This window comes from Apostichopus japonicus, chromosome 21 (assembly GCF_037975245.1).
Source record: "Apostichopus japonicus isolate 1M-3 chromosome 21, ASM3797524v1, whole genome shotgun sequence".
NCBI lineage: Eukaryota > Metazoa > Echinodermata > Holothuroidea > Aspidochirotida > Stichopodidae > Apostichopus > Apostichopus japonicus.
This window is the reverse complement of record NC_092581.1, coordinates 9551735-9614802: the sequence shown is the minus strand read 5'-3', so window position 1 is coordinate 9614802 and position 63068 is coordinate 9551735. Positions and strand designations below refer to the sequence as shown.

Here is a 63068-nt window from a genome sequence, read left to right as displayed (position 1 = left end):
GGTAGTTGATTTTACCCTAACAATCAATTATAACTGTAAGATTGATGAAAGAAGGTGATTAATCGAAACATTAAACGACGCTGTATTTCCATTTATTGATTACCTGGGTAAGTGCATTGTTTTTTATGTTTTCTTCTGTTACCATTCCGTAACAATGTGCACAAAAATAATCTAGATCATATTTGTTGAATGTTTCTTTGTTTTGTTGCTTTATGTATATATATATGTCCAGTCAAATACCACAATTAAGTTTACTTTTCTTCATCATCATTCATGTTGGGTAGTTACCTGTACCTCCTACTTTGCTTGTTAGATCAAGTTTGCGAAACGATAAAGGTACCTTATCACTAGAATATATGAAAGACAATATTTGGCTATTGCTTGCCGATAGCGATAACCGATAGCGATCGCCGATAGCGATAGCCGATAGCGTAGCTTGCCTTGGACTGGTGCATCAAGTTATGGCATTTTTTCAGTATATTCTGATCAACAAATAAGTTGTTTCGGTAGTGATCAGTTGGCGAGCAACAATATTCTACAGTTTGAGAGAGAGAAAGAAAGGGAGGAAGGGGGAGTCGGGTGTTGGAGCTGTATAAAAGTTGCATGCATTCGTATACATTGATTCTGCGCACAGATTACCTTGTCTCTAACTACGCTTGTCTTACTATCCAGTAGCAATTGGACATGCATCAACCAGTTCGCATCGCCCACAATACTTACGTTATGGGTGGCAAACTAATAAGCCTGGTCTTGCAGAAGACGCATTGCCATTTACAAAAGGGAAAATTAAATATCTGAACATGATGTAGGCTATTTAGAGGAAACAAATAAACTGACCATCTTCTGCCAGTTAAAAACAGTTCAGATTATGATATAAGACAAAACATCGACTTAGGCCACAACATAAATAGACTAATGGAGCAATGGTAAATAGTTGCTTTATGTTAATTGAATTCTAAGTCAGAAGTTATGAGGAAAAGACCCCTACATCAAGTAACTTTTTCTCCCAAGGCAATTAAGGGATGGATTTAACTGACCCTATGAATGGCTCTCCAGAACATTATTGCTATGAGATCACAATGCTGAATTGCAGGTATGAAAGTTCAAATAGATAGCTGTGATCAGGTTGAAAATTTGACAGTTAAATTCAATTCAATTCATATCCACAACAATAAATACAGGTGTCTGGTGTACAAATATTATTAGGAACATACGATGTAAATAAAGAGAAAAAAAAAAACAAACGTTGTTTATCAAGCTAGCTAGTGACGCTAACAAATTAAACAAGGGAGAGAGAGAGGTGGAGAGAGAGAGGCGGAGGTGGAAGTGGACAGAGAGGTGAAGAGGGGGGAAAGAGAGAAAGAAATACTGTCACTCCTGTACAGATTTAATTATTACTAACACGTGTGATCACATTGTCCACAACTGGAGCACATTGGAAAGTGTCTGACGTTAAGTTAACATGATTCATATTGACGTTCTGTGAAGATTGTTAAATAATTTCGTATACCGTGTCGTAGCTGTCTGGGTTATTGGGTATATCAAAATGTGCTTTCAAAGACTAAAAGAATAGATCAGACTGATTTTAAATGATTGATTCTGTTTATTGATTTGTTATGCTTAGATCTCTTACCAAAACACCAAAAGTAAGGCCCGAAAGCCCAACATCAAATCAGAATTACAAAAGATGAGTCAAAGATATACACAAGAAGCATTTGCTAACAATGATGTATCTCAAGGTCCAAGTGCCGGTTCAGGGGCTTAGCCAACGGAAGCTAAAGCGTTTTAGGTGTTTCTTGTTCTCTCTTAACGAGTTGAAAGCACAAAATGCACTAGAGCGGGAGAAAATGCAATATCTATGGGATTTATTTCAGAGCCATGGGGGAGAGGGTGGTGTTTTGGGAACTGTTACACCAAAGGTAAAAAAGAAAAGAAGCTCCAGTGCAATTAGTAAGCCTGTCAACTTCCATTCTCCTTATTTTAAAATAAAACCGTATGTGTCTAAACTGATCTTACCCTTCTAAAATAGTAAGAAGTCGTTTTATGTACTGCTGCGGCTATACTACTATTGGTCAAGTGTGATTATTTAAAGGAAAGAAAAAATACATTTATAGATTTCTTATTGCTGACATATTGTGAATTTGAATGCACGGTGGTGTTTACCTGTCAAGCTTATAAATGTTACAAAGCAGCTTTTTCACAAAGGATATCCCTGCTCTAATGAAAAAAAATATTGAAAAATAGGTATATATAACAACGTGAGATAGTCTTTTATTAAAAATAAACCAAGTCTTCAATTCTAAATCTAAGCGAAAGTACATTTGCAGAGGTAATACGTGACATTGAACAACGAAAATAATAAAGAAATCAATATGACCATCGACCATATAACCCTATTATAAGTTTATACATTAAAAATGTAAATGAGTTAGTTTCTGCGTACTATTTCACCCTACTTATAATACAATGGTTGAGCAGTTACCACAACATGTTTTGAGAAAGAATCGGGATTGACACTAAAAATTGGGATTGTATGGAGGTGGTTGATCCATATGTAGACCATATGACTGAATCGCTGGTGGTGCTACCGGGTGAGGTTGGTAGATAATCTAAATAACAAAAACAGTTTAATTAATGAAAGCAGTGTCATAGTCTTTAGAATTGGATTAAAAATGATAACATTGTTATAAGTATTATATAAAATGTACATTAATTAGATTCAGCCCATACTGTAAGATAATATGAACGCATGATGTTAATGTATACTCACGACATTATAAGATAGGTGACATATACATATATTGATATGATACTATCAAGTTGAACTCTTTAACTTCTCACTCACCACTTGCTGGGGTTGGTTATCAGTAGAAAATGCAGTGCATGTAAAAGCTGCCCCAACAATGCAAACAAAAACTTGCAGAGCATATGTTACAGATATAATAATGTACAGGACACGTTTATACTGCGAAAAAAATTGGAAAAGTGAATCATTTAAACGGAGAAAGTAATTACCCGTTTCTTCTATAAGGGGTTGTATCATGAATTGAAAAGAAAAGAAAGGTTTAAACTAAGTTTAGCAAATTTTGTTGAGAGGGGAATTCGTTTAGAGGGTGCTGTAATCAAATACGTCTTCCATCCGGTTTAAGTTTCACATGTAGCTAAGTTCGTAGAACATTGGATGGATTCACATATATATATCTTACGAAACATTCCCTTTGCTACAACGAGTATTGCAACAATCATTAGTAAATGATTTGCCCTTTCCAAAGATCTTGTGATATTTCGTTTTCATCCTCAAGGCTCGGAATTATTATGATAAACGGACACCTTACCTCGTCACTTAAGATATGTGCACACAGAGCTTGAGCCGCCTGAACAGTGCAGCAGATTACACTCATAATTGTCGCAAAAATTGCCAGAACCATGAAAGCTACGACCTGGAAGAAAATAACAGAACAATAGATTTGCACTAATATACACAAATAAAAGAGAAATTTAAGTTACACATGATATTAACAACCAACTTAGTAGGAGCGCGTTAGAAACCGTCACATGAACGGCAACCGTAGCTTCAAAATCAATCACCACATCTAATTCGTGATGAGTATCAAACCCAATAGCAGCATGAAAGATGAGCGGCTGCATCAAATCAGGGAGTTGTTATGGATCCCTGATCAAATTCAATCATGCAGCTACTTCAATGATATTCCTTTTAATCTTTAATTTTGGACCATATATAGATTCTTTACACTATTAATTAAAATGGAGGCGGGATTGAGGAGATCTCTATGTTAATTATGGAGTCGCTATTGAGACTCTAATTGAGATTCTTGTACGATCACAGCTGCCCATTTCGAGAAACGTAGATCGGTTTTTATTACGATATTCATATGGAATCCTTGGGGAACTCGGCACAAAACACACTGTTACGCATCGAATATCGCTAAAAACAACAATTCACGCTAACTCTTCTCATACTTTCTATGTATAGCACTCAGAAAACTCTTTCTTATGTCATTTTAAAGATAATTGTGTGTCTTTACAAAGATGTGTTGTTAATCATGATGCGTAAACTTAAGCCAGTATTTCTTAATCTGAAAAAGTATAAACAACTTCGAAAAGCGGCGGTGAACCTCTTCAAAATGTCCCTATCTCTCAATGCTTACATTGGGAGTGTGGTTGCGTTACCAATATCTTTCCTATGCCAAAGAAAAGTTCGTTGACACTTCTCTTTAGTAATGTAAAATTCGATTTGATTGGCCAATATTAAGTCTCGTACTTTTCACCAGCAAATCAAAAGCATGTAAGACTTTGCGATATCCTCCTTTACGCAGCTAATTTGAACAGAGCACAGTCTGCAGTGCTATCAAAGCAATTTCAGAGAGTGAAAACCGCAACTAGAATACAGAGAACAGCCCTTGGGTCAATCTGTTTACGTTTGGCGTACGTTATGTCCAAATAGGGATTCGATTAACCAAGCTCCTCAAGGGGAGTTAGTAAAGTCCACAGGCCCCTAGCTTCATGATTCTCTCTCGTAATCGTCTTACCATACACTTGCTTTTTCTGCTGAAAACGCCAAAAAATCCAGTTAAAACGGCAAACTGTTGATAAAAAAGTTGAAAGTAAAATAAATATGTTTGCTCAATTATATGTCGGTATCTTCCATATTTGAAGCAGAGTAATAATTTTGAGTTCCGTGATATGAACTGCCAATACTCAGTTGTATAAAGATGAGTTTGGCGCCAATAACAATCATTCTGGCGATATCTTTGTAGATGTACTACCTTCCATCGACATTATTAAATCTAAAGCCCACCCCACGTTTCGCAATCCCCCCGAGATGTATCAATGCCGAATGATGAATCAGATTAAAGTAATCCGACACGAGAGAGAGAGAGGTGGAGAGAGAGATATATATTATATTATAAATATATATATATATATATATATATATATATATATATATATATATATATATATATACATATATATATATATATATATATATATATATATATATATGTATATATATATATATATATTACCACACCGTTCCAGATTCCCCATCCTACAATGTCCACATATCCGCATTCGAAGTCAAATGCCATTAGTAACACGATCATCATTCCGAATTCAATAATGCCACAAAGGATGATGGCAAGTCCCATGACGAAGCGAGGTACGGATCCCTTTAGGTTTCCGCTATTCTGAATCAGCTGCGGCTGTTGTCCACCAAAGGTAGGTTGTAGATTCCCATGCTGATGACTTGCTTGTGCCATTTCTCCTTATTAATAACAACCGTTTCACCTCTCTTTAAATTAAATAAAAAACATATGATTTATCGTAACCATACATAACTTTAAGCAGGAGTATACAGGAACTGGTATAAATAGGTTTAAAAATCCTGCTCGGAGTTTTATTTGGACTGTTCGTAGAATCTCGAACGCACTGACCTTTGTGCAAACTATTTTTGAATGTTGTAATCTCTACAAGACATTTCAAAAGAAAAAACTCTTTCAGGAAACTGCTTTCCTCTCCTTCAACATGTTTTCCTTTGAATCTCTATCGTTCATATAATCTCCTAATCCCGTCTAATTAATATAAAATCCGCAGACTATAAACTCAACCTGATCTCATCTTCACGAAATGATCGAGACGTAACGTAGTCAATCAAATGTACATAACCATTAAACGGTAAGAGAACCACAGTCATTTTAACCCATCTGGTAGAATAATAGAAAAGCGATAACGCCACTCAACCGCCCACGCAAAACAAGTATACTCACCTATAGCTCTAACGATGCGACTGCACACTCAACTGTCCAACGTGATCTTGTTATGTTCGTCCTCGACCTGATATCACAAGACACCATAGACGGTATTTCACTTGACGCACATGGTACATTTTAATTTCCATGTTTCAAGGACACTACTGACAAAGTACATCATGTATACAATACACTGAAAGTCAAAGACATTTTCCAGTAACCTGCTATTGACTCATGAATATTCCCTTTTTCAACTTTTAACTTTCAACCAATTTTGGATAAAGCTGTTACAATCCCTCCCATATCCCATACTATCTTTTATTTTAATAACAAGAATACATTGACTTGTAGGTGCCGTTTATTTGTTGATCAGTCATGTCCGAGATGGTCTACGAGTCCATATCTTGAAAGTCTTACAATTGTCAGTTTTCACAAAGCAACTCATGAGAGAAGGTCTGTACAAAACTTTATTAGGCCTACTGTACTCATAGGTATGCAGACCTAAAAAATAACTTTAGTAAATCTGGTGTACTCGGACATAATGACATGCCCATATGTATATCTTCAAAAAAGCTCAGATAATCAGGGCAAGTAAGTGGGGTTGGCATATGTATCATGCTTAATTCCCGACGATGATCCTTAGCTAATTTGTTGTAGCCTAGCCTATTGGTTTTCCAGTGTTAGGCCAAACTTCTTTCATTGGTTGTACGACTGCCTGTTATTGTACTTTCTGCAAATCGTTAGTTCCACGTAAGCTTTGCAAAATTTTTTTTTTTATAAATTTCGGGTAGCAGAAAGACCCTAGATTTTAAACAATTATGGACTCGGCTGTCCCCTGACCGTTATTTCCCAAATTTAGGGTCCCGGCTGTTTATTCAACAATAAACTTCCGAAAGAAATCACGATGCATGATACTGGGAATTTCACAAAGCAACGCGCTTGATTCACCAGACAACGTGTAACGTCATGTAGCATACCTCTACACCATCCATGATCTAATACCTTTATCGTTGCTACTGAAATTTACAATAAACCATCGCACTATATCGCCTAGTAGACATCACGAGATTACACTGCCCTAACTCATATTGCCAAATTTCCTTTCTTGTGTATTGGTAATAAACAAATTACAGTTACTTACCACAACTATTCGCAGCACAGATATCATCCAATATCAGCTCTATTAAACGAGACGTATTATACGTAATCTCTGAAGCATATGTAGTATCTAAAGTGTGCTCACAATGCATAACATGACCACAAGAAAAGAACTACCGTAGCATACGAAACACAAAAGCGTTATTTACGAGTAGGAACAACAATATCGGCAATGCCAGAGACTTAACAATTAGCCAACCATTTAAGTTGAACGATATAAAACGGGTGAGTAATGATTCGGTTGGCTGCATGCTTGCAATGAAAAAAAATTAAAATAACAGAGTACCTTCAACAGCCTTTTCGGTCATATTAGTACATATTGAACCAATCTTGTCTTTATAATGGTAAGGACCCCACGCTTGAATATGATATTCAAGTCTAAACAATCTGGGAACAATTTCTTTTCCGAAGAAAATTCAAAAATTCCCCCAATCATACAAAAGAACTGTACTGTTATGCATCAGTATTACATCAACACCTAGATCCATTTTACAAAAACATCCTGAACTAATTCGGCATGGAGAATGGGATTCTTAATCATCTTAAGCATCTTAATAGGATTATACCTGCACCTACATAAAGACTACATACAACGTTAAGTAATCTTTTTTTGGTGCCTAATCTGGCGTTATTCAATATTTCTTATATATAACGTTTCCTTCCTGTTATGCAGCATTATTACATCAACATAAACACGTATATCTATTTCACAAAAAACATGCTGAACTAATTCGGCATGGAGACTTAATATGATTATACCTGCACCTCGCACTTACTACAATATTAAGAACCATTTGTCACTGCTGAGACTACTTAAAACGTTAAATAATCTCTTTGGAGGAAAGTGTATCATTACCTTTTCAATAAATGTTTTCGCATACAATGTTGGTGTCGACAGCAAGTGTTTTGATTCTACAAAGTATATTAGTATGAAGAGCATACAATTTTAAGCAATGAACAAAAGTTACTTAAGACTCAGCCTTGTGGAACACCATAACAACCCTCCTGCTAATCATTTATTGCAGACCTCTGTTTCCTACCGATAAACAAATTCAGGAGTAATTCAAGTTAACTAGCAACTACCAATACCCAGCCAGTCCTTTTAATTAATAGGCACAGTTGCTGAAGTGGTACCTAGTCAAAAAAGATTGATAAATATCGAAGAAAAATACATCTGAAGTACATGACGTTTAGTACATTCTTTTGTCTGTCGATAGAACTATTTACATATCCCATAATATTAATTAGGAGTTAATCAACGATCTAAAATCATGCACGAACTCCCAGTATTTCTGGGGTATAACAATGTAAATACGCAAATAAAAGTAACAAGAATGACGATTATTAAGTTAAACATTAAACAACACTGCATTGTTCAGCATAACGATCTGACGCAACAGCATATACTTCGCATGCGTCCAGGCATTACAACAAGAACGTGAATTGACATAACGGTCATTGTGTACAACAAAACCTATCCAACTAACTTTTATAATAAAGTATATAACTTAACCCAAAGGTATCGGGCCCGCTGCTTCACAACTTCAGGTCTTAGATGTTAACTTTATGTTAATAATCACCACCAAGTGTAGCTATATTCATCCATGTAACAATGTTGGGATGTTAAGTTCACTCTGATATTACTGTAAGCATCCAACAATAGTATTTCTTTCTTTTTTACGCGATCATATTTAGATGATATATTTTAGACGATTTATATGTACTTATTGGTACTAGTTCAAATCAATTTGTGCTTTGTTTCCAATGAAAACATAGTTGTTGCCTGATGTTCTTAATATTTGGCATTAACATGTGTATTTTCAATTATATGTATTTTTGTTTCAATTATATTTATATATTTTCAATTATATATCTCAATTACATATATATATATATATATATATATATATATATATATATGTAAATGTAACTCTAAATGATACCTTAGGTCGACATTTACATTGACTTACACACTAAATTCAATCTAACCCTAACCCTTTTTTCTAACCTTTACCCTGAACCGACCCTAACCAAAACTTGTAAATGAACGTTTTATAGGACGGAGAACATTATAAAGCTATTTCTTAAAATGGTAGTAAATACATTAGGTGGACACTGAAATGTCGACCTAAGGTACACTGTCGACCTAAGGTCGCTTTTTTACCATAAACTGTCGACCTAAGGTATGATAACCTAAGGTATGATATAGACATATATATATATATATATATATATATATCTTCATATATATATATCTTCATATATATATATATATCTATATATATATATATATATATATATATATATATATATATATATATATCTTCATATATATATATATATATATATATATATATATATATATATATATATATATATATATATATATATATATATATATATATATATATCTTCAATGACTAATTGAACACGCGTGTTTTTTTGGTTCCCTAGCATCGGTGACATTCGCGAGGATCCCCACGTCTTCGCAAGACGCTACCATAAGATCTACAGACGAAACCTTTCCCTGGTACTTAGTCAGGTACTTGTTTATTATGGTATGTATCCTGTATCTAAAGTTACGTTAACTGTCAAAGTAATTGCAGTAATTAATTTGACCCTAACAATTAGAACTGTACATATTGGTGAAAGAAGGTGATTGAACGAGAGTTACACATAAAACAAAGATATCTTTCCATTTACTCTCTACCTTGGTACGTACTAAATTTGTTGTATGCTTTTACTCAAACCATCCAGTAACAACGCGAACAAAATATATTTGTTGAAAGTTTCTTTGTTTTGTTGATATTATGTCCAGTCAAATCCTGCAATGATGTTTACTTCTCTTCATCATTCATGTTGGGTAATTACCGGTACCGCCTACTTTTCTAATTAGATAAAGTTTTCGAAAAGATATAGGCTATTACATATTGAGATATATGAAAGAAAATGTTTGCTAAGGGCCTGCCGATAGCGTTTATGCGATAGCGATTTCCGATAGTGATAGCCGATAGCGTAGGGTAGAGGGAGAATACAGCTTGCCTTGGAGCTTGACTGTGCTGTTAATGACTGGTGCATCAGGTTATGGCATTTTTCAGTAAATACTGATCAACAAATATGTTGTGTTTCGAAAATGTTCAGCTTTTCGAGCAACGATATTTTAAAATAGAGAGAGAGAGAGGGAGTGGGATGGTAGTTGGGTGTTGGATCTATATAAAAGTACATTTCTATATATTGACTCTGCGCACATATTGCCTAGTCTCTGTCTTGGTTTGCTTACTATCCAGTAGCAAATGGAGATCAACCAATTCGCAACGCTCACAAAACTTACGTTATGGGTGTCAAACTAAAAAGCCTGATCTTGCAAAAGACGCATTCTCATTTGCAAAAGCGAAAATTAATTATTTGGACATGATGCAGGCTATTTAAAGGAAACAAATAAACTGACCGTCTTCTTCCAGTTACAAACAGTTCAGATTATGATATAAAGACAAAACATCGACTGAGGCCACAACATAAATAGACTGATGGAGCAATGGTAAATGGTTGATTTATATGTTAAGTGAATTCTAAGTTCTAAGAAGTAATGTGGAAAAGACCCTTACATCAAGTAACCTTTTCTTTCAAGGCAATTAAGGGATGGATTTAACTGACCCTATGAATGGCTCTCCAGAACATTATTGCTATGAGATCACAATGCTGAATAGCAGGTATGAAAGTTCAAACAGATAGCTGTGATCAGGTTGAACATTTGACAGTTGAATTCAATTCAATCCATATCCACAACAATAAATACAAGTGTCTGGTATATAAATATTAGTAGGTAGTTACGATGTAAAATACAGAAAACAAAAACAAAAGTTGTTTATCAAGCTAGCTAGTGACTCCAACATATTAAACAAGTGAGAGAGAGAGAAAAAAATAAGAGAGAAAGAAATACTGTCACTCCTGTACAGATTTGACTATTAATAACATGTGTGATCACATTATCCACAACTTGAGTTACCATGATTCATATTGACGTTCTGAGAAGATTGTTAAATAATTTCGTATACCGTGTCGTAGCTGTCTGGGTAATTGGGTATCCAAAAATTTGCTGTCAAAGACTAAAAGAATAAATAAGACTGATTTTAAATGATTGATTCTGTTTATTGATTTGTTATGTTTAGATCTCTTACCAAAACACCAAAAGTAAAGCCCGAAGGCCCAACATCAAATCAGAATTACAATACATGAGTCAAAGATATACACAAGAACCACTTGCTAACAACTGAGATCCGTTACAAAGCGTGTATTACTAGGAAAACTAGGGGCAGCATCGCGATTGGGAGGGGGAAATGCTTCAATGCCCCCTTTTGCGCCACCACTACAGATACGCAAATAACCACAACCTAATACGTAATTACTAACGTTGTATAAAAACAAAAGAAAACAGCAAAGCGCAAATAAAACAAACGTAATCTACCCAGAGCTGTGTAAATAATATTATTTGGAGATCAAAAACTAAAACAAAACTAACCACAGCTTCTTGTGTATACTTTATATGGTCATGCATATTGTCAGGCGGATTCTACTTTCCCTTATTGTAACTAGAAGTCGTATTGATCTTTCAGAAAATGTGTTCCATTTAACATACAACCATAGTCAAAAGTTTCCACAGACATATACCTCACTTCGTGTATGAAAATTCTTTTATAAAATATCTGTGGTGTTTACGAAACTGTAACACCAAAGGTAAAACGGAGGAGAAGCTCCAATGCAATTAGTAAGCCTGTCAACTTACATTCTGATTATTTTAAAATAAAACCGTATGTGTCTAAAGTGATCTTACCCTTGTAAAATAGACTAAGAAGTCGTTTCATGTACCGCTGCGGCTATGCTACTATTGGTCAAGCGTGATAATTTAAAGGAACGAAAAAATCATTAATTGATTTCTTACTTAGCCTTGCTGACATATCGTGAATTTGAATGCACGGTGGAATGTAACTGACAAGCTTATTAATGTAACACAGCAGCTATTTCACAAAGAATATCCTTGCTGTAATGAAAGAAAATATTGAAAATAGGTATAGATAACAACGTGAGATAGTCTTTTATTAAAATTAAACCAATCAATTCTAAATTTAAGCGAAACACATCTGTAACTTTCATTTGCAGAGGTTGTTATATGACATTGAACAACGAAAACCAGTAAAGAAATCCATAGGACCATCGACCATACTACCAAAATATATTTATACTTTAAAAAAATGTAAACGAGTTAATTTCTGCGTTTTATTTTGCTCTACCCAGACTAGAATGGTTGAGCAGTTACCACAACATGGTTTGAGAAAGAAGCGGGATTGACATCGGGACTGTATGGAGGTGGTTGATTTGCCATATGTAGACCATATGACTGCATCGCTGGTTGTGTTACCGGGTGAGGTTGGTAGGTAATCTAAATAACGAAAACAGTTTAATAATGAAAGAAGTGTCATTGTCTTTAGTATTATATTAAAATGATAACAATATTATATGAGAATTGCATTAGTAATAGCATATGTGATCTCAAGTTAAATACGGAACTCATTTTATAACAATCATTGCATGTAGTGTTTAGATTGATGATAAAAGTAATGTGCTTTCACAAAGCTTATAAATCCAAGATGTTGTGAGTTTAATGGTAAAGTATTGCAATGATATCAGAATATAAGTGTTACATAAAATGTACATAAATTAGATTCAGCCCATATACTGTAAGATAATACGTACGCATGATGTTAATGTATACTCACGACATTACAATATAGGTGACATATACATATATAGATATGATACTATCGAGTTGAACTCTTAAACTTCTCACTCACCGCTTGCTGGGGTTGGTTATCAGAAGAAAGTGCAGTGCATGTAAAAGCTGCCCCAACAATGCAAAAACAAGCTTGAAGAGCATATGTTACAGATATCATAATGTACGTGACACGATTATCCTGAAAAAAAAGTTGAATAAAGTGATTCGTTTAAAACGGGGAAAAGTAACCGTTTCTTCTATTAAAGGTGGTATTATAAATTGAAAAGGAAAGAAAGGTTTATACTAAGTTTAGTAAAATTGATTGAGAGGGGATTTTCCTTTAGAGGGTGCTGTAATCAAACACGTCTTCCATCCGGTTTTAAGCTTCACATGTAGCTAAATAGGGTAAACATAGAATGGATTCATATATATAATTTACGGAACATTCCTTTTGCTACAACGAATATAGCAACAACAACTAGTAAAATTATTTGCCCTTTCCAAAGATCAATGACATTTCGTTTTCATTTTCAAGGCTCGGAATTATTATGATAATCGGACACCTTACCTGGTCATCGTGATCATAACTGTGACCATTGCCATTTTTACATGAAGCTAGAGTCGCCTGAAAACCGCCGCAAATTAAACTCATCGGTGTCGCAATGATTGCCAGGACCATGAAAGCTATGACCTGAAAGAAAATAACAGCACAAAATACTTTACATTAATAAAAGTGAAATTTAAGCCACACATGTGCGATAATCATACTTAATGATTGCTTTAGCTGGCTGTTTGTACATGTACGCAATTGCGTGATATGAAGGTTAATTGTCCAACTTCCTCTTACTAAATGAAATCGCATACTTATCAGTGTTGGATTAATCACTTCGCAATTTGTATATACCTATATACGCAATAGCTTTGAAAATTCCTCTTAAAATCCCTACGAATCAATGTCATTTAAACACAAACTTACCAAGCTAGCAAGCTAGCAAGGGTGTTCATCATGATTATGTCAATGGTAATTATGGACAGTTACTTGCAAAAAGATTTCGGTGTAATAATAAGGCTGAAAAACTGATATGTCAATGACATGCAAGTACCTCATCGCAAACTGGGCTTGTCTACTCAAACACGTGGAGCTATAGTATAGGAATACTTTTAGCCAAATACACATAAGCCTACAGTACGTATACCACTCCATTTACACCATAAACAAAGATGATATTGTTCTGCAGTGAGGCCTATTGTAAAGTTACGTTTTACTGTAGCTAAATATATACCCAGGGGGACTAATGTTATGAAATAGTGATACCATCTCTTTGATGTTCCCGAAAAACTCCATCGAGACACCTTACAGGCCCCTTATATATTTAGGTCATGGATTCAGTTTTCCCACGAGAAGTTTTAACTATCTTATTGAATCTTGTTACAGGGCCTTTTCCCAAAATAGATTCCATTGTGTCTATAGAACATTCGAGAAGGTTCTTCTCACGTGGTATGGAAGTTTCCATAGAAAGGGGTGGACTTCCAAACTCCCAACCAATCAGGGCAGATCAGTGCTTTATCGACTAATTTTTATATCGTTAGTTAATACAGGATGGTCAGGTTATTGGCTGCCTTCTGATTGTGCGCAGTGGGATTTTCGGTAGAGTAAGGTATAAAAGGCGGCATGTTCCCGCAACTTCGAGACTTCGTCACTTAATTTGAGTACGTAATCGACGGAGTCAAATCATTGTATTTTTATTTAATTAGAGAAGAGAATCGACAGAGAAGATATTATACCGAATCACTAATCAAATCCTATCGTGTCAACTTGTTTTTCTGAGAACTCATTGTTTTCCTCTATCGCCCCTTCGAGACGTCTCCTGAAGAAGCATAAAATACGGCATCAAGATAACCCCAGTACCTTTCTATCGCGAGTCCCGATATAGTATTACTATCGGAGGAGCCGGGCTCGTCACAATATTACACTAACAATTACAGTGTTCAAGCTCAAATCATGCATTCCACTGTGCTCGTGTTCATTTTCAACTAGTAGAGCGCCTTGTCAGGTGACTCATGGAGGTCTGTTTTTACCTCCATGGGTGACTGCACGCGATGTATCTTCACATGTCAATCATCAACGAAATCGGAATTTGGAATATGTTAATGAGCTAGATCAATGATATGTCGATTTAAATAGGTATATGTCAATGCGAGTTGCTAGAAACTGGTATAAGTCAAAGGATATTGACTTCTACCGATTTAATCTGGTAGATGTCGATTAAAATTGACATATAACGATTTATTTTACATATCATCGATTTAAATTGGTATATGTCGATTTAAACTGGTAAAAGTCGAATTAAATTGGTATATGTCGATGTAAAATGACATATACCGATTTAATTTGACATATCATCGACTAAAAATTGGTTTATATCGATTTAAATTGGTATGTGTCGATTTAAATTGGTATATGTCGATTTAAATCGATGATATGTCGAATTAAACTGGTATGGTCGATTTAAAGCGGTATAAGTCGATTCCCCACGATTTGAAACGGATGGCCCGCCATAAATAGCAGCACGAAAACTAAGCGACAGCATCAAATTCAATCATGCAACCGCTTCAGTGATCGTCTTGTTAACCTTTATTTTTGGATCATCTAGATTCTTTGTACTATTATGAATTGATACTATGAAGGGAAGGCGGGTTTGAAGAGATCTGTTTTGAATTATGGAGTCGCTGTTAAGATTCTTATTTTGATGCGTGTACGACCAGCTGTCCATTGCGAGAAACGTAGGTCGGTTTTATTACGATATCCCTCTCTGTGTCTGACAAGGGAGTTGTCATGGATTCCATAACAACTCCCTGGTCTGACCGGAGCACATATTTTAACCAGGGAGTTACAACCCCCTGTTTTAACGAGACTCTGCACACATTGCGTACATTACCATGCATCCTTCTGATAAGAGAATACAGAGTAAAGCCCTTGGGGCATGCTGTTTACGTTTGGCGTACATTATGTGAAAATAGAGATTGCGATCAACCAAGCTCCTCTAGGGGGAGTAGTAGAGTCCATGCTTCCTAGCCGCTGGCTCCATGATTCTCTCTCGAAATTGTCACTCTTTCAGCCCGAACCTTATCTATATACCACCTGGTTTTAACGGAACTTACCTTACACTTGCTTTTTCTGCTAAAAACCCCAAAAAATCCAGTTAAAACGGCAAACTGTTGATAAAAAAGGTTAAAGTAAAATAAATATGTTTGTTCAAATACATGTCTGTATCTGCCATACTTGAAGCAGAGTAATCATTTTGAGAGTTCCGTGATATGAACTCCCAATACTCAGTTGTAGGTGAGTTTGACGCCGATAACAATCATTCTGGCGATATCTTTGTAGATAGACTTGCAGATAAAAAATGACAGTTCATTAACAATGAAAAATGATTCCAAAACCTTGATTATGCCAATTGAACATTTCTTTGATGATATTTTGTGAATAATAACACACTTCAATATTCCCCCACTGATAACGTAATGGTTAATGGTGAGGAAACACATGCATTTTCATGGGAGGGCCAAATGTGATTGAAATATTTAATTAAGGAGGCTGCTGTAGCGGGGTTATTGACAGTAACTCATATTGATGGGGGATCTGAGGGTCCTCCCCAAGAAAGAAAACACATTAAAAGTCAAATAGTTTATTGTCAGGCAAATTTAAGTTATAACTTAGGTTTTTTATAAGTAGCTATTAACGGAAGGTTGAGCTAATCAATCAGCGTAAGTAGCTGTTTACGCAACTAATTATAACTAATCCGCTTAAACTACAAAAAAATACAGGGGCGGATCCAGATTTTTTGGCAGCAGGGGGTTTAGGGTTATTTTTGATTGCTGTCCTGGGGGAGGGATCTAAGAGTAGGGGTGTTCCCAGAACGGTCTGCATTGACTTTGTATATGTAGAACTCATCTTAAGCTAACAAATATGGTCGACCCACGCAAAAACAAAAATAGTACACAAAACGCAGAATTGAAGCTGGCAAACGGTGTAATTCTATCTTCAAAATCATACCAAGTTTTGTATGGTGGAGCATAAGAATCGCAGGATACAATTTATTAAAGTAGACAAGTGAAACGTGGTAAAAATGGACGAATTTTGGTCAAGTAACTGAAACTTGCAAACACTTAGGTTATTTACAGAAACATATGAAAAGTCCTAGTTAGAAAACTTAGAAATTCCGCACAACGATTTTTCAGTTAAAAAAACGTTGGGGACCCCTCTAAAAAATATACAAAAATGTTTTCGTGTGCTTCACCCTCTTTATAGATAGATTTCCCTACATAAAGATATATAAATATTTATATATAAACTTTTTCCCCTTTCGGGGTTCCCCTCCTCCGCCGCCTCTGTCAGATTAAGGAAATCTATTATTTTCTACATTTTTATTTGGCAAGAACATTACAAACTTATATAGGATACTGGAATAGAAATTTTAAAGTGAATTGTAAAATTTTAAAGTGAATTGTAAAATTGTTCAATAATAATGAATATGAACTGACTTTTACAATAGCATTCACTGCAAAAGATATTGAAGGGCAATTCCTCTCGTCCCATATAGGACTCAAATAAACGTAGAATGTGGCAATGTGGAATGCTTGAGTTATTACAGTTATTAAACTTCTGAAGTTACTCGTGCGGCTGAAGTACGTGCGATGAATGAGCAGGCAGGCAACATAAGATGATTCGTTTTCAGCACAGAAGTTTGAAGTCTCGAGGGTGATGTGAGAGCTATGCCCTTCAACTAGCAGGATGATAGGGAAGGTGATGTCCTCTCTCTTAACGCTCGGTCAAAACAAATTGGCGATCCATTCGTAAAAAAACTCTGTTAATCCAGCCGTCCGAGGATTGTCCTACGCACCAAGAGTAAGATAGGCTCCAAGAAACACCCTGTAGCGTTCATACAGGCCAGGACGGTGATTTGACTTTTGTCCAATTGCTCAACTGGTAGATGCTTGTCTCACTTTGAGCCAACATTTTCTCCATGCTTCCTGCCAGTGAAAACCCACTTTTGTCACAGTTGAAACTGCGACTACCATCATTAAGAATGTCCTCCCAGTTTTGCACCGCCTCGGAACTGAGATACACCTTATAGTCTTTGAACCATTTTTTCTAGTCGCTCGACTGTAAACATAGCTCTTTCTTTTCCCAGAGTCTCCCCAACTCTCTCCACTACAATCGGGTTTCTCTTCAGAAAGTCATTGTGCGCTTGAAAAAAAAGATAATAACATTCTAAGTTCCATACATTTTTGTTCCTCATATATCTATATATGATATTGATAAAACTGGGGTGGCGTCATGATTTCCCCACAATGGCTAAGGTCTCCGAAACGGGGGGCTAAGATCTCCGACAGGGGAGCTAAGATCTCCGACACAAAAAATCTGGGTGCACAAAATATCATATATATATAGAAACAGTAAAAGAATTAGCCTAGCCTAACTTACGGATGCTAACTAATAGGCCTAGTCTAGCCAAGTTGTTCAAACTTTTTTTCAAACGGTTTGCCTCAGAAAATTTTACTTGCAAGTAGTGTGAATGGGTTTAAGAATGTATTGGACAAGCACTTTAAGTATTGTAATTGGGTTTGAGTGTTTGTGTCTTCAGTTTTTTCCTCTCCTATAGGGTCTTTGATAGGGACTTGAGTGTCCATCCTGTTCCCTTTTTTTCTACTAAACTGATGGTCCAACATTGGTTATTTATATATATATATATATATATATATATATATATATATATATATATATATAAATATATATATATATATATATATATATATATATATATATATATATATATATATATATATAAATATATATATATATAATTACGATTCACACATCCTCTATTTTGTTCTCGTTGTGAAGTCGAGGTGGTTTAAACATTTCCACTTCAAGACTAATTTAGAGATCACGAGTGTCAACTGTCAAGTCGTGATTACGGTATTCATTTCGTCAGTGGTGCGCAGCATTACTTAGGCCCAAGCCTAACTAACATTAGGCCTAGCATATTTGTTACCGTAACTACAACGACCCTATGCGTAGCCTCTATTATAATTAATATGTAGCCCTTACAATACAGTAGACATAGTCTTACAGTAACTTTACAATAGTAGGCAGAGTCTACACACAGTTACCGTGTGGATGCTTCACTCGAGCAGTGTAGAAAAACACTTTTTGATGGTTTTAATAATAACAAAACTACACGTGAACAGTTTTATTGGGTATTTCATTATTTTGGATAAAAAACTGCAACGGAAAGCTTTAGTCATTTACTTACCATTTTCGTTTTTCCTTTTGTGAGCAAGAATGCGCGTTTACAAGAAAAGTTTCAGACAGAGTTGGCGCTGCAGGTCAAAGGTCACATTCAGCCTCTTTCAAAGTTATAAAAGATACGAACTTTTAATAAACTCTTAAATTATCGTTCGTAACTTAAAAAGATTAATCGTTCGTAAGATACGAACTATTTTTTGTTCAAACTTCTTAAGTGACTTACGAAGAAATATTTAAGAAGATTCGTAAGTAATGAAACAGAAAGTCTTCCTTTCTGGTCTTCTGGAATTACCCTACTGTACAGTATACTGTATTGCTGACCCAAAACATATACAGAGATAAAGGCAGTGATTGTGATTGCTTGAAATTCATCTCAATTTTTTTTCATGGTTTGTTTTTTAAAACTTCTACCCAGAAATTTGGCCTACACCAAATACATACAGTAGTGTAGCTTACATGATATTAAAAGACGAGACACAATAAAAAATGTACAATCATATTCAAGCATATTATTGCATCTTCAATCCCAGTTTATATTTCCCACAAGATTTATTTCACATAAGCCAGGATACTTGCACTATTTCATAACCTAAATGTACTGACCTCTCTCATACATAAGAAACATTTTGAGAACTATCTTATACCTCAAGTATTTATATATCTTACCAGTATAGGCTGGATCTAATACCGTTACCGATGCAAATTACCTCAATGTCATGGAGTTTCCAGTTTCCATGCTTGGAGGGACAAATTTATACACAACACCCCTGGATTGCACAATTTCAGACTTATAATTGCAAATTTTGTGGTTTTACAGTATGTTTCATTGGGCTGTGCACTAGAAGGTTTCCACGACATTGGTGCTAGTTGCATGTGCCTTTGCTGAATTCACTCCCCTCAATGTTGAGGGGAAATAACTTAATTTTGTTTAAAGAGTAAACTGGTTATTGGTGTAATAAAAGACTGCAAGCTTGCAGTAATTAAGTCAGGCCTAATATTGTAAACATTTCCCATAGCATATCCCCTGAACCCCACTTGTAGATTTGTGGAACTGCGGTTCAGAAACAATGCATAAACAATACGGTATTAGATCCCTGGAGATTTTGAGGGATACAAGTTTGAAAGATTTTGATCTGCGTAACAAATGCTCCCAGTCCTGCACAAGTATCTGTGTGGTGGTTGTTGAAAATTACTGTACTATGGCTTGCTGATCATGCTAGTAATTCAAAATTAAAACATCTTAAAACATGAGAAATGCATTTTAGAACAGTTAAAGGTAAGGCAGCAAGATATCCAGTAACCTCAACACTTCGGCCACTTTAGCATCAGGAACACTTCATTTGTATAACAAGTTCCATGTTCTTGACAAACAGCTGCACATGTTTCCTAATACTTGCAAAAACATGTGGTGCCACAATGTGACCGAACTAAAACATTTGTAAGAGTACATTTCAAAAGGATGAGTCCATTTGAACAGTTATATATGTTGGAGACTTCACATGATGACTGGTCTGCATTCTCTTGGTTCTGTCAGTTTGAAGCTTAGAGTAATTTCCTTTTTCTTTTCTATGGTGTAACAGTTTAACATACCCTAGAACTAGTTAGCTTAATGTTACTGCTCTGCATTGGGCAAATACTGTAACAATGTACCAATCCAACAACTATTCCCAGCTTCCTAACTCCATTGAAAAGATGAGGTGTGTCGCAGAGGATATACACAAGACGTGTGAATCAACTTCGCTATTTACATGCCTGGCATTTCTAATTAGAGCATATCCTTTGTTGTATCAGTTTGTAGATCTCTCCATTTGTTGGTAGAAAAAGAAATGTTTTCTCTAAAGAAAAATGTGCTGATTTGGTCCTTATTATAGCACGCTATAACTTGGAAAGTTTTGCGATTACGGAATAGACCTACCACGGCCATAACATGACCTCACACTCTACAAATGAAGAAAACAATGAACTGCTTTTCAAAAATAAATGTTCTGTAAATCAGCTTCTAAGAAACTAAAAAATATAAAAGAAGATCACACACACCCTTTTCATAGTCATATCATTTTCAACAGATCCGGAAAACGATTACAGGTGCCCAATACTAAAACGTCCAGGTTCCGTAATTCTTTCTTACCTGAGGCAATACACTTATTTAACTCGCGTGCAAAGCGATTTGGCCACAGTGTGTGATCTGTCACTTGCAGCCCTCTGTGCTGCCTCTGTTACTGTTCTGGTTCTGCTTATTTTTTTATTTAGTTTTATTCTCGTAGCTGTTCACTTATAGTTTGTTTATTGTATGATTGTGTTTGTATTCACTAATGTTTTATGTCTACTGTCGACGGGAAATAATTTCCGTTTTCTGTTTTCTGAAATGGACAATAAAAGTTTCTATCTATCTATCTATCTATCTATCTATCTATCTATCTATCTATCTATCTATCTATCTATCTATCTATCTATCTATCTATCTATCTATCTATCTATCTATCTATCTATCTATCTATCTATCTATCTATCTATCTATCTATCTATCTATCTATCTATCTATCTATCTATCTATCTATCTATCTATCTATCTATCTATCTATCTATCTATCTATCTATCTATCTATCTATCTATCTATCTATCTATCTATCTATCTATCTATCTATCTATCTATCTATCTATCTATCTATCTATCTATCTATCTATCTATCTATCTATCTATCTATCTATCTATCTATCTATCTATCTATCTATCTATCTATCTATCTATCTATCTATCTATCTATCTATCTATCTATCTATCTATCTATCTATCTATCTATCTATCTATCTATCTATCTATCTATCTATCTATCTATCTATCTATCTATCTATCTATCTATCTATCTATCTATCTATCTATCTATCTATCTATCTATCTATCTATCTATCTATCTATCTATCTATCTATCTATCTATCTATCTATCTATCTATCTATCTATCTATCTATCTATCTATCTATCTATCTATCTATCTATCTATCTATCTATCTATCTATCTATCTATCTATCTATCTATCTATCTATCTATCTATCTATCTATCTATCTATCTATCTATCTATCTATCTATCTATCTATCTATCTATCTATCTATCTATCTATCTATCTATCTATCTATCTATCTATCTATCTATCTATCTATCTATCTATCTATCTATCTATCTATCTATCTATCTATCTATCTATCTATCTATCTATCTATCTATCTATCTATCTATCTATCTATCTATCTATCTATCTATCTATCTATCTATCTATCTATCTATCTATCTATCTATCTATCTATCTATCTATCTATCTATCTATCTATCTATCTATCTATCTATCTATCTATCTATCTATCTATCTATCTATCTATCTATCTATCTATCTATCTATCTATCTATCTATCTATCTATCTATCTATCTATCTATCTATCTATCTATCTATCTATCTATCTATCTATCTATCTATCTATCTATCTATCTATCTATCTATCTATCTATCTATCTATCTATCTATCTATCTATCTATCTATCTATCTATCTATCTATCTATCTATCTATCTATCTATCTATCTATCTATCTATCTATCTATCTATCTATCTATCTATCTATCTATCTATCTATCTATCTATCTATCTATCTATCTATCTATCTATCTATCTATCTATCTATCTATCTATCTATCTATCTATCTATCTATCTATCTATCTATCTATCTATCTATCTATCTATCTATCTATCTATCTATCTATCTATCTATCTATCTATCTATCTATCTATCTATCTATCTATCTATCTATCTATCTATCTATCTCTACATCTAGCTACATCGTACGGTGTTATTCCCTTGAATAGTGGGTTGTTGTCATTCATGTCGAGAACGTTGATCGTCAAACTGGTCTGAGAAAACATTAACAGTGCCAATCAAATAAATACAAAATAGTCAGAGCGTAGATTTGCATTATTTCAATTATTAATTGATATGTACACTTCTCTCTAATATATTTGGAGCCAATACAGAGCTTTAACACTGGATATTGCAACATATGTCAACTTGGTATTACTTATTGATCTACATTGACTCAACACAATCGCTTATATGCAGGGGAGGGGTGGATGGCTTATCAAATGTTTGTGTTATGTTGATTTTTGGAGGACATTAACTTTTAATTAGGTGCACTCTGCTTTTGTAACAGTTACATTATGGAACTGTACTGACTCAATAACTCTTTTGGAAACAGGGCATTGTTACTTTGTACAAATTTTGACAAGTTATAAATAAGACACAAAAGAAACACAATGCATCACTTGAGAGACTTAGATTAAAGGTATTTTGTATTGGCCCAAATTGTATGCTAGATTTTTAAATATTATATCCTTTAACTGTTTTTATTGATACCCTCACTGGGATATTCAGACATCTTGTAAACAGTACAGTGGTGTTTAGAATGTCTGAGAACAATTTGGATTGTAAAGATTTCCAGGAACTTTTTTAAAAACTTCTAGCAATTATAGCATGTCTAATTCAATACAGGCTACTTGTAAGTTACATTTGCATGATGACTTCACAGTCTCTAATTCTAGGCATAGCTACTGTATAGAGTATCTGGCCTTGATATAGGGCAGATGTAACATTATTGTCCGGGAAAATCTAAGGCCATATATGATACATGTACAGTAGGCTAAGAAGTTAAGCTGGCCTTCTTGTGAAATTTAATTTCTTAGGCAGTTGGTATTAATTGTATTATTATTTTAGCTCTAACTACAGACCAGTTTACCCTAGAACCAATGCTAAAATAGCGTTAGGCTAGTCTATAGTATTGGAATATGTGAATGAACTAATTACTTCAAGCTGTATGCAACATCGTTGCCTGAACATGCTCAGTTATGGTTTTGACAATATCACTAATCTCATGGACCTTACCTGGAGTTGCTGGTGAGACGTTTTCGTGTTAACGGTACTTTTTAAGAAAACGTCACCAAGGAAAGAACCTGGGCACGAAAACCAAACTACCGAACGACTGATCCGCTCTCAAGCCCAGTTCCCTTGCACCGAGAAGGAACAGATACTACACAAGCTCTTAGCCGAAACTGTTAACGGTTGGGTTGAATGCACCAACGCAATGAAGCCTACGGGTACGCATTAGCAGTTTAGCCCTGGCCTATACATATATACATACATGTATAGTAGGGCTAACGTTACAACGTTCGTACTGCAGCTGTCAAAAAAGTACGGTTGCCTGTACATACACGTAAACTTATATACCATCTCGGGGATGTACACTGAGAGCAAGACTTACGTTTACCGAAAGGGTTATATCAATGGAATTATTCCTTACCAAATGGTCCAAAAACTTAGAAGCAACTTATAACGATTGATATGCAGCCTCAGTATCATAAGGTATAATGATATTTACATTTCAAGTTGAACCAATTATTTCACCCCAGGTAAACATAAACACCAACCTCGAGAAGTAAACGTATATACCTATCCAGTACTTTAATTGTGTTACATTTTGTACTTTTCATCGACTGCCAAGTATTGCTGACGAAGGTCCCAAGGGGCCGAAAATTCCAAAATATTTTCTAATACTATACTCTTTATTTGTCAATTATGAGTCATACCTCATTTATATATATATATATATATATATATATATATATATATATATATATAAATATATATATATATATATATATATATATATATATATATATATATAAATATATATATATATATATATATATATATATATGTATATATATATATATATATATATATATATATATATATATATATATATATATATATATATATGTATATATGTATATATATATATATATATATATATATGTATATATATATATATATATATATATATATATATATATATATATATATATATATATATATATATATATATATATATATATATATATATATATATATATTACTTACTGCACCGTTCCAGATTCCCCAACCTACAATGTCCAGAAGTGAGCAATATAACTCAAATGATGTTAGTAACTCGATCATCAGTACGATTTCGATAATGCCACAAATGATGATGCCATGTCCCATGACGAGGCGAGTTACGGAACCCCTTAGGTTTTTGCTATTCTGAATCAACTGCGGCTGTTGTCCACCAAAGCCAGGTTGTAGATTCCCAAGCACAATATGCTGATGACTTGCTTGTGCCATTTCTCCTTTAAATACAAAAAAAAGATGATTTATTGTAACCATACGTAACTCATAGCAATAGTATGCAAGGAACTGGTATAAATAGGTTTTAAAATACTGCTAGGAGTTTTATTTGGACAGTTCGTGGAATCTTAAACGCACTGTCCTTGTGCACTCTATTTTTGACTGTTACAATCTTTAATTTTCTTCAAAAAGATGCATTACTCTCAGGTTTAAGTGTTATATTTATAGGAGTTATGAACAAATTCAAAGTTTATTATATATTTAAAACGTTTTTTATCAAAAAGGGTCTTTCCTGGAAGTAACGAATAACCCAGCAACACATAACTGCTCTGAGGAAAGAAGAGAATTTGAGGATACATGAGAGGACCTCAAACGACATTCGATGTGACAAAAGTACAAGACATTTTCAAAAAAAAACGACTCTTTCAGGAAACTGCTATCCTCTCCTTCAACATGTTTTCCTTTGCATCTCTATCGTTCATACCATCTCCTAACCCTGTCTAATTAATATAAAATCCGCAGACTATAAACTCAACCTGATCTCATCTTCACGAAATGATCGAGACGTTACGTATTCAATCAAATGTACATAACCATTAAACGGTAAGAGAACCACAGTCATTTTAACCCATCTGATAGAATAATAGAAAAGCGATAACGCCACTCAACCGTATACTCACCAATAGCTCTAAAGATGCGACTGCACACTCAACTGTCCAACGTGATCTCTTTATATTCGTCCTCGACCTGGTATCACAAGAAACCATAGACGGTATTTGACGCACATGGTACAGTGTCATTTACCATGTTTCAAGGACACTACTGACAAAGTACATCATGTATACAATATACTGAAAGTCAATGAAATTTTCCAGTAACCTGCTATTGACTCATGAATATTCCTTTTTTTCCAACTTTTAACCTTCAACCAATTTTGGATAAAGCTGTTACAATCCCTCCCATATCCCATACTATCTTATATTTTAATAACAAGAATACCTTGACTTGTAGGTGCCGTGTATTTGTTGATCAGTCATGTCCGAGATGGTCTACGAGTCCATATCTTGAAAGTCTTACAATTGTCAGTGTTCACAAAGCAACTCATGAGAGAAGGTCTGTACAAAACTTAATTAGGCCTACTGAGTAACAGGGGCGTAGCGAAGGGGTTTTTGGAAAATTTTTAGTTTGAAACGTCCTTAGATGCAATCTGGTGTATATTTTAAGTCAAATTTGATTTGCCGACGGATCTGGAAGTGGTGACTGAAATGGGGGAGGGGTCTAAGAGGAAGGGGTGTCCCCCTCCCTTTTGGCAATTTTTTAGTTTTGAAACGTCCTTAGATGCAATCTGGTGCATATTTTAAATTAAATTTGATTTGCCGACGGATCTGGAAGTGGTGACTGAAATGGGGGAGGGGTCTAATTTTTAGTTTTGAAACGTCCTTAGATGCAATCTGATGTATATTTTAAGTCAAATTTGATTTGCCGACGGATCTGGAAGTGGTGACTGAAATGGGGGAGGGGTCTAAGGGGAGGGGGTTTCCCCCTCCCCTTTGGAAAAATTAGTTTGAACGTCCTTAGATGCAATCTGGTGCATATTTTAAGTCAAATTTGGCACGGAAGAAGCTCCCGTTCTCTTTTTTCTATTCAGCTTTCCTTCTTTCTTCCCCTTCCGCTCTCTTCACCTTTTCTCCTTTTGCCGACAGACCCAAAATTTGCCGACAGCGACCAAATTATTGGGGGGGTGTGACACCCCCCACAACCCCCCGCTCGCTACGCCCCTGTGTACTCATAGGTATGCAAACCTACAAAATAACTTTAGTAAATCTGGTGTACTCGGACATAATGAAATGCCCATATGTATATCTTCAAAAATGCTGTAAGCTCAGATAATCAGGGCAAGTAAGTGGGGTTGGCATATGTATCATGCTTAATTCCCGACGATGATTCTTTGTTGTAGCCTAGCCTATTGGTTTTCCAGTGTTAGGCCAAACTTCTTTCATTGGTTGTACGACCTGACTGTTATTGTACTTGCTGCAAATCGTTAGTTCCACGTAAGCTTTGCAAAAACTGTTTTTTAATAAATTTCGGGAGGCAAAAAGACCCTAGATTTTAAGCAATTATGGACTCGGCTGTCCCCTGACCGTTATTTCCCAAATTAAGGGTCCCGGCTGTTTATTCAACAATAATCTTTCGAAAGAAATCCGATGCATGATACTGGAACTTTCACAAAGCAACGCGCTTGATTCACCTGACAATTGTAACGTCATATAGCATACCTTCTAAACAATCATTTACCTAATACCTTTACCGTTGCTACTGAAATTTACATGATACCATCGCGCAATATCGCCTAGAAGAAATCACGACATTACACTGCCCTTTCTTATATTGCTAGATATATGCTGTGCAATATGATTTCGTCAGTACAACAAGGCCATAATGCCAATCATTTGCTTATAGTACATATCAACTATTGCCTGATTGCTGAGATTCGTAATGGACAAAGACGAAAATAAACAATATGTGTAGATTTTAAAGAAACAGTGCAGAATATATATATATATTTTGTTGACACAGGTTTAGTCCTATCACACAGTTTGTCTTTTCTAAACGTTTCTCGGTTTGGAAGTATTTCTATAAATGAACACATTTTTGAAATTTCGTTTCTTGTTTATTGGTAATAAACAAATTACAGTTACTTACCACAACTATTCACAGCACATATATCATCCAATATCAGCTCTATCAAACGAGACGTATCATACGTAATCTCTGAAGCATTCGTAAAATCTAAAGTGTGCTCACAATGCATAACATGACCACCAAAAGAGAAATACCGTAGCATATGGAAAACAAAAACGGTATATTGACAATTAGGAATATAGATAGCCTATTGAAACTGCCAACAAGAAAACAATGAGCCAACCATATAAGGTGAACAATTGATTAAGGAGACTAGTGATTCGGTTGGCTGCATGCTTGTAATGAAAAAACCCCAACAGAGTACCCTCAACAGCGTTTTTGGTCATATGAGTACATATTAAACCAATCTTGTCTTTATAATGGTAAAGACCCCAAGCTCGAATATGATATTTAAGTCTAAATAATCTGGGAACAATTTCTTTTCCGAAACATTTCAAAAATTCCCTTAATCATACAAAGAACTGTACTGTTATGCAGCATTATTACATCAATATAACCACCTAGATCCATTTTACAAAAACATCCTGATAACTAATTCGGCATGGAGACTATCTTAACAGGATTATACCTGCACCTCGCACTTACTATAACATTGAGAACCATTTGCCACTGCGGAGACTACTTAAAACCTTAAATAATCTCTTTTTGGGAATGTGTATCCCTACCTTTTCAATACATGTTTTTTGCATACAATTTTGATGTCGACAGCAAGTTTATTGATTCTACAAAGCATATTAGTATGAAGAGCATACAATTTTAACAATGAACGAAAAGGTAGTTAAGACTGAGCCTTGTGGAACACCATTACAAACCTCCTGCTAATCACTGATTACATGCCTCTGTTTCCTATCGACAAACAAATTCAGGAGTAATTCAAGTTAACCAATAAATACTAAAACCCAGCCAGTCCTTTTAATTAATAAGCACATTTGCTGAAGTGATACCTTGTTGAAGAAGAATACATCTAAAATACATGACGCTTAGTACATCCTTTTGTCTGTCGATAGAACTATTTATATATCCCATAGTATTAATTAGGAGTTAACCAACGATTAACCGTGCGCAAGATAATACATAAACGGAGGTATAACTTCCAGTTTATACGTGCATCCAGCCATAGGTTATACCCCCGTGAGAGCATTATCCTGCGAAAAACTCACGGTAATTTTTGATTTAGTCTGTCGTTCATACAAAGCACTAAATAATCATTAATTTTCATCTCAGAATGTTACAATTTCATAATAATTTAAAAGGAAAATACCTAACAATTGTCCCGAAGGGGTGCCCCGTTTTCTTTACTTTTATTGTAGTTTAAGGTGGCAAGCAATGTAACACTCTATAGTGTGGAATTATCAAACATTCACAGTTTCAGTTGAACACTGCATTTCAATGTCTTGTCTCTATAACTGGAGATAATGTTGCTAAATCTAAACTTTTGTTTTATTTACTTCATCAAAATACAATTCTTTTGTCGATATATTTTTTCACTATGTGGCTAAATTATTTGAATCTGATAAAGTAACCAAACGTATTTATAGCTCAATTGCCACGGTGACACCATTATCTCCTGTCTTGCCTGATGCATTTCCAAAATTGTAAATATATTAAAAAATCATATCTTTGCGACACAAATTGCTATGATATAATGGTTTCAACCTGGAGACTATTTTAGTCCATTCCACTTTACGTAATTAAGTTCATCTGCCGGAATATTCCTTTAAACATCTGATGAGAAGGAGAAGGGCAACATTAAACACAGAGCCCCTTATTGTTTATACGATGTCAACAGAACATAGTTTTGTTGAGTTTATAAAACAATGGAAACACATTTTAACTTTCAGGATGCACCGAGGAGCCTAAGTCATCATCAATTTAGCCTTAAAAGAGCATTCCAGAGATAAATACATATCTCGACCAGACTAGTGTAGAAACATTACTGTCACTCAAAGTTTTCAGATTACTTCGAGAATGACATATCAGGAATAAAATTCTGCTTAAAGTCATACTTGAGACTTGAGACCATATTAGGTTAAGGCAAACACGAATTGTGTGATTCTCATATAACTCATATTCACCCGCAAGTTCTATGCACTCTTCAATATGTAACAACACTTAGGAGAAAAGAATAATAAAGGTTACGCAGACTGATTTTGAAAAAAAAAGTTGTCGAAGTGAACAATATATGATATTTCGTTCCTCTTTGTTAGATAGAGTGAACAACAGACAATTCACGCTTAAAATAAACGTAGAACAATTGTCAGCTCAATATCGGCTTCCCATACGACTATGGCAATTGTACTAGGCCTACTCTTCAGTGAGTTTGAACTAAGTTAGTAAATGCATAACAAAAAATGTATCCTAGGCTACAACTACGTAGAAACGATATAAGCCAAAATCTTCTATTGAAAACAAGGCACAAAAGAATCTAACAAAGTATGAAGCAGTGAAAAGACAATACCTAAATAGGAAAGATCGCGTAAGATGACTAGTGCTAATGGTATTACCGTTCAATAGAGTTTGACCTTGAATGCATAATATACGTATCCCAGGCAACAACTGCTACTACACCATTTGAAGTTTCAAGCAGTGAATCAAAGAATAAAGAATAAAACCCGTCTAAAAGATATATTCTAAATATGAAATACGCGTAAAAAAGAATAATTTGGTTGGCTGCTTTTCAATGAAAGACGATGTAGCCTTCTACCAAACTACATACACCATCGTACGATAAAATAGGCATAACCTACAATGCATATATATACATATATATATATATATATATATATATATATATATATATATATATATATATATATATATATATATATATATATGTCACCAAAAACAGAACTAGTATTGTTCGATACAGGTGACAAACGCCTACAGTGGAATTACGACCTTCCTTACCGGTTTCGAACCTCTGGACATACAATCAGCGTCCATAGCCTAGTGGTTAGGGTTTTTTCACTGTTCTTGATTTTCCAACTCATTACGATTTTCATTTATATATATATATATATATATATATATATATATATATATATATATATATATATATATATATATATATATATATATATATATGGTTATTTAAACCATAACAACACTAAAATATGCATAAGAGTTATATGCAATTTGAGTCATCTTCACAAAAGGGAACAAAACCGAATGACATTTTGAAAAAAAAACTGATTCTCTCTCACGTAGCATTACTAGGAAGCAGGACACTTCGCCCAACAACCATTTCGCCCAACTGCCATTTCGCCCAACCTTACCATTTCGCCCAACCAGCCTGGTCATTTCGCCCAACCAGCCTGGTCATTTCGCCCAACCAGCCTGGTCATTTCGCCCAACCAGCCTGGTCATTTCGCCCAACCAGTCTGGTCATTTCGCCCAACCTCGATTAAATATGATATTACAAAAGTAAACGTTAGGGAATTGTTAACGTTACGGGATACGAACAGAGTATTAAGAAACTTGAAGTCGTGGTTAAATTGATTACATAAGTATGTGATTACATATGTGGTTACATTGATAAAGTGGTTACATTGATTAAATATAGTAATTCAATAAAACGGACGGGTTTTATATATTTTTCTCAATTTAATAAGGAAACGTTCGGGAATTGTTAGTCAGTAGGATGGATCAGTGTTTTAGGGGTTAGGTTTGATAGGTTTTCATGAAGACCGATTCCCCTGTGTTTGTATAATAACAAGGGCGTAGGAACCGGGGGGGCTGGGGGGGCGCCAGCCCCCCCAGTGAAAAACGTGGAGGGGCGGAAGTATCATTCCGCCCCCCCGCTTCGCAAGTCAGAAAACCCCTTTTTCATTTCCAAATGAGAAAAAAAATCTCATTTGGAGCACCAAATTGCATCTAAGGCCTGGTGAAAATACAAAATTAAGTTTACAAAATGGAGTGGGTGTTGAAGTGTGCTATATTGCACCAAATTGCAGCTGAGGCTACCTGGAAATGCAAAAAATTCCAAAGGGGAGGGGGACACCCCCTCCCCTTAGACCCCTCCCCCAGGCCGGCCATCAGTCTTCAGCCCCCCCACTCAAAAGTATCTTCCTACGCCACTGTATAATAATATAACTTCCATTGTATGCGTAAACGCCTAAAGTAGTGTAATCCTCCCATTATACCCGAAATAACTGCTCAGACTCCGATCGATATCGAGCGGACCTCACTTTTTTATTTACCTATTACGAAGTAACCTAACCCAAAATAAATCAAATTGAACTAGTGGAACAGAAAAAGTAATATTATTCTGACTGAATATTAGTAAAAATAAGGTTGGGCGAAATGACCAGGCTGGTTGGGCGAAATGACCAGGCTGGTTGGGCGAAATGACCAGGCTGGTTGGGCGAAATGGCAGTTGGGCGAAATGGTTGTTGGGCGAAGTGACTAGAAAGCGCATTACTACACCCACTAATATCTCATCGAAAGAGACATTTCGCTGGATATAGTTACATTTACTTGGACATGTTCATATCAGTTTTGGATATATTTAGAAAATATGGCGCTGAGTACAACTACTGCAGAAAAAACAAAAGTTGGGAATAATGTGCCGGCATGTGGTGCAGGGTAGGTTTTTATGCTGATAAGCAACATTAACAATGCTAGGTATCTACAGTTTTATTGTATCATTTCACACTGGCCGTAATATAGTTGAATTGGTCACGCCAATGATGTCATATTATTTGGTGATCAAACCAACAAAATGTAATGCCTTCGGTTGACGATTGTTTTTATTTTCAAAGATTTCTCCCCCGAATACTGATGATGTCTACCAATTAATATCAGCCTTTACAAGGCATATGAGGAATACTTGACAGTGATAAATTTCAAGTGTTGATTTACCATTGCGACACTGCTGAAGTAATTTTAAATGTCTCCCTCTTCATATCCGTATAAATAAAATCAACACAACAATTTCAGCATGTTAATAATTAAGGCAGTATTTGCTTTTTAAGCTGCACTAAATATCACATTTCTAATCAAACGTTATTCACAGCACTGCCATTATTAATTTGCCTTAATTTCCCAAAAGTTATATCTCCATCGAAAAAGCTTCTTGATGAGACCAATACCATCCCTCTTTATAACCACTTAATTGTTTCAAATTTTATGTTTTTATAAGACACCCTTCTGCTCGACCCTCTTATTAATAAACTTCTCCTCGTGTATTTGTTAATTAAAAACAATGAAGACTAAGAATAATTTAGAGACATCTCTTTCAATTTAGAAGACTAACTAAGTATAATTTAAAGTCATCTCTCGACAAGCTATAAATGGGAACAGACTTTGGCTCTGACAGAGGAAGCGGTCCTTATTTAAGGACCCGGTGCTAGAAGGCTATGCGAGTATAACTCCGAAAGGAAATATTACTTCCGTGGAGCGGCCCAACCGCCGGGAAGGTATTTTATGGCTAGATACTCCTGAGAGTGTGGCTTTGCCAGCCCCCGGGAATTAAGCTTTCCACTTCCTCTTACTGGCTTTAGCTTCTTGTTTGTCTTTACGCTACCATTCTGAAATGAAAATTTAGTTTACTGGTAGCGTGTTGGCATTAAAGGAGACATTTGAAGCAATGTGGCTTAGCAATCGGGAGGTTCCGGGTTCGATACCCGGCCGGGTCATAGTAAGGTGGGTTTTCATCAAAGAGCAATCTACGGTTTCCTTATCTGAAATGACTTTCAAAATTAGTTTACTGGTAGCGTATTTGAGTTATATTTGAGTTAAATTGTTCAATTGGGAGCCACACGACGTGTAAGTTGTAATCCAGTACGCTCTTTTTCGGCAGAAGCAACACGAATGCTTGAATAATTTCTTTCAGCCTTAAAATTCGATTTAATTGTTACCCATGGCATCCGCCATTTGTTTGAATTCCGACAGTTCCCGCTTGTTTCTTGACGTAAACGAACCACACAGCGCAGTTACACACATTGAAACCTATTGAGCCTAATATTTCCTACACACCATTGACGATAACTAAGGCAATAGCTAGTCAATTTTTTTTCCGAAACACTTTGCGGACTCGGGAATTTTTGAAAAAAAGAGAAAATGGATGCATTTGGAATCGAATGTTATCAATTGAAGCATGCATACACAGGGCAGGAACTGAGGCAACGGGACTCGGAGCTTGCTAAACAGACACTGGCAATTACTCGCTAGTACTACCAACGCTAGTCTCAGTTCTGAGACGGAGGGGCAAGCCTGGTGCTTTTGTGCCTTTTCTAGGTTTCTGGAAGATTCGTTTGTCTATGTAACTTAAAGTGGGAAATGGAAAGTCATCACCGTTAAACTCCCACGTACCTCCTGTGTATAGGCATTACTCCAATGTTAAATGATGCAGCATGGCTCCATTTTTTAGTAGAAATCATGTTAAGAGTTTTCAGATTTGAAATGTATTTAGTGTCGAAAATATCACTGCAAAATGCCAGCAACTTGTGGAATTATTTCCATTCGTTGTTTATTTTTTCACAAGATAAACCCAAATATCATAAGTTTAATCACTTATCCATGGCTATACATACAGCCAATTTTCTCTTACCTATTTGGCAAATAATTGATTTCAGAGTATTTCATTTAAGAACCATCAAAAACAAAATATAATATAATGTAATGTTGGTCTTGGAAAGACGACACGTTTTGGTATATATCCCAAATAAGTTTAATACATTTCCAAAGCAATTGCCCTTTCTTCACAATATAATACTACTTAGATTCAAAACTTAAATGAAGGGAAATCAAAACCTCTGGATATTTCAGAAATAAGCGAAGGTTTGTATTAGCTGATTTGAGGTAACGATTGTCATGAGCATCTCTAACACGTATGTTAATAATGATTGTTGGGTTTGCTTCTCAAAAGGATCAAGTTTAGTACGATTTCTCCTTAATTTCCTTGATTGTCTGTCACATCGGCTGGTATGCGTGCACCATTGTTTAGTGATATAGCCCAGAACAGTTTATAGATTTATAATCCTGTTTGGTCAGGTTTTGTTGATACAATTAGTATGATCATTCTAAGATGCAGAATTGAGTGAGTGTAAACATTAGATGACATAAATCTTTCGGAAAGACTGCAAGTGAACTAAAGGTAATCTAGAAATTCGTTGGTGAATAGCGATATCACTAAACGATAAGCAGTTATACAAGGCTCGTGTGTACCATCATGGTAAAGTTGATCATCTTCTGGTTGGAAGAGTTGCATGTTGCGCAAAGCAACAACATATATTGTGCGATTTGGCAGCTTCTACCAAGATCCTGGTGATGTCGTACCACAATTAACTACTTTATTGACAAACTCAGATAGAAGCAGATGACTCGAATTATCATTTCACTTTTTCTACCATGACTGTAACCTAATTCATAAAACGTTGAAACTATAAACAATTCAAAATTTTAAATAAATAATTTGCTAAAGTATGTCATATGCATTGCAAAGGCACATACTACGATATTTCGACCGGGAAAATTTATCACCACTATATGTACGCTTGAATATCGATCTTAAGGTATGAGAGATATAATCACTATTGATACTGTAAATGATGTAAGAAACGAAGGCCTTGGGATGATTTAAAGCATTTTAGGTTTCGTTGGCGACAAGGAAAGATTATGACTATACTCATGCTATGTTGAAGACTAAGTATTCACCAAGGAGCGTCTTTATTGTGGAGTCTTTGGGAAGTCACGAGTAAAAATGTTTACAACTTGCAATTATTGTAAAAAACTTTGTCTGGTAAAAAGGATCATAAGGCAAGGGGAAATGAGATGGGCGGAAGGAAACGGTACCGTTATCCCGCTTATGTCTTATATTCTACGCACAAGCAAATGGATAAGCTGCTCGGCTATATTGTCAATCAATAACAAATTTCTCAAATAAACGCTTAATTAGCTGGGCCTCTGAAGCATTGCTGCTCTTATTTAACTTTACATTAGCTGCGAGAAAGCAAGATATATTCCTTCAAATATCCAGCTGCCAAAGACTTCACTTAACCCCTGTACCCACAGCCAATAACAATTAAACACCGTTCTAATTATAAATAAAATTGCCTTTTTCTTGGTTAAATTTCCGAAACAGCGCTCAGTCAATCTCTGGAGCCGGTTTCGAAATAGCCCTACACCCAGGCTTGTTTAATTTGTGAATGTGCGCCCCTGCGGTCTAATCTTCTTGATGAAAGGCTTAAAAGTCATATGTGGTGGATAAGTTACACCATTGACTTAGAAAATGCTCATCCACCGTAGAAAAAAAATGAGTTCATGAAATGACCTCCTTACAACCTTTATGTCAATTGAGTAGTCTATCTAAAACCATATTCTATACGCCGCTCAACTTTGAAGGAACTCTTGCTAGCTTTACGTCATCTACGTAGACCTATTATGATACCCAGTAATGCAACACAAACATAATCAAATGTACATTGTATGTATACTTACGATATCTTACGATGGTGCGGTATGTATTGTGGTAGCAGGCTACGGTCTCTTTCATTGGAAGCAGCCAACCAAATTATTCTAAATTATTCTTAGGCGATCTTTCATAAAGTTTTCATAAAGTTTTATTTACTTCTTTTATTCATTGCTTGAGTTTTCCGTCAAATTCTTTTGTGCCCCGTGTTCAATGGTGTAGAAGTAGTTGTTGCCTGAGGTACGTTTGATTATAGGGTCAAATTCACTGAACGGTAATACAATTGCCACAAGTCGTATGCGAAGCTGGTGTCCTGCGGACAACTGTGGTACGTATATTTTAAGCGTAAATTGTCTGTTGTTCATTTAAGTTTAGGAAAAGGTAACTAAATATTAAATATTGTTCACTTCTACAAATATTTTAAAACTCAGTCTGAGAATGCTTAACAAAATCTTCCCCTAAACATTCTAACGTAGTAGTACAATTGTACTTTATTATCCGCTATGGACGTTGTTGAGACAGAGCTTATATAGAGACTATACGAAGAACAGTTCGGAATAACAGTATTGTAAATAAAACTGCTCGATTATATCAACCTTACGATTGGCTGCTGCTTGATAATTAAACTGAAAAGAATTGGCGCGATATAAATATATCAAATGTCAGATCAAAAAAGTGCTGGGAAAATACCTCACAGTGACTATAGGAACATCGAATAGAACAGGTCAACGCCAATAACCGTCAATACACTTAGAATAATATAAAAAAATACCAATAAATACCAAATAATCCAAGTACGCTTCAAATGGAGAAACATGATGAAATACCAAATAACATAGTGAAGGCCAACGCAACAGGAAACTCACGATGTCATTCTGTGAACATAAAAATGAAAGAGAACTGGATTCCGGTTAAACATCAGCATAGGCTTATATAGTGTAAATTTTTTGAACATTATTATATATCTGCCGTACCATATGCAACACAATCATGTCTTAGATACGATTTGGCTTGCCTCTTAAAGTGGTGCACGTGTGTAACTTCAAAAGCAACAGTATTGCACTGTTTATAATCGTATCGAGTACGTAATACGCTCTTATAGTAAGGCAGTAATACAGAGCCAGGAATAAACATTCCTACCAGTTGAATCACTGTGGCTGAGTAGTTCTGACTAAGGTCTGTGCACGAAGATTCGGGGTTTGATTCATATCTTCGCCTGATGAGGCCCACGGCGAAACTGGTCGTGCAGTGCAATTTTTCAGGTGTGTTGATCTAAATAATTTATTATACATCTTTCACATTACATGGAACACATTAATTTGTCATATTTAGTCTCTAAATACCAAATATCGTTTTTGGATGCATTGGTGCTTTGTACCTATATATATATATATATATATATGTAAGTGAGCGGACTCTGATCTGGAAGGGTTGTTGCGTTTAGCTCTATGACAGTCATTTTCAATTTTTGTAACTACTCTATTAGTAAAGAACGAATCAAAGCTATCTTTGACAGACTCGACACCTGAGACGTTTCATGTTTACCTTGTTATACTTTCTATTGAAGAAAAGCAGTTGCAACGAATAAGGGGATATGGCCCAAGCAATTAATCAACAAATTGTGCGTGGAAATCAGCAACCTGTAATCAATGGACAACAGCAAATCCTCCAAACTGAAGAAAACAATTGCATACGATTGTCTCGAACAGCCATGAGCATTGTCATCTCATTGTGTGGCATCAGTCTATTCTGTCCGCTTATTACATCAAGATTTTTGGCGATGATAAATGGCGCAGTAAGTATGGTTTATAGCAGTATGATTATATATATATATATATATATATATATATATATATATATATATATATACATATATACATATATACATATATATATATAGATATATATATATATATAAATATATATATATATATATATATATATATATATATATATATATATATATATATATACATATATATATATATATATATAAATATATATAGTAAATAAATAAATACATTTTTGGACTCATCAGGCGAAGGTAGGAATCGAACCCCCGGATCGTGTGTCACAGACCGAAGTCCGTACCTCTCGACCACAGTGATTCTACAGGTGTATGAATGCGAATAAACTGGACTGGCATTGAGAGCGTATTACCCAAGTGTTATCATTTTACAGAGTGGGTACATAGCGTTTTCCCTGTTCTGGATTTTACAACTCATTACGATTTCAATTATACATATTCATTTGCTTTTGTCGTTTACCTCCATTTCATTAACAAAAGTATGTTCAAAGAAGCGGATATGGCATACTACATTGCCTCGACATCGAACATTAATCATGGTGCTTTCCAATTCGAAATCATTCGTACAAAACTAAAGCTGGAATTTGAAAGATACGTTCTTTCACAATATGTTTCCGGGTTAATTGAAATTAAACTGCTAATAAATTTGTCTGTGGATTTTTTTTTTCAGATCGTCCTCAACTTGATCAACCATTATGCAACTCATATTAGTAACGTAACATAAAAGTGTAATTTACAGGGCACTGGATACGGTTTAACCATCAATCAGGGTTACAAATGCAAGAAACAATACATTTATTTTATTTAAAACTTTTTCTCCACCATATAGATTGCCATTATCGTTGGAAGTGTCGGCGTTCTTAGTGGCATGTCATATAACAAATATGTGGTAAGAAAGATCTCTTTGAAGAGGACATATATATATAGATCATACGTTTGAATATGAGTTCAAATGAGATTCACACAATTTGTGTTCACAGTAAGCTCATATTGTCTCTTGATATAAATGTGTGTTTGGGGCATAAACAGAGAGGGTCAAATACCACAAAAAAACGCACTTAAGATACGGTTCTCGCGTAAAAAAGTACCTACCTATTGTCAGTTGAGTATGAAAAGGGGTGAGGGCTGGCCATTGGTTGGTTGAGAAAAATGGTTTAGAATGGATTTAGTTGGGTGAGATGGGGGGGGGGGGGGAGTTTTACATTAATTCCTGAAGAATAAGAACACCCATCCTGGTGTGCAGAGCTAGTCCAAAAATGTCTCATAAAGGAGCCGTTTTGACGTCTTAACTTTTCATTTCTTCTTCTGGTGGAGGTCCCCCACACCACTTACCCTCGTTATTACTCTCTGTGTGGGGATGATAAACCCCCCACCCCCTCCCACCCCAAAAAAAGAAGAAAATTTCAAATGTCCTACATTGAAAGGCACTCTAAAAGCTAAATGTAGTTAAAATGATCCAAACGATTTTCTGTCTAAGCAACTCCCTAACCAGAAATGTCTCACCGGGTAATAAATCACTCCCTAGGACTGACGTCAGTCAACATTTGTGCCCCGTCTCTACAAACTCTGGTTAAGGAACTAGTCCTTACAAATAAGTTCAAGCTATTACATATGGTTAGCCTGCTACCTAGAATAAAAAATAAATAAAAATGTAATAGAATTACATCCCGGACTGAAAAAGTTTGTTTTTATTTGTCTACAGCATATCAGGTTCAGATTATCTGAAGAGTGAAATATATTTCCAGTTTAGTGTTGCACTGTTACGCAGTTCTAAACACCGCTTATAGTAAACATTCCACATGTATCATATTTCACGGATAATACCAAAAGAGGATAACTACAGGGAGTAAAGTTTTCTTGAAGAACATCTCCATTGTTGAGAACAAACAACATACTGTTAATCCAATTCCTCGTGTAAATGTTTTTTTAGCTAATCAAATAGTTATAGTTCCAGCAAACCCACCAAGACGGCGATGGAGATTTTAATTAAAAGTGGGAAAGTGCTTACCACGGAAACATCCCTTTATAGAGGCATATCTCAAACGTTACCATTATCATAGACATACAACCCGGGCTGAAAGCATTGTTCTGGTAGTTGTTAACTGTCTTCAACATATCATATCATTTTTGTGCCTTAATTTACCCTTGCAATTTCACTATTTATGTCAAAATTGTACTGCAACGCTTTCAAAAATTATTATTTTCTTCCTTACAGAATACATGCTTCCGTAACCTTGCCTGGGTTGCGGTAATCATGGGTGGAGTCCTAATATTTATTCAATTTTTATTTTGGGTAAGGAAAGTCAGATAGAATGAAAGTTGTTCCTACAAATTGCGAAATTGTTATCATAATGTGATGTTTTTGTCTTGTTTTACAGTACTGCATCAATCATAAGTACTTGATAACTTGATAGATTGTTTTGCTTTTGAATGAAACCAATGATACTGCAAACTTGATTTTTCTTATCTGAAATAATACGGACTAGCTTTCCATTTGTTTCTCATTTAGGGTAAAGATGCCGATTCATTCGTATTCGTTGGAATACTGGCGTGTGAATTTACTGCCTGCATCGTCGGGTCATATCTAACGTACTGTGGTGTGGTAAGTGAATGACTCAATCTCTCCCTCTAGCTCCACCTCTCTCTCTCAGACTCAGACACTAACATTTATATTCCCCTTAAAAGGAAGACGCATGCTGTTTATTTTACGAGTAGTTTAGGAAAAAGTTGAGGATTGTCAGTATATTTTACAATATTTCAATCTGGTGATGTGTGTGAATTTAGTACTAATGATCAGATGAGTTGACATTGACACCAGCATATCATCTACCAACCCTTTCTGCACCAAGTAGTGACGAGTAAAGAAAATTGTTCAACCGACGATATTGCACCATTACTATATAATGAACAATGTTATCATGCTTTCAACTTTGGGACATAAAGTATACAGCGTGTTTAAGCTTTACTCTGAAATGCGTTGTAAGGTGCAGGTTGCATTTCGATGCTTATTTAAGTCTGTGCATAATGGGATTATTGTTTTTAGTGGTAGTGTTAAATTACGTCAGGTGTACAAAGGTTGCATACTATTAGTAGTTGTAGTCATTCAAGGGATTTTGAATATTGCATCGTGATTTTTCATGCTTTCACATGTTTTCACTTTTAACTTTGATCTTTTGCATTCATATGGGAAAGTTTAGACCACAACTCCTTTTCAACTTCACACACAGTATTTAGTAGCACAACCTCGTGTTTAGAGTGTTACGAGGGCCCATTGTAGCCTAACGCTAGTTACTGCTAGTGAGGAACCTAATGTTATATGATAGAAAGTATTTAAAATTGCCTACGTGATAAATCAGTATTTGAGAAATTAGGTCGGGTTACCGTGTCAGAATGTTATAATACACGATTGTTCTGGTATATTCCTTATGATGACACGCTGGTCTCGGGTTAACGTCGCTTTACGTGAAATCGCGTGTAAGCTGTGCAATCTTCGTGGATTCTCTGATTATACCATTCTACTATATATCGTCAGTGCTCAACTGCCAGTAGTTTCTGAAGGATTGAGATATCGATAACAAGATTGATTCTACACTTCCATTCAGAAGTTTGAAGACGACTTTGCTGTGAAAGTACAGTTTTCCAGTGTTTATTTCGGAGAAGGTGAAGAATTTCTGTCTCCGTTGAGGAAGTTCGTTACGCCAGGAGTTAGTGGCTATAAAGCTGATTTGGGACTGACTCTGGTAATATTTAGTCGGCGAGAAGTTCGACTTGTGCTTCACTCTATTGTGGCTGGAAGTCCGTCTTCTATTTTGGAGCATCGCCGGAAAGAAGGTGACTGCTGTTTCTGGGATCGCGAGAAACTTCGTTGAGGACCAGTGAATTTCGCGGTACAACGCACCGAGAATCGTCGTCATCGAGGTCGTGGCCGCTGAGGGATATTGCCGTTGGAAGAGACCAGCGTGTTTTAAAGTGTATCCTATCTTGTTAAGTTTGTGAGTAATTTTCTATATATTTGTAATTACCACTTGTTGTTGTTGGTTCGAAATCCATTGTTCAATATAGTTTACGTTCTCATTTAAAATCTCTAGACTTGTCAATTTGTCTGTGTTCCTTACGGAAACGAACCCAGGCTTGTGTCTCGTTAAAAATTAGTTATCGAGACCTCTCGCATTCCAACGTAACAAAATTGGGGGCTTATCCGGGAAAGGTTTACAACATTTGTGACCTATCCGTTTGAAAGGTTTACAACATTTGTGACCTATCCGTTTGAAGGGAAATCATTTGTGAGAATTATTGTTTTGCAAATTGTCTAGAGAGAAAACGAGAGAGAACATGGAGTTCGAGCCAGAGGAATTTCTCAAAGATGTTACTTGGGAGAAATTTGATGGCCTAAAGAAGCCAGATTTGATGGCATTAGCCAAATATTATAGCTTAGGCGTAAAGCAAGCAACGAGGAAACAAGTTGTTAAGAATGGGTTGATCGATGTATTAGTTGACGAAGAAATTCTCGATGAGTCATGTTTGGGGGAAAAGGTTGAAATTCTGACAGAAATCGGCGGTGACGCCGTTCAGCTGAAACAGTTAGAAATCGAAATGGAAAAAATCAAACTAGAGAAGGAAATCAGATTAGAACAGAAAAAGCAAGAAATCAGATTAGAACAGCAAAAGCAAGAGCAAGAAATCAGATTAGAACAGCAAAAGCAAGAACTGGAACTAAAACGGCTCGAATCTGAAACACATCTGAAAGAATTAGAAATTCAGGCAAAGTATAAATCGGAATCTTACTCATCATCCTCTTCGTCAGCTCCTCGATCACAATCATATTTTGATGCCTCGAGATATATTAAATTGGTGCCGAAATTTACCGAGATAGAGGTAGATAAATATTTTCGACACTTTGAGAAAGTGGCTGCGAATATGAAGTGGCCGAAAGAGGTGTGGACGCTGCTTTTACAGAGTAGTTTTGTTGGGAAAGCACGGGAAGTGTATTCGGCTCTCCCTATGGAAAAGAGTGAAAACTACGATGAAGTGAAGCAGGCGATCCTCAAAGCCTATGAGCTGGTGCCAGAGGCATACCGACAGAAATTTAGGGGGGCTAGAAAAAATGATAATCAGACACATGTAGAATTTTGCCAGAATAAAGGAGCAAATGTTTGATAGGTGGCTCCACTCTAAGGATGTAGGGGAGAATTTTGTCAAATGACGACAATTGTTCCTGATTGAGGAATTTAAAAGATGTATCCACCCCGACATCAAAACTCATATTGATGAGAGAGTGATCGACACCTTGCATGCTGCGGCAACGAAAGCAGATGACTATGCCCTGACCCACAAACTGAGCCCAAATAAGTTTTACCAGGCTAAGAGCCAGAAACCTAAAATAAACACAGAGGTAAAAGGGACACCCGATTCAAAGGGAAACAGCGGCAAATGGAATTCTGGGGGCACGAAACGACCAAGTGGGAGTGGATTCAAAAAGCAAGTTAATTGCTATAATTGTAACAAACCTGGTCATCTCATGTCACAATGTTATCTGCTACAAAATCAAAATTCTCAAAGAAAACAGGAGGGATCCTCAAAATCACCCCCTAATACAGTTGGATATGTTGCCTCACAGAGGAATTCGAATCGAATTAACAAAGAAATCCAAAAGAAGGAATTTGCTAAAAATCAAGTGAATAAGGTATTCCAACCATTCAATATATATATGTGTTGCGCCCTTGCGGCTGCACCATGCAACAAGCTCTCACTTTCTTGCAAGTTTTTTCTACTGTTAACAATTTTTTCTGTTGGATGCTCAAAGCTACTTGCGTTTCTGACATAAGAGTTGACTTTGGAGTTTCTCAGATAACTTAACTTTTGCTACTTTTCTGGTAATTTTGGACATTGTTTTTGTTCTGGAAATCTTTTCAAGCCTAACAGATAGTTGTACTAGCCTAGCTGTAAACCTCAGCTATTTTCTCCATGGCCAGCTTAAAATTCCACACTTTTCTTGCTTTATTTTGTGGTGCAGCTATTGCTTTTGTTTGTCTATCAACCACTGGAACAACCATGCTCACATACACAAAAGGTGATCTTCTCAGCTTAAGACAGCCAAGATGCAGATTATCTTCTGACATCTATTCTGTCATAAGAAGTTTAAATATATGTGCAGTGAAGCGAACCAGAAGAGGTCGTAGGAGAGGAAGAAAGGACAATGAACTTGCTTCTTTATCTAAAAAAGGAAGCAATTTGCACTTCGGGCTTTGGAATATTCGCTCAATAAAAGCTGAAAACAAAGTGACTTCATTATGTAACCTTATCATTGACCAACATATGGATGCAATGGCAATAACAGAGACATGGTTAAAGGGAGATGACAGTGATGATTGTATTTTAGCTGACTTACACACTTCACTTCCAGACTTTGCTTTTTACCATTGCCCACGAAATAAGGGTAAGGGAGGAGGAGTTGGCTTTTTGATCAGGAAGAGTTTTGATGTGAAATTAAATGACAGTGGCAATCTTAGGTCTTTTGAGTTCATCGATCTCAACATTTCGTCATCAAAATCAACAATACGCATGATCGGACTATATAGGCCTCCCCCAAACAACAAAAATAAATTAACTTTTGCAATGTTCATCGATGATTTTTCATCTCTACTTCAATTTTTATCCTCTTCCACAACCCCCTTACTTATCATGGGGGATTTCAATATTCATGTTGATGTTCCATCAGATCAAAACTTTGCTTCTTTTGATGACTTACTCCAAGCTTTTGATTTCCAGCAACATGTCTCTGGTCCAACCCACAGAAATGGACATACACTTGATCTTATCATTTCACATAAAGACTCGGATCTTGTTAAATGTACGTGTGTGCATGATGAACATTTATGTACTTCTGACCACTCAGTTGTAAGTTGCCTCATTAATATGGACCGACCACCTCCTGTCAGGAAATTCACTCAAAGGCGCAACCTAAAGAACATTGATTTTGACCAATTTCGTTGTGACATTGGATCCTCATCTTTACTGCTAAATCCGCAAAGTTCTCTTGACTCTCTTGTGGACCAATATTACTCAGTTCTTAGGACAATTATAGATAAACATGCACCTGTCACAAGAAAGGCTGTAATTATGCGCCCAAGGGCAAAATGGTACAGCAGAGACATCCGATTAGCAAAACGTGAGAAACGCAAATGTGAAAGAAAATATAAACACTCCGGTCTCATTGTACACAAACAGCTGTACATGACTCAATGTAAACATTACAAAGATTTGCTGATCTCCGCAAAGTCCTGTTATTTTCGACAACAGATTACCTCCGCAAACCAGAAGGATATGTTTCGTATTGTAAATAAGCTAACTTCACCGGAAGTGGATAATACCCTCCCAAAATATGATGTCGCTGAGAATCTTGCCAATCGATTTGTTGATTTCTTTCAACAAAAAGTAAATTCTCTCCAACATGCTTATCCTGACTATGGGACTGGTAATACTCCGATGGAACAATGTAAATCAAAGTCAGTTTTTACTGCTTTCAAAGAAGTGAGTGAACAAGATGTTTTAGAAGTTATTAACTCGTCACCAGTTACCTCTTGTTTTTTGGATCCTTTGCCAACATTTGTCTTCAAGGAGTGTATCTCAGACTTACTACCAGTCATCACGAAAATTGTTAATCTTTCTTTAACTTCAGGTCAGTTACCATGCTCACTGAAGCAAGCGGTGATAATTCCTCATATTAAAAAACCCAAGCTTGATGCTAATAATCTTGCAAATTACAGACCTATATCAAACCTCCCTTATCTATCCAAGCTAATCGAACGTATTGTTTGCAAACAGTTTCAAGATTATCTTTCAAACAATGATCTCTATGCGAGAATGCAATCTGCATATCGAGCAAATTACAGCACAGAAACTGCTCAACTTTATGTGCAGAATAGCCTTCTCTGTGCCCTTGATGAGCATAAAGATGCTTTACTAGTCCTGTTGGATTTCTCATCCGCCTTCGACACAATTAATCACCAAACACTTTTAACACGTTTGCATGAAAGATATGGTGTTGATGGAGTTCCATTGTATTGGATGAAATCATACTTAGCAAACCGTACCCAATGTGTTATTGTGGATCAAAATCTGTCAAAGGAAGTTACGCTTGCAACTGGAGTCCCACAAGGCTCAGTTCTGGGGACCTTGTATGTAGCTCCATTGCATGATTTAATCATTTCAGCTAATATGCAAACTGTTATTTATGCTGATGACATTCAGTTATTCACATCTTTCCATCCTGATCATTGTTCCGATGCTATTCAGAAAATCCAAAACTGTATTGCAGATGTAAAATCATGGGCTATATCAAACAATCTTTTTATCAATGACTCAAAGACTGAAATCCTCCATGCTACCTCGCAATTTAAATCCACAACAATCAAATCTATTTCAGTCAAAATTGATCAGACTACCATCACTCCGTCCACGCACGTCAAAAGTCTAGGAGTTGTACTGGATCCCCATCTAAGCATGAAACAACAGGTCAATGCTGTTTGCAAATCATCATACAATGCCGTACGGAAGATCAGCCGGATACGGAAGTTTTTAACCAAAGATATCACTACAAAACTTGTATGTTCCTTGATAATGCCCAGGCTTGACTACTGTAACTCCCTTTTATTTGGCCTTCCTGACTCTACACTGAAAAAACTTCAAACTGTTCAGAATTCTGCTGCCCGGTTAATATCATGTTCATCGCGTCATGATCACATGTCTCCAGTGCTTCAATCACTCCATTGGCTTCCAGTAAAACATCGGTCAATTTATAAGCTCCTCCTCTTAACGTACAAATCACAACACTCCCTTGCTCCTGGTTACATTACAAATTTAATTCCTCAGTATCATCCTCAACGCCAACTTCGCTCGTCTACAAAGTGTCTTCTTGCCACCAGCCATACCCCAAACACAAAGTTTTATGGAGAAAGAGCCTTCATCTCTGCTGCACCTCATCTCTGGAACAATCTACCATCTTCAATTCGCAATGCACCATCGGTTGACTGTTTTAAGCGTCTCTTAAAAACACATTTATTCCAAAATTTACAGTGATTTGTCTTGCATATTTGTGTACTTGTTTTAAGCGCTTTGAGGCCTTTGCATAAAGCGCTATATAAATATTTGCTTATTATTATTATTATTATGGAGGGTAGCATATCAATTAGTGATGATTTTTCGCCCCAACAAATTAAGATTTTAAGGGACACAGGTTGTTCACAGTCGCTCATTTTAGAAGAAACGTTGCCCTTTTGTGAACAGAGTTCGACTGGAACATGTGCATTAATCCATGGGATAAAGATGGAGATTATCAGTGTTCCCTTACATAGAGTAACCTAGAGTGTGGTTTGGTGTCCGGCAAAGTGCTGGTTGGTGTTATGTCGGAATTGCCGATAAAAGGTGTTTCCATGATGCTTGGAAATGACCTGGCAGGGGATAAGGTTCTCCCTAATCCCATTGTTACAAATACGCCCTCTAATGTTAGTAGCCACGAGGAAGATGAAATATATCCTGCGTGTGTAATGACTAGGACAATGAGTAAAAAGGCAGTCTCGGAAGTGGAGGAGTCTGAGAGCTGTCAGGGTGATGTATTCAATTTGGAAGACACATTTTTTAAGGTGTTGAATGACACAGAAAGTAGTTCGGGAGATTACCAAAAGGTAGAAAAAGAAGATCCTTTGAGTCGCAACAAATTGATTTTAGAACAAAGTCGTGACCCTGAACTAATAGATTTAGTTTAAGGGGCAGTGACCCCACAAGAAGCGGAGAATAACCCTGTCTGCTTCTACAAACAAAATGGCGTGGTGATGAGAAAATGGCGACCGCTAGATGCGCCTGCAGATGAGGAATGGCAAGTGGTGCACCAAATTGTTGTACCCAAGGTGTACCACAGTGACGTCATGAGCATGGCCCATGATAGTCCAATGGCAGGACATTTAGGCGTCAGGAAAACCTGTGATAGGATCCTAAAACATTTTTTTTGGTGGCCCAAAATCAGGAGTGATGTGGCTGATTACTGTAGGTCGTGCCATACATGTCAGGTGGTTGGGAAGCCCAACCAGAAAATACCGCCTGCACCTTTGAAACCAATCCCTGCTTTTGATGCGCCTTTTAGTAAAGTCATTATTGATTGCTTAGATCCTATCCCTAAAACGAAATCAGGCAGACAAAATTTGGAGCAAGGTCAAGCCAAAATGAAACAATGGTATGACAAAAATGCAAAGAACAGAGTGTTCAAACCAGGAATTATTCAACTATTGAAAAGGAATATCTTGCACTCCTGTTATCACTGCAACATTTCGATGTATATTTGCATACTACTGTCTACCCTGTGCTTGTGTTTACTGATCATAATCCTCTCACTTTCATACATACAATGAAGAATAAGAATCAAAGATTGATGAGATGGAGTTTAACTTTACAAGAGTACAATCTTGATGTGAGGCACATAAAAGGAAAAGACATGTGATGGCAGATGCTTTGTCCAGATTCACATAAATTTATTGTATATATGACAAGACAAAGATAATGTCACTGTGCATTCCTTTAAGGGGGAGGGTGTTACGAGGGCCCATTGTAGCCTAACGCTAGTTACTGCTAGTGAGGAACCTAATGTTATATGATAGAAAGTATTTAAAATTGCCTACGTGATAAATCAGTATTTGAGAAATTAGGTCGGGTTACCGTGTCAGAATGTTATAATACACGATTGTTCTGGTATATTCCTTATGATGACACGCTGGTCTCGAGTTAACGTCGCTTTACGTGAAATCGCGTGTAAGCTGTGCAATCTTCGTGGATTCTCTGGAACGTTCGCTAGATATGCAAAGGACTTCCAAGAATGGAGAAACTGGGTATATATATATATATATATATATATATATTACTGTCACAATGGTATTTAAAGAGATTACCACGAGGAACAGGTTAGTTTGGCATTCACACTTGTTGCACTGGACTCCACAAAGGGTAGGGCAGGAACTCTTCCTACTTCTCCATTTCTTATATCTTTTCATTTATTATCTGACATTGACAATGTATATAAAATGCAGTTTTTTTAACCAAGTCACTGTATGTATCAAGTGACAAGTCGTTTGAATTTCTCGCAAGTTGAGTTAAGTCACAAGTCAATTTTCTCCAGTAATGTCAACTCACAAGTATTTGATTGTGTTAAAGTAAAGTTACAAGTCGAATATAAAGCAGCATAGTTCAAACATCATATGGTTAAAGCATTGAAGACTCGCCCCAAACTGCGTGCGACCATCTGAAAAAGTTAACTTCCCGTTGCTTGCAAGTGACGTTTTGTTCGCGTCGCTACAAAATGCAGACAGTAGAGTAATGAAACGTGATACCTTGTGATCTGAAGCTGGACCTGAGATGTCCTTCGCTGTATTGTTTGTACACTTTGCTGAGGGTAATGACCGCAGCTGTATGTACTGATTGTTCACTAGTGTCTAATTACTGATGGTAGTAAACTGTGTATGTGTATTTGAACCTAGGTCAGATTACCGGTATTAAACGTTTATTTTTGCGCGAGTCTTCACACCCTTTAAGGTTCAACGAGGTGAAGCGATGCCGCGATGATATAAATATGGACATGAACCTGAATAGAAAAACCAGAATAGAATCAATTGTTTTTGGAAAGAAGGGATGCTGTCCTGGGGTTATTGTAGCCGACTCCCATATAGGGGGCAAGTGGTCTTTCCAAGAAATAACAATAAAAAATTAGACCAATGGTGTGTATATATAAGAAGCTCTAAATGCAAGTTTGTGATAATAAATAATGATAAATTAAAATTTTCATCGGCTGATTTAGTTGGGATCTGAACCACTATGATAGGACTAAAATCGAAGCAATGACTTTTTTTTTTTAAAAAGTGGGAGTACTGTCATTGGGTCATTGGAGCCAACTCCCGTGTATGTGTTCTGATAATTCTATCCTGGAAACAAAAACACACAAATAATGTAAACGTAAACGTCAAATGTTGCATTCTGAGACCAATGGTGCGTATATATGGGAAGCTCTAAATGCAAGATTGTGATAATAAATAATGATAAATTAAAATTTTCATCGACTGATTTAGTTTGGATCTGAACCACTACGATAGGACTAAAATCGGAGCAATGACTTTGTTTAAAAGTGGGAGTACTGCCATTGGGTGTTTGGAGCCAACTCCGTGTATGTGGTCTGATAGTTCTATCCTTGAAACACAAACACACACATAATATAAACGTAAACGTCAATTGTTGCATTATGGGAGATATTTACACTATAAAGAAGGTTCTGTTCAAGTAGCTCTTGTTACGTTGGAATGCGAGAGGTCTCGATAACTAATTTTTAACGAGACACAAGCCTGGGTTCGTTTCCGTAAGGAACACAGACAAATTGACGAGTCTAGAGAATTTAAATGAGAACGTAAACTATATTGAACAATGGATTTCGAACCAACAACAACAAGTGGTTATTACAAATATATAGAAAATTACTCACAAACTTAACAAGATAGGATACACTTTAAAACACGCTGGTCTCTTCCAACGACGATTCTCGGTCCGTTGTACCGCGAAATTCACTGGTCCTCGAAGAAGTTTCTCGCGATCCCAGAAACAGCAGTCACCTTCTTTCCGGCGATGCTCCAAAATAGAAGACGGACTTCCAGCCACAATCGAGTGAAGCACAAGTCGAACTTCTCGCCGACTAAATATTACCAGAGTCAGTCCAAATCAGCTTTATAGCCACCAACTCCTGGCGTAACGAACTTCCTCAACGGAGACAGAAATTCTTCACCTTCTCCGAAATAAACACTGGAAAACTGTACTTTCACAGCAAAGTCCTCTTCAAACTTCTGAATGGAAGTGTAGAATCAATCTTGGTATCGATATCTCAATCCTTCAGAAACTATTGGCAGTTGAGCACTGACGATATATAGTAGAATGGTTTAATATTTGTCTTCGCTTGTATTCGTTCAGAAACTGAGAAACTCTCCGATCTGGGCGGGTTTATATACGATTCGCCATGTCAAGAATCCTCCAGATCTTTCTCGATACATCTGAGTAACAACGCGACCCGGTTTCTCTATTTCGCGGAAGTCCTTTGCATCTCTCCCGAACGTTCCAGAGAATCCACGAAGATGCCGTGCACAGCTTACACGCGATTTCACGTAAACCGACGTTAACCCGAGACCAGCGTGTCATCGTAAGGAATATACCAGAACAATCGTGTATTATAACATTCTGACACGGTAACCCGACCTAATTTCTTAAATACTGATTTATCACGTAGGCAATTTCAATTACTCTCCACATTATAACATTAGGTTTCTCACTAGCAGTGACTAGCGTTAGGCTACAATGGGCCCTCGTAACAATATATACATATACATATACATATATATATATATATATATATATATATATTCAATTCTTATATATATATATATATATATATATATATATATATATATATATATATATATATATATATATAAACCGAAGGAGCAGAGGGCAATTAAGAACGTATTTCTATAGATACCATTGTGGATGTCTTGATCGTAATGAACATTTCATAACGAATTTCTTCTCATTTTTATTGATAATTAGGATGTTAACCGACCTTATGTGGTGCCACCTGCAAATGAAGGTGTTGTAAATCCGGCCTACCGACCACCAGCCAAAGCACCGACCAAAGCACCAGAGCACAGACCACCCACCAAAGCAATCCCTTTGCCTGACATGTTCTTCACTGCTTAACCATTTAGTTGAAACTAACGAGAAGTTTCATACTTTTCATTCGAAAGATAAAAGTCTCATGGGAAGAAAATAATGTAGTATATTTTTACTCTATATGATATATGTATATACTAAGAGTTTCCGTAAATAATATGCTTGATAACAACCTCTGCATTTAAATCGACGCTAATGAAATAATATTGTCAAAATCTTGTTTCAGTTAACAATGAGACTTTAGATTTCATGATTACATTAAGTATTAGGGTGTATATATTAAATGTATGTGCGCTACTTAATTAAATATTTGTATAATAAAATGGAGATTAGCCGTGTTGTTGACTCGAATTAATGACTTAAACTCGACTTGGTAAATGACCTGTGACTTGACTTGATGATATATTACTTGTGACTTCACAAGACACGAACTCTGAATTGCAGATAAAATGACTCGTGACTTGACTTGGAAATGCTTGGCGTCTTGACATCGATAGAGCAGTTGTAGCTGTTAAAAGACATTGAAAGGAATAATGCCAAGTTTCAGTATAATTTGTTCTGACACTTACATTCCACTCCAAAGGAAGACGCACGTCGTTTATTCTACTAGTGTTTCAGGAAAAGGGCTGAGCAATATTTTTTAGTATATTTCAATTTGGTATTAGTAGCAGTACGACCGTCTTGTTATTTAAATTAGTCTATTGTTTAGGGTTTAAATTATTTTGTTTCATTTAGTTCGCTTGTTTAATGATTAATATGAATATTGTCAGGGAAGTGAAATACTGGAGAACAGTTTTCTATATTTGAATGTGTTCTTTCGTATAAGGAATAAGTGTCGATGGATATTGATGAGTGAGGTCAAATACTGGAGGAGAGTACTTAGTATTTGGTCTTTTGTTTTAGGATTAGTAAGTGTCGATGAATATGTATGAGACTACTGGAAGACATTTTTCTTTTTTCTTTTCTTATTTGATTTAGTAAAGGGATATGTTCAAAGAATCAGAAACCCCAAGATGACATGCTGAAGCCTTAACTTTTCACCACACTAAGTTTCTTTTTTTCCTTCTCCGTCGTCTCGTTAAGTCTGTAAAGAAAGCAAAGGATAGATATTTGAATGTAAAAAAGAGTATTTAGATAAAGTAAACAATAAAAATACATAAATTTTTGAAAAAAGGGAAATAAAATGACAACAAAATACTTTTTTGATTTCGCACCCTCTTTCAGACTATCTGTAGTTGAAGGTACTATAATTAATATCTGTACATATTGTTCAGAAAATAACTAACCTTAGATAAAGTAAAAGTTAATATTTATTCTGTGTCTGGGTGGTCGGCGACCAGGGTCTAATTATCTCGTCAAACTCGCACATCGGGTACTTGCTTGGGCGTCGTAGCTGTTGCTGAAAGTCACTACAAATTGATTATGGAGTTTATCTTCCGCCCAGTCCTCCAGACCTTGTAGAATCGACTGCCTCCTCTTTTTCAGCCTGTTACTGGCGTAAATGGAAACGCCAGAAGGTTAACTCATTTTAAATAATCGTGCATTGTCAGTCACGTTGCTACTGTCGTCACCGTCGTCGCACCAGCGTCCGATATATATGAGGTGATGTCGAGCTATGCTCTCTCTCTCCACATCTCTCTCCACCTCTCTCTCTCTCTAATGCAGTTTAAACAAAATACTGCGCTGATAGAAGGAGGATTATTTCAACCTCTACGAAAAAGACTGAATCAATACAAAAAAATGTACGGACACTCATGTTTACCTTTTCCAGTTGAGGATTGTAAGTATACTTACGACACTAATTTGTAAACAAAGATTCATCAAACCATACACCCTAAACTCCCACCTACCTCATGCGTATAGGCCAGAGTCTATGGTTACATGATGCTTCAGGGCTTCATTTTTCAGTACAGATCATGTAAAGAGTATTCAGATTTTAAATGTTTGTAGTGTCAACAATATCACTAAAATATGCCATAATCTCATGGAATTAATATTTATTTCGTGTTTTCACAAGATGGCTATTTCATCAACAAATTTTTCTTACCTATTCGGCGAATAATTTCCTATTATATTCAGTTATTTCCAGAATAAGTTATTTGAGTACCAGCAGAAAAAAAACTATAATTTCGTTCAATGTAATGTTGGACTTAAAAAGACGACATGTTTGGCATAATTTCCAAATAGGTTTCATAGAGTTTTTCAATTTTTGCAATTGCTTTTCATGGAAGACTGCAGGTGAAAATTAAAGGTAAACTAGAAAATCGTTAGTGATAGCGTTATCACTAAACGATAACCAGTTATACAAGGCTCATGTGTAACATCATGGCAAAGTTGCTCATCTTCTAGTTGGAAGAGTTTTATGGGGCGCAAAGCAATGAGCTACATTGTGCGAGTTGGCAGATACTACCAAGATCCTGGTGATGTCTTAATACAGTTAATTACTTTATTGAAAAACATACCGAAATCGCTATATAGCCCAGATAGAAGCTCTCAAGTTGTATGCGCTATTAGCCATCATAGTTTATGACTCGTTCCATCGTTTCCCTTTTGTTCTACCATGACTATAACTTAATTCATGAAACATAAACAATTCAAAATATTTAATTATCATATGTTAAAGTATTCCATACGCCTTGAAAAGGCACATAAAACGATAATTCAACAATTTCATTGATAGACATTCTTTCTCATTTTGAGGAGGGATCTTTGCCAAATTTAAAAAGCCATCGAGGATATGACCCAAAACATTTGTTGGCCAAAGCAAATTAAAAATATGTCGTCATTGGCGTGGCCAATTTAACTGCCAGTGTGTATTAATAGATAACTAACGCAAGTTTCAACTTTAATTCGGTAGTTTCCATAATTTGTGGTATTTTAATTTACTCTTTAAAAACTGCCTCCAAATGAGCTTAAGGTGGATGCAGTAATGTTACTGGAAAGTAAAATAACTTTTATATGTAGCAAAACTGCTTATGTTGCTTAGCAGCAAAACAACAAATCCATCACACGACGTCACCTTATTCACAATTCTGTTGTTTGTACCGTATATCAAAACAAAAATCATCCACAAGCAAATGGATAAGCTGCGCAGAAATCTTGCCAATCAAAACAAATTTCTCCAATAGACGCTAAATTATCTGAGCCTTTGCAGCGTTGCTGCTCTTATTTAACTTTACATTATGCTGCGGCGTCCTGGGCTTTGCGTACTCGACTCCACCACGGTTCTGAGATACATTCCACAGAATAATAAAGTAGAATTCCCTTTCTGACTTTTTGTTTACGTTTTTCTTCGAAATGTCCAGCTTCCGGAGACTTCGCCTACTCACAGCCAATAAACGTTAAGTGGATGTTCTCATTATAAATCAAATTGCCTTTTTCGTTGGTTAACTTTCCCAGACATTGTTCAGTCGAAAAAGCGCTACACCCAGGCTTGTTCAATTTGTGAATGTGCGCCCCTGCGGTCTACTCTTCTTGTTCAAAGGCTTAACAATCATATGAAGTGGATAAGTTACACAGTTGACTTCAATGGGCAATACTCATCCATCGAAATAAAAGTGAGTTCATGAAATGACTTCCGTACAACCTTTATGTCACTGGAGTCGTCTAAAACCGCAGTCTATACACTCAGGTGTGAAGGAATGTTTGCATAGATCTGTATCTCTATAGACATATTTATGATACCCAGTAATTCACAAACGTAATTCAATGTGCAATGTAGGTTATGCCTACTTTATCATACGGTTGTGTATGTTTAGTCTGGTAGAAGGCTTCAGCCCCTTTCATTGGAAGCAGCCAACCAAATTATTCTTTCTTACGCGATCTTTGATATAGGTTATATTCTTTTAGACGGGTTTATTAACTTCTTTTATTCACTGCTTGAAACGTCAAACGGTTTAGTTGCAGTTATTGCATTGGTAACGTTATATCATACATGTAAAGTCAAACTCATTGGACTTTAATGCAATTGCCAGTACTCGTATAGGAAGCTGATATCCTGCGGACAGTTGTGGTACGTAATTTTTTAAGCGTAAATTATATGTTGTTCATTAATGCTAAGGAAAAGAAACGAAATGTTAAATATTAGTCACTTCGACAAGTATTTCACACTCAGTAATCCAAATATTTACAGATAGACAAACATGATGAAATGCAAAATGATATAGTCAAGGCAAACGCCGGAGGTAACTCACGACGTCATACTGTGAACTTAGAAATACAACAGCAGTTTAAACTGTTACAAAACTCACGAACTTAACGAAACCACATACCGCTGACAATGAATGCGCCTCACTGGGCTTTACAAATTAACATGTGTGCAGTAGATTACTGGCTTAGGTTACTCAACTGCACCTGCCTATATAGTGTTATTTAATGTAAACCGTTAGAAATGTACTATATATCTACCATACAATATGCAACACAATTTTGTTCTTAGATTCGACTTGGCTTGCTTCTAAAAGTGGTACATTTGTGTAATTTCAAAGCAACAGTATTGCACTGAGTACAAACGTGTCGAGTACGTAATACGCTCTTATGTTAAGTAATACAGAACCAGTTATACGCATTCCAACCAGTAGAATCACTGTGCATGGCTGAGTAGTTCTCACTAAGGTCTGTGACACGAAGATCCCAGATTTGATTCATACCTTCGCTTGATGAGGCCCACGGCGAAACCGGTCGTGAAGTTTAACTTCTATGGTGTGTTGATCTAAATAATTTATTATAAATCTGTCATTAATTTGTAAGATTTCGTTTCTAAACACCCAACATCGTGTTTGGATGTACTGGTTAGGTTGGATATAAATGATTTAAACACGACGGTCTATTATAAGCTTACTGATATTCATATGTATTTACATTTAAATAGCTCATACCGAAGTCTTAACAGAGATATAAACCCTGACATTTTCTGCTCAGAAAATTCCGTTTTGAAGTACACTCTTGTCGACAGAAGCAACACGAATGCTTGAAAACATTTCAACTACCTTAAAAATCGAATGTTTTGTAACCCATTGCATTTGCGATTTTGTTTCAATTCCTACAGTTTCCGCTAGTTTCATGACGTGGCGAGCCACTTATAGCATTTCAATACATTGAAACCTTCTGAGCATAACAGTTCCTACCCGCCCGACGTTCACGTTAACTAGGCAATATCTAGTCAAATGTTTCTTGTGAAATGCTTCCCGGACTCGGGTGGTGAGAACATGAATGTATTTGGACCTGACTGCTATATATAAGAGCCTGAAAACACAGTGCAGGAAATGAGAATACAAAACTTAGAGCTTTCTAAACAGACACTAACAGCAACTCGCTAATACTGAAGACGCTAATAGCAGTTCTGCGACGGAGGGGCAAGCTTGGTGCTTTTGTGCCCTTTGTACATACTATTGTCTCTGGAAAAAAATCCCGTCAGGTACAACATAATATCGTTTTCCCTTCCCTCCTCTTTCCGTCCATCTCCTGTTTGCACAACCAAATGCTTGACACTCCGGAAGTTTGTACTAACTACCGAACAATCTCCGCGAGTAAGTGGACAATTCGTATGCATATAGGGGAATTGTTTAACTTACGATGTCGCTCGCAGACGTGATTGTTTAAGCGTCATCGTTAAGAAAAGGCCGCCAACACGGTATGTGTGAAAACATAATTAGAAAATTCCTGAAAATTCGGGGGAAGGTAGTTTTGACTCTTTATTTCACAGAAGGTGTAAGAATATTAGTTTCTACTATGAGGACACTTCAAAACACCAGGGTTTATTTCTCCTATAAGAATTCTTAGTTTACAGCCAACGCCTTAGACTGAAACGGATTTGCTCCAACCATCGTCGTATCTTAACTGATTATTTCTTGAACGTCGTGTTGCCGACAAATTGAGCCGTGATGACTTTAATTAGTCCAAAAGTCATAAAACAAGCAATCCTAGATCGTCAAGGAGGGCGCTCTCATTGACAGTTATAGAAAGCCTAAAATATCACATTCTTAGTAGTAGAATTACTGTGGCTTAGTGTAGCAGACTTAGTTCTGTGACTCGAACGGTCCGAGGTCCGAGTCTTTGCCTGAAAAGCCCCAAGAGATCAAAACTGACCGTGTAGTGGGATTTTTCGTGTAGTGATCTTTAACCAATGTTAGGGAGTAAAAAAAATAAAGAAGAAAGAGAATGACTCAACATAGATTGGCGATCAAAACAAACAATATCAACCAACCTGTTGCAATTCATCTCTATCTCCCAAATCATTCGATTGAGATATTGTTGCCATAGGCAGGGGCGTCAATCCGATTTGAAACGTGGGGGGGACGAAATCGATTCGATTATTCCGGCCGTAAGTACTATCTAAGCGGAGCGCCACCATCGGTTGGCGCGCAGCGTACAAGAAAATTTTTCTTCTGGCAGACCCCTCAGATTGCAGGAAACGGCACTTCCCGTGCATTATGGCAGAAAGCAACACCCCTAAAATTGATAAAAATTTCCGGCAATTTTTTATTTTGGGAAATATTCTCGAAGGAAGTGATCGCCATTTATTCCTAAGTTTACCAATTCCTCGTCTCCCAGAAGCGCCCAACATTTAAGATATCGAAACATTTTCGTGTTGGCTGATCCATGATCACCGCCCATCAAGGGCGGCGGAAGCACTTTTAATCGGGGGGGGGGGGCACCGACATCAAAGGGCACTTTGCAGCAATTCGATTGGACTGATGCAGCCTTATATATTTAGTACCCTTTACAACTCTTATTGTATTATCTTATTTGTACACACATCACTCCATCAACGCCCCCCCCCCCTCTCTCAAGGAAAATATGCATACTAGCACTGCAATATCCAATGTGCAAATTGGGAAACAAGGAACAAGTTTTCTTTTGAGACAAAATGAGGCGAAATCATGCTATTTGCTAATGTAGGAATCTTCCGAATTAGAGTTTATTTCTTGTTAATATCTTAACAAATTTGTTTCATTCGAAATAGCTTTGAGTTTGACCCACAGAAATTCACCAAGAGACAGAGGCGTAGCCAGGAGTTACAAAGTTGTATGCACGACTATCTGAGCGGAGCGCCACCATCGGTTGGCGCAGAGCGTAGTAGAAAATTTTTGGTTTTACAAACCCCTCAGATGGCCGGAAAAGGCCCTTCCCGAGTGTTCATTCTGGTTCCCTGGCCTCTTGCTAACTTGAGACGCCTCAATTTTTATGTAGAAAATGGGCACATTTTTAACCTGGGGAAAAGTGGGGGCACGTGCCCCCTGTGCCCCCCGGTTCCGCCGCCCTTGCCGCCCATGCCCGTGAGAAGTGGTGACTGGGTGAAGAAAAAAAAGCCATGCCGTTTGAAAATATGGGCAGAAAAAGTGAAAGTAGCGAAACCTAATGTAAAACGCGCGATAACGAAGTGATTATTTTCCAGGTTAATTGAGACTGTATCAAACGCGAGCTTAGGACAAACATATTCAAAGGTAATGGCATTACTAATCCCGATATGTCGTCTTTGAGGTGTGTGGAAAATCCGCAACGACCATCAAAGAGCAATTGAATATTTAGTCTACTTTTCGATTTCGAAAACACTTTTTTTTTTAAATTATGACAAAATTTTATGACACCTTTGATTTTTTTTCGGGGGGGGGGGCCTGTGCCCCCGGGCCCCAATGGGCACGACGCCACTGACCCCAGGGCCTCAGATATAGGCCCATTGCAGGGGTGGGCAACCTTTTGAATGAATGGGCCAGATTTTAGGAGTGAAAGATTGACAGGGCCGCACCTAACCAACGGCCTGCTGCTGATTTCAAACCTTTGATTCCGAGGACGTTCAAGCAATAGGTGTGTGTACTTAATCTGTATTCACAAAACCATAATGTCAATACAGTCCTGTTGATAATTAATGGTGATAATAGACCAACCTGACAGCATCATAAGTGCAGATAAATTCTAAGCAGCTAGCTCGTTTTTGGCGATGATGCAAAATAGATTGATTTTTTTCTTTTTCTTGAGACATCTCACGGGCCCCCAAAAAATCACTGGCGGGCCGCGTGTGGCCCGCAGGTTGCCCACCTCTGGTCTATAGGAACGATGTCCCAAAATTTCCCCGGACATATAGGCGAAGGAAGCTATCCGCCGCGACTGCATGTGAGTTTCTCGACTTTCTGTCCTGGGAGTCATACCACAAAATGGTGCATTTCCTCATACGCCATTATTAATAATTTAAATAACTAACTAATAAGGCACAGCCAGTATCCGAGTTCGTATAGCGAGCTTAGCGGAAATTTGGCGCCAGCTTGTTAAACCAGGTTGCTAGGTCTACGAGAATACATTTACATGAAATTTGAAAATAAGGATAGCAAGACAAACAACTTTTATTATGTTTTCAGGACCTCACACATGCGCATGTATCGTCAGACTTAGAATAGGTCCCATGTGAGTGGTGGCTTAAAGTGATGAAGGCATGAAAATAAATCAGTGGTTGTTCGTTGGAGTCCTCAAGCAAGATACCTCGGTTGCTATAGGTGGATTTGCATCTGGTTATCGGGGGAATTCTGGTCGGAGCGTACTATGTAACCACCATGTACTCAGGGGCGTAGCTAAGGCCTGATGATTGGGGGGGGGGGGGTGTAGTGGCTGAAAATCGGTTTTGAAGCCAGAAAATTCCAACTGCTGCTTTGTACCCCCCACCCTCCCGCTACTCGTCAACGATACGGTCAGTGTCAGTCAGAAAACCCAATCTTTCGCGACTGCACTTCTGTTACGAACTTGTTGCGATACATTTGTACCCACTGGCACTCATTTCAAAAACTTATTGCCCCCCCCCCCACCCCAACCAAATATTTTTGTGAAATTCGGGCAATATGCTGATAGCTTTTTGGATAATTTGCAATGTGTTTTTCAGTGGTTATACTGATATTATTATTACCCAACAACTATCACCAATACGGAAGGGTAATAAGACGGAAAATGATTGTATGCTATTTGCATGCGATGTAAAAACCGATGCATGCCTGTATTATATGCACATGATCATGTGTGATGCGCGCGTAGCGCGCGAAAAATTTTGGTTATATTTTTCGGGCAAGTCGTTACAACCCCCCCCCCCCCCCCACAAAACAAATTGGGCTCCTACGCCTATGACGGTAGTTCTATTAGGCATTTTTTGTAGTATTCAAAATCATAAGAAGTTTTGTACGGTGGAGTATAAGAATCGCGAGAAACAATTTCCCAAAGTGGCAAGGAAAACGTGGTAAATATGACCGGTTAAAGGTCAATTTTGACCGAAATTTTTAAAACATTTTACATGAAAAGGCCAAGATAAACTAAAGTGCGACAGTCGGAAATTCCGACTGTCGCACTCCAATTTTCCAACTAGCGTCAGTTTTACCATGGCTTGGGGGTGAGACACACCCACACCCCCTCTAACGACGTCCCTGCGCGGTGAATATGGAACACGATCACATGGTTCAGCCTCTGTTGAGTCATGGTGCTCCGTAGCCTTGTCTTCAAACGCCTCAAAGCACTAAAAGATCTCTCGGCTTCCGTCGAACTGGCGGAGGAGACGAGGAGCAACCGCAAGAGAGCTTCGACTTCACCAAACATAGCCCGTACCATGCACTGGATTCATCAACTTGAATATTTGTCTATACCCTTCAACCGACGACGAATTTAACTGGCCTCGAAATAAAGGCAGACTGAGCTTAAGATTGTTGGAGAGCTCAGGGTACCAACTCACGAGATCTGGGTGGAATTCTCCATTCAGCAACATTGAGTGATATTCGAGGATATGAATCCTAAGATGTGTAAGCCGTAACCAAATAGAGCCACGACACTACTCTTTTTCCAAATGTGTGGGGGGGACATTTGATATTGTTTCAACCATCCATCGAAATGTGGGGGGGGACGTGTCCCCCCGTCCCCCCTGGATTGACGCCCATGGCCATAGGCCAATACAATAATTAAATTAGGTAAGTGATTAGAAGTAAAACAGCCAATGTTTGGTTTTTGCAGATAATCACAAAAGCCACAACTTTGAATCCTTTGGTAGTGTTGCGTAATTCGTTAAGCACGAATCGAAGCTATCTTCGACAGACTCGACACCTGAGTCGTTTAACTTTTACACTATTAAACTTTCTATAGGAAAATGCGGTTGCAACGAATCAGGGGAAATGGCTCAAGCAGTTAATCAACATATTGCGCCTGGGAATCAGCAGCCTATAATCAATGCACAACAGCAAATCCTCCAAAATGAAGATTGCATACAATTGCCTCGGGCAGCCATGGGCATTGTCATCATATTGTGTGGAGTTCTTCTGTTAGTCCATCCGCTTACTACACCAGACCATTGTCAAATTTACTACATTGGATGTTGGGGGATCATAAATGCTGCAGTAAGTATGGTTAATAGCAGTATGATACATGTAAATGAATATATATATATATATATATATATATATATATATATATATATATATATATATATATATATATATATATATATATATATATATATATATGAAAAATGACATTAATTCCAGATGAAGAGTGCTCAATATATCTGGGTATAGAGCTGGATAGATATAAATAATGTACACTCGTACATAGTTTGCGCCATTACTCGAGTTTCATGCTTCTTCGCAATCGTCAGATAGCTAATTATCATTAGCTATCTGATTCGATTGCGAAGAAGCATGAAACTCGAGTAATAGCGCAAACTTTGTACGAGTGTACATTATATATATATATATATATATATATATAATTAAAATTGAAAATTGAAATTACGACCCTCATTACCGGTTTCGAACCATGGACATGCAATCAGCGTCCACAGCCTAGTGGTTAGGGTGTCTGCATAATACCAGAATAATACATGTGTCTGTGTGTGTGTGTGTGTGATATCGGACATCATACTACACTTGCATGCCTCGACATCTGCAACGAACAATAGTCGGTTAAGTCTTCTTTGGTGATATGTATGCCTTAACCCAGAAATCAGTCATGATGCTTTCCAACTCGAAATCATTCATACGTTCTGTTGACAGTATTTTTCTATAGAATTGAAGTTAAACAGCCTATAAAATTGTCAAGGAAATTTGTCAAATCGTCCTCAATTTGATCGCTCATACCCATTAAGCAACTCATGTAGGTGAGTTAAGTTGATATTGGTTGTAAAAACTGTCATTAACAGAGCACTGTTTGACTATCAAGC

The 63068-nt window shown here is 36.6% G+C and overlaps 3 protein-coding genes across 8 annotated transcripts in view; 2 read left to right on the top strand and 1 right to left on the bottom strand.

Moving 5' to 3' along the window:
• Nucleotides 1-2468: 2468 nt before the first annotated feature.
• LOC139963022 (uncharacterized) lies at nucleotides 2469-28082 on the bottom strand. Of its 2 annotated transcripts, none has more exons than XM_071963481.1 (7): nucleotides 27927-28082; nucleotides 25904-25970; nucleotides 24978-25225; nucleotides 15862-15915; nucleotides 13268-13390; nucleotides 12779-12898; nucleotides 2469-2609 (listed from the first exon to the last, which is right to left on the bottom strand). In XM_071963481.1, the coding sequence occupies exons 3-7, from the start codon at nucleotides 25218-25220 to the stop codon at nucleotides 2517-2519; spliced, it is 633 nt and encodes a 210-aa protein (XP_071819582.1). In that variant the 5' UTR covers nucleotides 25221-25225; nucleotides 25904-25970; nucleotides 27927-28082; the 3' UTR covers nucleotides 2469-2516. The 2 variants fall into 2 exon arrangements, with proteins under 2 accessions (XP_071819582.1, XP_071819581.1); XM_071963480.1 differs by lacking the exon at nucleotides 2469-2609 and adding an exon at nucleotides 11523-12366 and having other exon boundaries at nucleotides 27927-28081.
• An 8462-nt stretch (nucleotides 28083-36544) lies between these two features.
• On the top strand, nucleotides 36545-53077 carry LOC139962538 (uncharacterized). Of its 3 annotated transcripts, none has more exons than XM_071962618.1 (6): nucleotides 36545-36664; nucleotides 37904-38131; nucleotides 38973-39032; nucleotides 40359-40436; nucleotides 40653-40745; nucleotides 51767-53077. In XM_071962618.1, exons 2-6 carry the CDS (start codon nucleotides 37931-37933, stop codon nucleotides 51914-51916), a joined length of 582 nt encoding a protein of 193 aa, XP_071818719.1. In that variant the 5' UTR covers nucleotides 36545-36664; nucleotides 37904-37930; the 3' UTR covers nucleotides 51917-53077. The 3 variants fall into 3 exon arrangements, with proteins under 3 accessions (XP_071818719.1, XP_071818721.1, XP_071818720.1); XM_071962619.1 differs by having other exon boundaries at nucleotides 36553-36664; nucleotides 37909-38131; XM_071962620.1 differs by lacking the exon at nucleotides 40359-40436.
• A 2472-nt stretch (nucleotides 53078-55549) lies between these two features.
• Nucleotides 55550-63068, top strand: part of LOC139962537 (uncharacterized) — a 27482-nt gene continuing 19963 nt past the window's right edge. The window contains exons 1-2 of one of the 3 annotated variants that reach the window (XM_071962616.1): nucleotides 55593-55901; nucleotides 61997-62247. In XM_071962616.1, the coding sequence (XP_071818717.1) occupies nucleotides 62026-62247 (222 nt within the window). In that variant the 5' untranslated portion in view covers nucleotides 55593-55901; nucleotides 61997-62025. Of the gene's footprint in view, nucleotides 55902-61996; nucleotides 62248-63068 lie in introns of all 3 variants that reach the window. The other 2 variants (XM_071962615.1, XM_071962617.1) reach the window with 2 other exon arrangements.

Bases quoted from the DNA above. Each gene is read 5' to 3' on its own strand.
- LOC139962538 (XM_071962618.1), top strand. From the start codon at position 37,931: ATGGCCCAAGCAATTAATCAACAAATTGTGCGTGGAAATCAGCAACCT. The intron at 38,132-38,972 runs GTAAGTATGGTT...TCCACCATATAG, and splicing joins TGGCGATGATAAATGGCGCA to ATTGCCATTATCGTTGGAAG. The intron at 40,437-40,652 runs GTAAGGAAAGTC...TTTCTCATTTAG, and splicing joins TTATTCAATTTTTATTTTGG to GGTAAAGATGCCGATTCATT.
- LOC139963022 (XM_071963480.1), bottom strand. From the start codon at position 25,220: ATGGCACAAGCAAGTCATCAGCATATTGTGCTTGGGAATCTACAACCT. The intron at 15,916-24,977 runs GTAAGTAATATA...TTTTATCAACAG, and splicing joins GGGGAATCTGGAACGGTGCA to TTTGCCGTTTTAACTGGATT. The intron at 12,899-13,267 runs GTAAGGTGTCCG...CTTTTTTTTCAG, and splicing joins GTTATGATCACGATGACCAG to GATAATCGTGTCACGTACAT.